General features: G+C 35.4%; 6 protein-coding genes across 8 annotated transcripts; 1 reads left to right on the plus strand and 5 right to left on the minus strand.

Moving 5' to 3' along the window:
• The first annotated feature begins 17,841 nt into the window (after positions 1-17,841).
• On the plus strand, positions 17,842-19,421 carry LOC141712043 (uncharacterized). Its single transcript, XM_074514808.1, has 3 exons — positions 17,842-18,000; positions 18,103-18,191; positions 19,055-19,421. Exons 1-3 carry the CDS (start codon positions 17,962-17,964, stop codon positions 19,203-19,205), a joined length of 279 nt encoding a protein of 92 aa, XP_074370909.1. The 5' UTR covers positions 17,842-17,961; the 3' UTR covers positions 19,206-19,421.
• Positions 19,422-20,206: 785 nt separating this feature from the next.
• LOC141712044 (protein transport protein SEC13 homolog B) lies at positions 20,207-23,523 on the minus strand. The gene is made up of 2 exons (XM_074514809.1): positions 23,403-23,523; positions 20,207-21,382 (listed from the first exon to the last, which is right to left on the minus strand). Exon 2 carries the CDS (start codon positions 21,321-21,323, stop codon positions 20,418-20,420), a length of 906 nt encoding a protein of 301 aa, XP_074370910.1. The 5' UTR covers positions 21,324-21,382; positions 23,403-23,523; the 3' UTR covers positions 20,207-20,417.
• A 4,071-nt stretch (positions 23,524-27,594) lies between these two features.
• Positions 27,595-28,077, minus strand: LOC141714050 (uncharacterized). Its single transcript, XM_074517594.1, has one exon. The coding sequence runs from the start codon at positions 28,075-28,077 to the stop codon at positions 27,595-27,597; it is 483 nt and encodes a 160-aa protein (XP_074373695.1).
• Positions 28,078-36,762: 8,685 nt separating this feature from the next.
• On the minus strand, positions 36,763-39,464 carry LOC141714051 (protein FAR1-RELATED SEQUENCE 5-like). Its single transcript, XM_074517595.1, has 4 exons — positions 39,448-39,464; positions 39,111-39,239; positions 37,965-38,764; positions 36,763-37,841 (listed from the first exon to the last, which is right to left on the minus strand). The coding sequence occupies exons 1-4, from the start codon at positions 39,462-39,464 to the stop codon at positions 36,763-36,765; spliced, it is 2,025 nt and encodes a 674-aa protein (XP_074373696.1).
• A 2,999-nt stretch (positions 39,465-42,463) lies between these two features.
• On the minus strand, positions 42,464-44,226 carry LOC141712046 (uncharacterized). 2 transcript variants are annotated; one of them, XM_074514812.1, is made up of 4 exons: positions 43,932-44,226; positions 43,686-43,792; positions 43,349-43,394; positions 42,464-43,257 (listed from the first exon to the last, which is right to left on the minus strand). In XM_074514812.1, the coding sequence occupies exons 1-4, from the start codon at positions 44,035-44,037 to the stop codon at positions 43,166-43,168; spliced, it is 351 nt and encodes a 116-aa protein (XP_074370913.1). In that variant the 5' UTR covers positions 44,038-44,226; the 3' UTR covers positions 42,464-43,165. The 2 variants fall into 2 exon arrangements, with proteins under 2 accessions (XP_074370913.1, XP_074370912.1); XM_074514811.1 differs by having other exon boundaries at positions 43,686-43,837.
• A 6-nt stretch (positions 44,227-44,232) lies between these two features.
• On the minus strand, positions 44,233-51,629 carry LOC141712045 (uncharacterized). 2 transcript variants are annotated; one of them, XR_012571508.1, is made up of 18 exons: positions 51,372-51,629; positions 51,110-51,207; positions 50,840-50,940; positions 50,644-50,722; positions 50,046-50,106; positions 49,856-49,902; positions 49,666-49,758; positions 49,456-49,546; positions 48,543-48,591; positions 47,964-48,080; positions 47,739-47,886; positions 47,028-47,120; positions 46,830-46,898; positions 46,680-46,722; positions 46,175-46,572; positions 45,797-46,075; positions 44,368-44,867; positions 44,233-44,292 (listed from the first exon to the last, which is right to left on the minus strand). XR_012571508.1 is itself a non-coding variant. In XM_074514810.1 (15 exons), the coding sequence occupies exons 1-15, from the start codon at positions 51,427-51,429 to the stop codon at positions 46,472-46,474; spliced, it is 1,248 nt and encodes a 415-aa protein (XP_074370911.1). In that variant the 5' UTR covers positions 51,430-51,629; the 3' UTR covers positions 46,147-46,471. The 2 variants fall into 2 exon arrangements, 1 of the variants encoding a protein (XP_074370911.1); XM_074514810.1 differs by lacking the exons at positions 44,233-44,292; positions 44,368-44,867; positions 45,797-46,075 and having other exon boundaries at positions 46,147-46,572.
• Between the last annotated feature and the right edge of the window lie 20,460 nt (positions 51,630-72,089).

Below are 72,089 nucleotides of genomic sequence, written 5' to 3' on the forward strand. Positions count from 1 at the left end.
ATTTACAAAAACCAACCACTGCAGAGCAGTGTAACAAAGGAAATTAGTCCGGACACAAAAACAAATAACTTACACCCTAGCCTATTCATACTTCTGTGCATCATAAAGTGTCACGGGTCAACTGGAAACCCAAACATTTACAAAAAGCAAAGACTAGCCGGATAGCATCTCCCCGGAGAACATCCCTACGAAACCTAGACCGGACTCCCTTAGCAGCAACATAGGGGAAGTAATGTAAATCCAAACCCCTCAGCATAATCAGCTCCCTATTCCAGTGCTTCAATGTGAACTATTGAATGACGGGCCTGTAAGAGCCACCATAGCCGCACTTCGCAGCCCGGAATCGAATCTCATGAAATGGCATCTAGCTAGACCGGACTAAGCTGAAGATATGATACCACAACTTAAAAGTGGGTTGAACCTTAAACTGGTTGCAGGAGGCAATGAACCAGGTCATCCATTTAATCCTATTCGGAGTTATTTGCATATGAGACAACTGGTACTCATACTTGCACAGATGCTTTAGGAAAAAATGCCAGTGCGGATTCCATCTGAACCGCAGATGCTCCAGCCACACCGGAACGAACCCATCAGCCGGTCTGTAATATATCCTCTCTCTCCCAGCTCAGGCCACCTCCATTCAATCCGGGGGTCGAGCTGGAAAGCAGCCCGGATTGAAGGATCATGTGCCGCATGGTCCAAGGCGGCATACTCCTCTTTTAACTCATAAGGCTCTTTGGCCACAATACTATCTGTGAACTTTCTGTCAAATTCAGCCTTATCATAGGGCCCCGGACCGGCATTAGGCTGCCTTGCGTACCCGGACCTAATACTTCTATAATAGAAGCTATTCTCTATCTCATCACTCTTGGTGATGAAATAGCCCGGAGTGTCAACCCACAAACCCTCCGGAGTGCAAGGCATCTTCCTAGAAGATATCCTAGCAACGGTTAGTTTAGTGATATCGTTGGAATATTAGGTGGACGCCTTTTTCCCCATCTCGATGCGCTCGGAGTCACTAGTTGAGTCTAAATCAGAGTCTGACGGCCCAGGATAGCAAGAGATGTAAGGCTTTGCACGAGTTTTAGTCCGGACCATAAACCTAAAACAAGTGATAAAGGTTAGTCTAAATCCCTACAGATTATTTATCTTGAAAACTACATGGTCCGGACTACCCTATGTCCAATTTTACTTAAAGTTAAAAACAAACAGTCTAGAGACCCGAAGCTCAAAAGCCAATACACAAACACATACAGAATAACCATCAGCAAAAGTCCGGACTACAAAAACCCTACAAATAACATCTTAGTCCGGACTCAAGCCGCAAAAACACAAGAACCGCATTGACCAAATACAAAGCTACAAGTCCGGACTTAGCAATCAAGCCCAGACTCAACCAAAAAGCCCTAATCCCAGAAACACGATTACACGAAATCAAAACACCAAATCATGCCCAAAAACATATACATACATACTCATAAACACGTTCATAGCTATGAACACAAGAACCATACGAAACAAAACCAAAGCAGCTAACAGGATTTCGAAGCATATGCAAAATAAATACAAGAAAGCAGAAGAAACTTACAGGTTTAAAGAATATGGAGAGTTTGGGGATGACCGAGCAACGAATAGACAACCTCGAGTTCTCCCGTGAACAAACGCTGGAAAAGCTTCAGAGAATAAGAAGAAAGAAAAAGCGAGAAGAGAAAAGGTAAAAAAGAAAAGGAAGGGGGAGGAGTGCCTTTTATAGGCACGATGAATCCCAACAGTCTATAGCCACATGGCCAAATCTTGGCCATCCATCACAATCGTGTGTACACGGCAATTAATGTGCATCATTATTATGACACGTCTTTTAACCAGTAACAGCTGTAAGAATTCAAATCATTGGGGGGGAAATCCAAAAACCGTTTCAACTCCCAAGTCCGGACTGGGGGGCAAGAAAAACTCAAATTCTTCTAAAGACCACCAACTTTAGTCCTGATTGGCGAACTCAACGCAATCCGGACTAGGGGCAAGAAAAGCTCAAATTCTTCTAAAGACAACAAACTTTAGTCCTGATTGGCTGAACTCAACGCAATCCAGACTAGGGGCAAGAAAAGCACAAATTCTTCTAAGAACAACCAACCTTAGTCCTGATTGGCTGAACTCAACGCAATCTGGACTAGGGGCAAGAAAAGCTCAAATCCTTTTAAAGACAACAAACTTTAGTTCTGATTGGTTGAACACAACGTAATCCGGACTGGGGAGCTATAAAAGCACAAATTCTTCTAAGAACAACCAACCTTAGTCCTGATTGGCTGAACTCAACGCAATTCGGACTGGGGGCCAAGAAAATCTCAAATTCTTCTAAAGAGAACCACCTTTAGTCCTTATTGGCCCAACTCAACGCAATTCGGACTGGGGCAAAAAAAAAACTCAAATTCAATTAAAGACCACCAACTTTAGTCCTGATTGGCTGACCCCAAACCAATCCGGACTGGGGCCAAGAAAAGCTCAAATTATTTCCAGAACAACCAACCTTAGTCCTGATTGGCTGAACTCAACGCAATCCGGATTAGGGGGCAAGAAAAACTCAAATTCTTCTAAGAACAACCAACCTTAGTTCTGATTGGCTGAACTCAACGCAATCCGGACTGGGGGCAAGAAAAGCTCAAATACTTCTAAAGACAACAAACTTTAGTCCTCATTGGCTGAACTCAACACAATCCGGACTGGGGGCAAGAAAAGCACAAATTCTTCTAAGAACAACCAACCTTAGTCCTGATTGGATAAACTCAATGCAATCCGAACTAGGGGGCAAGAAAAGCTCAAGTCCTTCTAAAGACAACAAACTTTAGTCCTGATCGGCTGAACTCAATGCAATCCGGACTGGGGGCAATAAAAGCACAAATTCTTCTAAGAACAACCAACCTTAGTCCTGATTGGCTGAATTCAACGCAATCGGGACTGGGGGGCAAGAAAAGCTCAAATTCTTCTAAAGACAACAATCAAAAGCTCATGTTCTTCAAACAAGCCCAAACTTTCTCCCTCATCCATAAAATATGCATAATGGAGTGGGGGGCACATGATAGTACATGTAGCTCCTGCAAGGACTAGTCCTGGACTTCTAACTCCATATAGCTCCTGAAAGAACTAGTCCTGGACTCCTAACTCAGTCCAGTCCCGTACACTGCTAGTCCTGACTAGCCCAATCCCGAAATCCCAACCTTGAAAAATCCCAACACGTGAGGCACTTGCCTAAGCACATGACAGGGACAACTGTCACCCATCAATCATGGGAATAATCAGGGCACGTGTTAGAAGATCCTCAGAACACTCATCGGCCAGTCCCGCACTGACACGTGTAAAGCATCCACTCCAACTAGGTGTCCCCCGCTCCCAGAACCAATGGTTGCGATTTAAAGATACCAACCCCAAAACCCTATCCTTGGGCTATAAATAGCCCAAGAATGTAAGGTTTTGGGGTTAATCACTCTCTCACACTCATATACATACACAACCACCTTGCATTCATATTTATCTTCATCTTCCCCAAAAGCGAGTTCTTACTCTCACACCGGAGGCGCCGCGGGACCCAAACCTCCCTTCCGGTGTTGTTTTGTAGGAACCCTGTTAGATATATTTGATAATGTCATGGCTAATATATTTTATGTTTAGATTTCAGATCTTATTTGAACAGGACAAATCAGTACTTAACTGATCAGTACTTATACTGGATGTCAGGACTTAAGGGATATCAGTACTTATGTTATCAGGAGATAAGCATCAGGAGATAGATATCAGAACTTAAGTGCTGAAGGACGATCAGATAAGGACAGTAGCTGATTAAAGTTAAGAAGATCAAGATAAACATAAGAAGAGATATGCATGAAGAAGGAATTCTATAAAGAATGGAATACTTGGAAGAAAAGATATCTGATTGATATATATTAGGAAGCAGAATTATATTCCATATCAATTAGCGATTATCTTGTAACTGTGTAATATATAAACACAGACATAGGGTTTACACTATAAGTGTTATCATTATCGAGAATATTATTTATTGTAACCCTAGCAGCTCTCGTGATATTTTGTTCATCACTGAGAGATAACAGTTTCAGTTTGTAACAGAGTTTATTATTTCAATAAAGTTTGTTTTCTGTTACTTAAGTTCTTGAAGTTCGATTTGATTGTAATAAACATTGTATTCACCCCCTCTACAGTGATAGTGTGACCTAACAAGTGGTATCAGAGCATTCTGTTAACATACATACAGTTAAAGATCCAAACACAATCATGTCTGACACAGAAACTCCAACTAAGCCTACCAAAACTGAGGAATCATCAAAGACATCAATTCAGAGTCGATATGAGACTATCAGAGTTCCCATATTGAGACCATCTGAATATCCCATATGGAAGGTAAGGATGACCATGTTTCTGGAAGCAACAGATCCAGAATATCTTGATAGAATCAAGGAAGGGCCTCACAAACCTACCAAGCTCGCTGTTGTAGTTGCAGGTGAAGCAGCAAAGACTGTACCAAAGGAAAAGAGTGATTACACTGCTGAAGATATAGCATCTATTGCTAAGGATGCCAAGGTACGACACTTACTGCATAGTGCCATTGATAATGTAATGTCAAACAGGGTAATCAACTGCAAGACTGCCAAGGAGATATGGGATGCACTGGAGACAAGGTGTCAAGGAACTGAAACAGTTAAGAAAAACAGGAAGACAATACTCACTCAAGAGTATGAACATTTTGACTCAAAATCTAATGAGTCATTGAATGATTTATATGATAGATTTGTCAAACTTTTGAATGATTTGTCATTGGTTGATAAAGAGTATGATCTTGAAGATACCAACCTAAAATTCCTGTTAGCTCTTCCTGAATGCTGGGATTTGAAGGCAACAACAATAAGAGACAACTACAATCTTGATAAAACAACTCTTGATGAAATCTATGGAATGCTCAAGACTCATGAACTTGAGATGGAACAAAGAAGTAAGAGGAAAGGAGGAAAGTCAAGGACAGTTGCTCTCAAGGCTGAAGAGGAATCCCCCAAAGCACCTTCCTCAAAGAAAGACAAGGGTAAAGCTCTTTTCATAAAGTCTGATACTGAGTCATCAAGTTCTGAGAGTGATGATGACTCAGATTCTGAAAGCTTGCCTGAAACTGATGCTGATGAGGAGATGATGAAGCTGTGTGCTCTTATGGTGAAAGGAATCACAAAGATTGCATACAGGAAGTTCAGGAAGGGAAAGAAGTTTTCCAGGAAAGGCATAAGTTCTGATAAGAAGAATTTCAGAAGATCTGAAGGAAGAGGAGTAAAGTCTGACAGAGGAGATTACGCCAATGTTAAATGTTATAATTGTGGTGAGAAAGGCCACATATCTCCTGATTGCAAGAAGACCAAGAGTGACAAAGGCAAAGCTCTTGTCACAAAGCAGAAAAGCTGGACAGACACCTCAGACTCTGAAAGTGAGGAGAACTATGCATTGATGGCAAATGCTGATAAATCAAGTTCTGAGAGCAGTTCTGAAGCTGCTGAAACAAAGGTACCTCAGACTACTTATGCTTTTCATACTGATGATATTAATGAGTTGAGAAGATATCTTAAAACCATGTTTGTTAGTTATAGAGATCAAACTTTAACATGTGAAAGATTAACTTCTGAAAATCTTGCTTTTAGGAAAAGAAATGATTTCTTAGAAAAAGAGTTAGTCATGTTCCATCAAACTCAGAAGGATAGAGATGATGCTTTTTATGTTAGGGATGAAGTGCTAAAAATGAATGAATCTCTAAAAACTGAGTTAGAAAAGGAGAGAGAGATTATTAGGACTTGGACTAACTCTGGCAAAACAACTCAAAATTTGCTAAGCAGTGGAAACTGGAAAGAGGGCTTAGGTTATGGAGATAATAAAAATGAAAAAGGAACTGTAGAAATTAAGCCTGTTGATAAGCAAAAGCCGAAGTTAAAACCTGTTAAGTTTGTAACTGAAAAATCTGAAAATGAGAAATCAGAAGTTAAAAAGGAATTAGCTTATGACAAACTAAAACAGGAAAAGACAGCTGAAGTTAACATAGGCTTAATGACAAAGAAGCAGCTTAAGCATAAGCTGAAAGATGTTAAGAATGCAAACAAGGTAAAATCACCTAGGAAAAACAGGAATGGAAAGGAAGGTGTAAATAAAAGCAATAACTATAAATCTGTTCCTGATGCTCCTTGGAAAGCATGTCATAACTGTGGAAGTTCTAACCATCTGGCTTCTTTTTGCAGGAAGAATAAGAATATTAACTCCTTATCTTCAAAATCAGGAGTTAAGAGTCAGTCTGTTAGATACAAACCACAAAATCCTTGTTTTCATTGTGGTAGTTTATGGCATTCCATTTATACTTGTAAGGAATATCATAGTTTGTACTATGATTATTATCAAATAAAACCTTCTTTAAAGAAAGTTTCTGTTGTTCCTTCTAGTGTAAGTTCTGATTCAAAGTCTGGTAGTATAAGTTCTGATAAGAAAACTGTTAACATAAAATCTGATACTAAATCTGCTGCAAATGTTAACAAACCTAAAAAGGCCAAAGGATCCAAGCAAGTCTGGGTCCTTAAAACTAATAATTAGTGGTCTTCTTGATTGCAGGGCAACAGGAAAAATATTTTAGTTCTGGACAGTGGATGTTCAGGACATATGACTGGAAATAAGGCCCTGCTATCAGACTTTGTGGAGAAAGCTGGCCCAAGTGTTTCTTATGGAGATGGCAACATTGGAAAAACTTTGGGATATGGCAATATCAATCTTGGGAATGTCATCATTAAAGATGTAGCTCTGGTCTCAGGACTTAAACACAACTTACTGAGTATAAGTCAAATCTGTGACAGAGGTTATCATGTTGATTTCTTTGCAGAACATTGTGAAATAGTTAGTAAATCTAAAGGAAGAGTTGTTCTGAAGGGATTCAGGCGTGGTAACATTTATGAAGCTAAGCTTTCAACAAGTTCTGATGGTTCTGCAATCTGTTTAGTGAGTAGAGCCTCAATTGAAGAAAGCTGGAATTGGCACAAGAAACTCTCTCATTTAAACTTCAACAAGATAAATGAACTGATCAAGAAAGATCTTGTGAGAGGACTGCCAAAATCAGTGTTTGCTCCTGATGGTCTTTGTGACTCATGTCAGAAGGCCAAACAAAGAAAATCTTCATTCAAGAGCAAGACTGAATCATCAATTCTTGAGCCTTATTATCTACTTCATGTTGATCTATTTGGTCCAGTGAATGTCATGTCTATTGCAAAGAAGAAATATGCGTTGGTCATAGTAGATGAGTTCACCAGATACACATGGGTGTATTACTTGCATACAAAAAGTGAAACTGCATCTATCTTGATTGATCATGTCAAACGTCTGGATAAATTGATCAAAGATTCTGTGAAAATTTTGAGGAGTGATAATGGCACTGAATTCAAGAATCTGATAATGGAAGAGTTCTGCAAAAATCATGGAATAAAGCAGGAATTTTCTGCTCCTGGAACTCCACAGCAAAATGGAGTTGTTGAAAGGAAGAATAGAACTCTCATTGAAGCTGCACGAACAATGCTTGAAGAAGCAAAGCTTCCAACCTATTTCTGGGCTGAAGCTGTGCAGACTGCTTGTTTTACTCAAAATGCAACACTCATTAACAAGCATGGAAAAACACCATATAAGATGGTGAAGAACAAGAAGCCAAATCTGAAATACTTTCATGTATTTGGATGTAAGTGTTTTGTTCTCAAGACTCATCCTGAACAGCTATCCAAGTTTGATCTAAAAGCTGATGAGGGAATCTTTGTTGGATATCCACTTTCCACAAAAGCCTTCAGAGTCTATAATTTGAGAACAAAAGTGGTCATGGAATCTATCAATGTCTCTTTTGATGACAAGAAGATCACTGGACTTGAAGATTGCATTGATCATGATCAGCTGAGATTTGAAAATGAAGATTCATATTCTGATACCTTAAGTCCTGACAGTCTAAGTCCTGATACTGTAAACTCTGATGGATTAAACTCTGATGTTATTGAAACTGTGGTGACTACATCAAAGGAAGATGCACCAATGCAGGGGGAGCATACTCAAGATATTCTCACATCTCAAGAAGCATCAGAACACACATCTGGCTCTTCAAGTTCTGATTCGTCAAGTTCTGATAAGCCAAGTACTGATATTGCTGAAAATCTAAATGCTGAAGAATCCAACTCAGAGAGCATAGTTTCAGGGGGAGCATCAGAAAATGAAAACGAAGACAGCATGAATCATGGGGGAGCATCCAGTTCTAGAGAAAACCTTCCATCTGCAAGGAAGTGGACAAAATCACATACACCTGATTTGATAATTGGAAATCCTGATGCAGGTGTCAGAACTAGAACAGGTACTTCTAATGAATGTCTTTACAATTATTTTCTCTCTCAGTCTGAGCCAAAGAAAGTGGAAGAAGCTCTTCAAGATGCTGATTGGGTGCAAGCAATGCAGGAAGAGTTGAATGAATTTGAAAGAAACAAAGTCTGGACCTTAGTGCCAAGACCTAAGAATAGATCTGTTGTTGGTACAAAATGGGTATTCAGAAATAAAACTGATAGTGATGGCATAATTACAAGGAACAAGGCAAGGCTGGTTGCAAAAGGATATTCTCAACATGAAGGAATTGACTATGATGAAACATTTGCACCAGTTGCTAGGTTAGAAGCCATAAGGATATTCATGGCTTATGCTGCTCACAAAAAGTTTACTGTCTTTCAAATGGATGTGAAAAGTGCTTTTCTCAATGGAGAATTGGAGGAGGAAGTATATGTTGAACAACCTCCAGGCTTTGTAGATTCCAAACATTCAGATTATGTCTACAGGCTTGATAAAGCACTTTATGGACTTAAGCAAGCTCCTAGAGCATGGTATGAGACTTTAGCTCAGTTTCTTCTGGAAAGTGGATTCAACAGAGGAACTATTGACAAAACACTATTCTATCTCAACCATGGCAAGGACTTACTTTTGGTCCAGATTTATGTTGATGATATCATCTTTGGGTCTCCAAATGACAAACTTTGCAAAAAGTTTGCCAAACTAATGCAGTCAAGATATCAGATGAGTATGATGGGAGAACTTAGTTATTTTCTGGGCCTTCAAGTCAAGCAGAGTGAAGAAGGCACTTTTATTTGTCAATCTAAGTACACCAGAAACTTGCTGAAGAAATTTGGAATGCAAGACTGTTCAAGTGCATCCACTCCCATGGCCACTGCAACAAAACTGGATAAGGATACTGGTAATTCATTAGATATTACTGATTACAGAGGTATGATTGGCTCACTTCTCTATCTAACTGCTAGTAGACCAGATATCATGTTTGCTACCTGTCTTTGTGCAAGATTTCAAGCAGATCCAAGAGAACCTCACTTAACAGCTGTAAAGAGAATCTTTAAGTATCTTAAAGGAACAGCTGATCTAGGATTATGGTATCCTAGAGAATCAGATTTTAAATTAATAGGTTACTCAGATGCAGATTTTGCAGGTTGCAAAATTGACAGGAAAAGCACAAGTGGAAGCTGCCAATTTCTTGGAGGCAGATTGGTTTCTTGGTATAGCAAGAAACAAAAGTCAATTTCCACATCAACTGCAGAAGCAGAGTATATTGCTGCAGGAAGCTACTGTGCACAGATTCTTTGGATGAAGAATCAGTTACTGGATTATGGGTTAACATATTTTAAAATCCCTATTTATTGTGATAATCAAAGTGCTATTGCTATGACAGGTAATCCAGTTCAACACTCTATGACAAAGCACATCAGCATCAGGTACCATTTCATCAGGGAACATGTGGATGAAGGTACAGTGGAATTGCATTTTGTTCCCACAGATCAACAAGTAGCAGATATCTTCACAAAACCACTGTGTGAAGCTACCTTTACAAGATTGGTAAATGAACTTGGAATGATTTCAGGTTCTTTCTCTAAATCTGCTTAAACTTGTTCTATGTTATCAGACTTTATGATCAGTATTTACAGAATTAATCTCTTTGTGTATTCTGTGTATAATTAATAAATGTTTTTAAGTACTGACTGTTGTCTGATATATATCTCTTAACTCTAATAAGTGATATATCTGTTTAAGTAATCATTCAATCCTATGAGGATAATTGTGCTAGATACTGACCTACTAGTCTTCAATAAACAAATGATCCCATGAAAGAAGTAATTATTTCTGTGGAAATCTTATGACACAAGCAAATTCTGATACTTGAGCTTAGTTTAGTTTACTTTATTCATCTTATTACTAAGTCCCAAATTAGAATAATGCTACTCATCTGTTTAAGTTCTGATTCTAGTAAAACTGCTGAATGTACTAAGTGCTGATAAACCTCACTTATCAAAAGAAGAAGAAAAAGAATCAAAGAATAATATCAGGTACTCCTTTGAGATCTAGAGTAAAAATGTGAATGGGACGACCCAAGTGCATAGCTGGTATTAAGTAAATATGCATTAGAAAAGCAAAATATTTTCTTGGTGACTTTTCACACTCTATGATTGCTGGAGAAATACTCTGATAATAGCATAAATTCTGATAAGCAGTCGTAACTCACTTACACTGAGAAGCCACTGTAAAATAGAATTTAAAAAGATGCATAAAATTAGCACAAAAACAGTTGAGGTGGACTCATGCATGAACTCATTTATCAGTAGGTTTCAGGATAATGACAGCTCTTTAGCAAAATTTTAATTATGACTTATTTCTAAGATGTACTGAAGTAAATCAGACTTTACTCTTTATTAGTTATTTAGCTTAATGCACACACAAATCACTCCATATGAATGATGAAATTTTTGTGGTGGTCTATGTTCTTTTAGACAAACAGTCACTGTGTCACCTTGCACAAATTCTGAGGACACGTTCTAGTTATATGTTCTGATGATTAAGTTCTGAAGACTATAACTCAGAACTTGTATGAAAACTTACTAAGATAGATATTCCTTGTTCGAGTTAAGACATTATGTTCTGATGACTGTTAAGTTCTGGTATAGGTCTAAGTTCTGATTTTTCAGTCTAACCCTTTACTTGACTTATCTGTGAGTTAAATTTGGTAACAGTCTCAGATTAATTTAGAATATGTTGAAGTGGAAGATTAATAGTCTATGGTTAGGACTAATGGCACTCGTCCTTGAACAGCTCACTCTTGTTACATGTGCACATTCCTTTTCAAATGACTGTTATTCTTTTTTCAAGTCTAGGGAGACGAGGTAGACTTAACTCTATCTGTCAGCATTAAATATCTTTGCGTCTCCTGGCATTCTCTTGCCTATATAAACAGCCACTTCACATTAGCCTTTCCATCAATTTTTCTCACAATCTTAACTTCATATTCTTTTTCAAAAACATCATGGTCCGATTCAACATGTTTTTGAATTACCAAAATTTTCATATGGAGCTAAGCTGCGCCGACTGGCAGCAGGAGTGGCATGTAACTGCCATTCCTGAAGAGATATGGGGCTCTGTCCCACAGGCGGTGCTGAACCGACTTCTGTTCTTCGAGATGGACTATCAGCTTCATCTTGATCGATTGGAGGAGGAAAGGCGGGAAGCTATCCGTCAGCAAGAGCGAATCATTCGACTCGCTATCTTGTTTGTCGAAGATAGGAAGAGGAAGATGACTTAATCTCGTCTTCTTCCTGTTCTTCTTCATCCTCAGCTTTGTCAGGCTTCTTAGCTAGGACTAAGGCTGTTGATGTTAGATTTAGAAGCTTAGGACAAGATTGTAAAAGTTCTGATGTAATTTCAATTTCATCAATGTATTATTTTGATATATTAATGGAATTTGTTTTTGTCTTATGATCTTGTCTCTGAGAAATTTTGATACGCATTGATAAATCCTGATAAATATTCTGATGATCGTATAAATTGTGTCTGACTTTAAGTTCTGATAATGTTTTATCAGTACTTACTTAACTGATTGATTTTACTCATTCTCACACACAGTTTTTTTTTTCAGAATATTGATATTGCAGAGTAAAATATTTGAATTAGTGGGAACAGTTTCAATTTTAAATTAAAACTGATTCACCTTGATTAATGGAATCTAGGTAAGTGGAACGGTTTTTCCTTGAAAAACTGCAATTGGGTGGTAATTATTCCTTATTTACCGTGCCCATTACTTTTTGCCTTCTCTATGTATAACAGGTGTCAAGGTATTTACCACTACTTTTAAATGCATGTCTGCCATGTGTCCTCAACGGTTACTTTTTGTGTATAAGTAAAAGAGAGCAAAGATTGTCAAATCTTTTATTTACCTTTATATTTTATCTCTCTCTTTACTTTTCAACTCTCTCATCTACTGACGATTTTCTTTTAAGAGGCATTTTCTCAAACACATTACAGGTTAACGATTTCTTTCCAAACATAATGGCACCCAAGGACATTCTCTTTGATGGAGCAAAGTTTGTTCCTAATAACTTCTCTGCGATACTAAACACTACAGAGGCACCCTCTGAACTTCATTTCATTCAGGACTTTCTCACTAGTTCTGATATTGGGTTTGCTCTAACTGAGCCTACATCCATTTCTGGAGTTCAAGTACTGGAGTTTTGGAGGAGTGGAGTATATGACAATGGTGGTGCTCAAGGGTCCCCAAGTATAATATTTTCATCAGGGGAAAATGAGTATGTTGTGACTTTGTCTACAGTTAGACAGGCATTACAGCTACCTGAGGACTGTGTTTATTCTACTGTTGATGACTCAGTTCTTCAAAACATGATGGTTAGTCTGGGATATGAAGGAACATTGACCAAGCTTGGACAGTTGAAGAGATCTTTCATAAGGAGGGAATGGAGTTTCTTCTTTGATTGCATTACCAAAGCTTTCGCCAACAAATGTTCAAATTTTGATGCAATTCCCATATTCAGCCAACAAATCGGGTATGCACTTCTAAATCACACTGATTTTGATTATGCACGAGCAGTCTTAGGTTTTATTGGGGATAGGATGACAGAAGATCGCAATACTGTATATTTTGCAAGATTTTGTCAGCTTATTTATAGTTTTTGTTGTAATCAGCCCCAAAATTTTGGTGATCTAATTCCATCTTTCAGAATAGCTAAGAGAGCTTTTACTGATTTATTATCTTCTGATAATAAAAAGGCTGTGTTACGACCCCTCTTAATACCTTTCTCTGTCAAACAAGCCTTAATCACCTATGATCCTGTGAAGTACACTGCACTTTATCCTGATGTTCAAACATCAGAACCTGGTTCATCAGCACCTACCACCTCTACTCAGCCACCTCAAACCTCTCAACCATCTCTCAGAACATATCTCAAGTCATATGTGAAGCCTACATCTTCTAAGCCAAAGAGAACAAAGACTGTTTCTCAAACACCTCAGAAGAAGAGAAGGATTACTTTGAGAGATGCATCAGATTCTGAAGAACAGATTCTTTCTTCAGAACCTGTGGTAAATGAAGCTGAGACAACAACTTCTCAGAAGGATTCTGATATTGGGGGTTCTAAGCTTCTCAAAAGGCTTAGACGAATGACTGTTCCTGAAACTCCAAAAGAATCCAAATCAAACAAGAAATACAAGAAACAGAGGGCACAAAGGCCAGTTTCAGATGATGAGGAGGAAGCAGCTAAGGAAGGGGATCAGGAATCTCTGATCTCACAAGAAAAAGAATGTGCTCCAGTTACTTCTTCTCCATTCACTCCATCTCAGGAAACAGTATCTGACAAGGCTAATTCCCCTTCTGTGTCTCTTGGTAATCAAGGCACAAGTGCTGATAATGCTGATCAACACTTAGTTGTGCATGGAGTAATTCTCTTAGAAGCTCCAACAGCAACAAATCTTTTGCCAACACATGTTCCTGATGCTATTCAAACTCCGGAATTATCTAAGTCACCTTCTCTGCATCTAGACACTGATGATCAGACTTTAGGTGAGCATCAGGATATGGCTGTTGATCAGAACTTAGCATCAGCTCAGCAACTAGAGGATGCTGAAGCCTCCATTGCTACTCACACTGCTATTATATCAGATGATACTGATTCTATAAGTTCTGATGCTGCACATGCTGGAGATACTGGTGATGCTGCTCCAACTGCAGATACTGATGCAGCAGGTCCTTCAGGACACATTCCTCTTTCTAAGTCTGAACTAGTAAAGAAGTTTGTTACAGAGAAACCACCAGTGCCTTGGAGTGAAACTCCTGCAGGACAGGAGTGGACTAAGGAATGGAACTCAGTCTCATGTATTCCATCTGCGTTACATCTTACTGAGCACTTGACTAAAGCTGATGAAATGTTAAATTCTGATGATTTCAAAACCCAGCTTCGTGTCACTGCATTGAGTACTAAACATCTACAAGGTCTTCATTCAACCACTCATGCAGAAATACACAAGATTCAGGAGAACTTTATCAAGCAGGAACAAGTTTGGAAACTTGATAAGAAAAAGTTCTTTCAACCTTCTATTGACAGGATTGTTTATATTGAGAAGACTCAAGATCGTCAACAAGCACAGATTGATCAAATTCTGCAAAATCAAGCTTCTCAGCAATCACAATTGACTGAAATCCAATCTTCAGTGGAATTGCTTATCTCTCTTCTACTTCCTGCTGATGCCAAAAAGGGGGAGAAAGTAATTAAGTCCAAATGCAAGGATGACAAGACACTGCAAGGAAAGGATGATGAAAAAGATGACCAAGGAAACTCTGGAATGGGTGGAGGTCATAGTCAAGGTAAAAGATTCTCATCAAGAAATGCTGAAATTGCAAGTCACAGGATAAGTTCTGATACTGGGAAGAGAATAAGTTCTGATACTGGTAAAAGAATAAATTCTGATGAACTTCTAGATCTTGATGAAGAAATGTCAAGACAGTTATTTCTTCAAGAAAATCCAGGAATGGACTTGGAAAGTTTAAAGGAAGAAGAAGCTAGACTTAAATTAAAGAAAGCCACATCTAAATCTGAAGCTTCTGGTAAAAAGTCACTTCCAAAACTGAAAGGTATTGTGATTAAAGAAAAGGCACAAACTGAAGCAACATTTGCTAAATCACAACCAAAGATAGATCCAAGATCCAAGGGTAAAGAAAAGGTTGGTGAACCTGTTAAAGTTTATGTACCTCCTGAAGATGAAGAAATTACTGATGACAAAGATAATCTTGCTATGACTTCAAGAAAAGTTCTTAAAACAACCTCTGACATGGCTCAAGTTGTTCAGAGTCAAGAAATTAAAAGTTCTGATATTCAAAAGAAGCAAGTAACCTCTGACACAGCTCAAGTTAACTTGATATCAGAAGGAAGATCAAAAACACTCCTACCGGGATTCACTAAAGCAAAACAAACTCAATCTTTGAAGACTACTGCAAGTCGTTTTGAAGCTAGAGTAGTTACTGGAAAGGAAGCAAGAGATAAAACTGGATTGGGAAGTGCTGATGAAAGAAGAGTACACAACACTACCAATGATCCAACTTCCTTGAGTGAACCAGGTATTGGAGCAACTCCTGAAAGATTGAATCAACTGGAATCTGTACAAATGGTTTACCATACCTACTTGAAGGAACACATCTTGTTGTATTTCATGACAGATGGTAGGGTATATCATATAAGACAAAATGCCATTCCATTGAAGTATTTTGAAGAATTGGAGCATGTATTATTCTTACTTCAAGTGGATGACAGATTGACAGGGACTGCTGCAAACTATTTGAAAGAACAGATTCAGAGACAGAAAAGACTTTATTCTGTTAAGTCTGACAGCATATATGTTCCAAAGTACAGAAATCACAATGGTGATATTGTTGATATGAAGCCTAATACTGCACAGATCAGAACATATCTTGGTATTAAGGGGCTTGAGTTTAATCTAGAGTCTGACAAAGCTTATGTTATAAGACTAGATCAGGAGTTGAGAAAAGCAAAGATTAATGATCTCAGAGCTGCAATATTTCAAACTGGTGAAGATACTGCAGAGTTTAAAGATGTCAAACGGAGAATGATTGATGAACTCAGATATGCTGAGAAATGTTTGTTGAAGAATTATCTCAGAACAACTCCTGACATCAGAGAGATCAGAAAATGATGAAGCCAAGTCGAAGATCTACAACTGCTTAAATTCTGATGTGTATACAGACTAAAGTTGTTATCAGAAGTTGAATTGGTAAAAGCTTTAAGGACTGTAAGTTGTAGTTATCTTGTCTAATTCTCATGCATTTGTACTTAATGTTTTTGACATCATCAAATATCTGTTAAACTTGTATATTTTGCTAATTTACAAGTTGGGGGAGATTGTTAGATATATTTGATAATGTCATGGCTAATATGTTTTATGTTTAGATTTCAGATCTTATTTGAACAGGACAAATCAGTACTTAACTGATCAGTACTTATACTGGACGTCAGGACTTAAGGGATATCAGTACTTATGTTATCAGGAGATAAGCATCAGGAGATAGATATCAGAACTTAAGTGCTGAAGGACGATCAGATAAGGACAGTAGCTGATTAAAGTTAAGAAGATCAAGATAAACATAAGAAGAGATATGCATGAAGAAGGAATTCCATTAAAGAATGGAATACTTGGAAGAAAAGATATCTGATTGATATATATTAGGAAGCAGAATTATATTCCATATCAATTAGCGATTATCTTGTAACTGTGTAATATATAAACACAGACATAGGGTTTACACTATAAGTGTTATCATTATCGAGAATATTATTTATTGTAACCCTAGCAGCTCTCGTGATATTTTGTTCATCACTGAGAGATAACAGTTTCAGTTTGTAACAGAGTTTATTGTTTCAATAAAGTTTGTTTTCTGTTACTTAAGTTCTTGAAGTTCGATTTGATTGTAATAAACACTGTATTCACCCCCTCTACAGTGATAGTGTGACCTAACAAACTCCACCACAGCTACACCACCATCGCGGCGAAGAATCCAGACACTGTGTCGTGTCGAAGGAGCGCCCCGCCACCAGGAGTTATCACAATTATCTTTAGTACATCATCACAATGAAAAAATGTTATCAATTTTGTATTGTGATTCAATGCACAAAACCAGCAAGTCAAGTCATTTTTATTTTAAAGATTTTAAAGTGAAAAGGATTGTTTAAGTAAGAAATCAGAGTTATCTTTTTATTTTTCTAGATTAACTAATAAAAGTTGTTTTCTTTCAGAAAAACTAAAAAGGTTGTGCAAATTATAAATTATATTTATATTTTATATTTTTAATGATACATAAATTATACATAATATTAAAATTATGCAAACATATATTTATTTATAGTTAAAATATTAAATTTTACCCTAAATATCTTTAAATAACAATTTTTTTAAGTTCAAACAATTAAGCTCAATAGCTCATGTAATCAAGAATATATGGAATAAAATTTTGAATATAACTTATAAAAATATTAATTACAAAGAATATTGTAAGTAAGTATTATTGTAAAAATCGATAATCAGGTCTAATATTAAACTGGCGATTTAGTATTAATCGAAAATCAGAAATTAATCGTAAGGATTATTCGGGGTAAAAATCGGGTGTATTTTAATATTAAAATATTATTTAATAATATGATTATGATTATATTCTTTATTGCATAAAAAATATATATTTATTATATCATAAAGTTTATAATTATTCCTATTAAAATGAATATAGTATTTTAATTTTAATTATAATAAACTATTGTATACTACTTGAGGAAAAACTTAAAAAATATAAGAATTAATTAAATTTTATAAATTGAATAAATCGAATATCAAATAATCGGGAATTTTTAAAACGTGAGTGACCCAAAAAAGGGAAATACCAGTAATAAACAAATACAGGGGCAGCAGCCAATAGTTTGAAGTCTTGGGGTCTTCATCATCATCGTCGTCTATTAAATCGGCTCATCAGCAGTTGCCCTTGTTATCATCACCCTTTAATTTTCTCAAAACCCTCCGAGTCCGATGGCTTCGCATACAGTGAATCGATGGCTCAGGCCCGAGGTTCATTCACTACCCCCCTCATATAGATCTGTTGGTTGTTGTTAAGATTGGAATATTAATTAATAAATAAATATATATATGTATGTTTTTTTGTAATTACAGGTGTATCCGCTGTTTGCGGCCGTAGGTGTAGCCGTGGGAATATGCGGTATGCAGTTGATTCGTAACATCTCTGGCAACCCCGAAGTCAGGTATTCCTTCCCAATTTCCCTTTCTTATATCTTCATAGCACCCACGATCTATTGTAATTATCGTGAATCGGACTTATTCGATTGAGGTGATTAATCGGATAATCGAGGATTTAACAAAAGTTTTGATCCCGCCCATACATTAGAATATTAGGAGTATTTAATAATACTAGGAATTTCTATGAAGGATTAATGCTACTACAAACATTAGTATTAGGACTGTATTAACTTTTGTACCCCGTTTATAATTTTGGGATCCCTTTTTTTATTTCATTTTGTTACCACTACTTCAAATTCCAATTACGATATCTCAATTTAAGTTATAATTTAATAAGTAGATTACATGCCTTCCTTCAAGAAAGACATTTGAGATTTAACTACTTGGTAAAAAAATGCCTTTTTATGCCGATTATTGTCAGCAAATATTCATCCTTCAACATACTTCTATTATGCCAACTCTAAAATGTTTTCCCGATTGATTTCCTTGTAATATCTTCCAAGAGGAAAACTGTTTTCTGTCTTGAAACTTTGAAGGGAGTAATCTTGATTATGTCTTTACTTTGATCCTGCTTTTTATAATATGTCATGTACTTGTTGGCATCTCATTATTTTCAAGTATGATCATCTAAATAAAAAGTTTAGGCTATCACCTTTCCTTCCTAGTATTTTATTTATACAGGATATTCCAATGTACCAAACTACTTTTGAAGTCTTCCTTATTTGCTAAGAACTCTACAATTATAAACCAGATATTCACATTCTTATATTATTGTACTTTTTAACATGTAGAATGTTTTTTCATGCACGTATGTTGATATTGGCTATACAGTTGCTGATACACTTCGATTTCCTTTAAAAAAAATCAGGGTGACCAAGGAAAACAGAGCTGCAGGAGTGCTGGACAACTTTGCTGAAGGGGAGAAGTACTCTCAACATGCCCTTAGAAAGTTTGTCCGAAACAAGTCTCCAGAGATCATGCCGTCTATCAACGCCTTCTTTGCCAACCCTGAAGATTAACAGACCGAAAATGAGGGTTTCAAATTGTTAACATCGTCCATTGATTGATAAACACTATTGTTTGTGCTATTGAAATTTAAACCATTTATCTGACCCATAAACAAAGTATGGTTGGGTGATTGTGGAAACTTATGCTTGAATAAACTTTATGCAGGAATTCTGGAGTTCTTGTTTAAACTACTCTTTTGCAGATGATATTTGCTAATTGTTTCTTCATGACTGTTGTTTCTTAAGATGTTAGTTAATGTTCTCTTTAAAAAAGTAATGCTCTTTGATAAGACCCTTTGAAGTAGTTTTAGGAGCCGTTTGTTCACAAGAGAGGTTGCTAGTTATTAGTAATTCATAAATTAAAATCGTTGGACGATTTAATTAATATATATCTGTTAGGCCTAAAGTAGGATTAAGGTTTATTTTTTTTAGCCCAGATCCGTTGTATATATTAATTTTATTTTAGCCTATTTCCTCTATTTCAATTTATTTGACTTTTTATGTTTAAATTAACTCAATTTTGACTGAAAACTTTAAATAGTATATACTCAAAAAAATTTAATAATTATATCATTAAAAAGTACATGTAATTTATTTTAATATGCATTTTTTAGTTTTTTAAAATAATAAAATATTGATTTTTAATTTACGGTCAAAGTTGAGTCAATTTGATCACAAAAAATTAAGAAAGATAATTTGAAATGAAGAGAGTAATTATTTTTGATTTGAATAAGGGTAATTAACTAAAAATGAAGGGACGGAGGGAGCATTAAGTACAGATATAGATGGCATTAAGAAATTTAATTTAAAAAACACAATATACCACTCAACAACCTAAATCAGTTTGATTTTTTCTAAATGTTGACAATGCCATTGATTCAAGTTGCCATTGTGCTTCTTTCTTTTTGTTAATGTTGATTCAGCTTGCAGTTTTTGCAAATCGTAAACATCAAGAACTGTTTTCAGAATAAATATATAACAGCAACGGTCATATGTTCCTTTAAAACAAAAAGGAGACGGAACAAAATCTTAAAATTTTGAATATGAACTGTAAGTCTGTAATACAGGAACTGTAAACGTTGTCACTTTTTCACTCTCTAGATAAGAATAAATTAAGGGAACCAATAATCACATAAATCCTTAGTCAATAGAGAACCAGCTGAGCAAAAAAAAACCAGAATATAAACTATAGCCAGAGCCCAGAAGAAAAATAAAACTATCAATTTAATCCACAGTGGTCACCTGTTGCCACTCCCCATCAACAGATTCTTTCCACAAAGTGACATTGTTGTCCCCAGCTGCCACGGCCAATAAGTTTCCTGTCAAAGACCACGAGACCCTCCAAACAGGAATCTTAAAGTCATTCAAAATCTTGCCTTCCCATTGATCACCTTCCTTAGCCACAGTCCAAATGACAACTGTGCAATCCTGTGATGCACTTGCGATTGTAGTCTTTGGAAGCCCCAAGTTTGGAGCCCAAGCTACATCTCTCACCCAATCCTTGTGCATCTGAAGGGCAGGGAAGCAGTCCATCTTCCAGGTCCCATTAGAAAGCTTCCACACCTTCACAGTATTGTCACAGCCACCTGAAGCTAACTTCTGAACGGGATCCAGCATACCAGATCCAACCAGAGCACCAGGTGCCATTGAAGGGGCCCATGAAACTGACGTTACTCCTACAGGGTGTGCTTGATCAATTCTTGAGGTATCCCAACCACCATCGACTCTGCCAGTGAAGACTGATATATTCCCATCTGAAGAACCACAAGCCAAGCAAAGGCCAAGTTCATGAGGGGCCCAAGCAATAGAATTCACAGATGATTTGTGGTCACTGAATACATGATCTTGCACCCACTCATTTTGGTTACCTTCTTTCCATATTATGACTTTACCGTCATATGAACAAGAAGCCAGGATGGATCCGAACTTGGGATGTGCCCAAGCAGCCTGCCAGACTGGACCTTGATGACCAGTCAAAGTAGCAAGGTGCTGTGAAGTACCGCTATTACTTACACCAGTTATTTTGATGGTGCTATCGGATGAAGCTGTTGCAACGCGCTTTCCATAGTAATCCATGGTTACATCATGGATGGTGTCACTGTGGCCTGTTTCAATTTTCTGTGCAGGCATTTTCACTGTATAAAGATTCTTTATATAGCTGTGAAGTGCTAACTTTATTTTCCAAATTCCTACACATGAACGATTAGAGAAATTAATTTCATTCAGCAAACGGTCTGTAATAACAATTTAATAATGAGTAGTTACTTTCAGTGCTTCAATGAAAATTACAACTTAATCAACAGAACCAGAAGCATGCCATTTATGATGTAATTTTGAAACTGTTGGCAGGAAAAGACTACTTCAAATAGCTACATGAGTTTATTGTGAAAATAACATTAATTCACAGTTAATAGTAACAATAGAACAGACTTTAAAAACGTAAATTCACATGACAGGGCTGGGAGTCCTTACTTAGTGACACTCTCTAACACACATCTGAGTATCTGACACTTATTTATACATGCCATAGTTTATACAGATATCTCTGAATACGAACATGCCGAGCTATGAAAATGTAAATGTCACGGTTCATTGTGAAACGACCAACAACTTTATAATTCAATCATTATAAATCTAAGACGCAGATATAGAGAAAACCAGCAAAAGAAAATCATCTATCATTACATGTGAGAAAACTTATAAATGTAGTACAGCTAATTTTGCTTGGTATACATGTACTCTGTTTTTATTTATCTTTACTGAGTGTAGACTTTCAGCAAGTATGCAACTTGATTATAGTCCTGACCTATAACATTCCTTGTCATAAAATTTTTATAAATTGATTCATATAGCTGATTAGCAAAACAGTGACGAGGTCTATCAGGTATCTTTAAAATTTCTTATTTTAACATCATAAAAATTCAATTACAGAGCTGACAAGCAATAAATAACTTGTCTATAGTATTTATATTAAACAGAATCAGAACCAACTTCATATTATCACATTGTCCTAAGATATTAAACACACAATTATTTTCCACTATCATGTGACTGATAAATCCCACTACTTTATATTTTGTACCTCAACTCACAGTATCGTAACTCTTATGTTGTGTTTGGTTGGCGAATAAATTGGGAGGGAATGGAATGACATTTGTACTATTTTAGGGGTAGATGTTTATAATTTATGAAGAAATGCTCCACTGTCTATCCAACTTGTTTTCTTCAGATATCTATCATGAGTCATAACACAATTGCACACCTTCATTAACTTTCAATCTTTCCCTCCTGCCTCCGGTGTTTCCCCTTTATCTTTGTTCACAATTTTCATTCCATTGCAACCTCCCACCAAACAGAGTATTAAGTTCTTGCCCGCTTTGTATTTTAACATCATTTTTCTACTTCCAATGCAACACCATTATATTTTAACGTACATAAAAAACACAGACATGTTACTGACAGCTTCCAAAGTAACAGTTTATCTGTAAATAAACCATTTTCTATGACTTAATTTTATTATTCACAATAAAACATCACAAATTTATTTTCTATTAAAAAATTAACTGCGCCCTACTGTGCTGCCACTTCCAGTTCAAACACAAACTCATATTGAGTAGAAGATCAAGCTTATCTTACTTCATACTATTTTTTCAGAACATAATCCATCCACTAAAGTCTAGAACAAGGAATCAAAGTTGGAATATCCAAATGTAAGGGTACGTATAATTAGTGTTCAATCAAATATAGTAATAGTCGAGGCTTCAAGCCTAGCTGAGGCATGATCAAGTATTTATAATTCCGGTGATTGACCTATACCAAAAATACTTTTTATTAGATAATAAACCTTCACAGAAAAATTAACTTATCACTATATCCGGTTTTCGACTGATTACTAGAGAATATGATAAAACCATCGGAAACATAATAAATAATTACTAGTATGTAACGACAGGTGTGTGCAATATACATATAATTCAAGTTAAAAAAATACGAATCAAAGAGGAGCAATTACCTAACGAATCAGACTATAAATCTATAATCAATTAACAATGACGTATAGTGTAAACTCGCAAAGACAGTAACCTCAGATCTAAATAATTAATCTTGAATCTTAATTATTGTACAATCGGAATAAGTGATAATAATAAATAAATCGACATACAGAGATATACGATTGAAAGAACTACAGAGAGAGAGAGAGAGAGAGACCTGTGAGATCAGGGAAGATAAAGGATACGAGAAGGGAGCAGAATGAATGAGGAAATACAAAAAAGCGTGAGAGCCGTAAATATTCTTAAGGACGTGTTTGGACAAATTACTAAGGGTGATCTTAAATGCCCATTAAATTTTGTTCCATGTTCTAATGAGAAATTACTACAATATCCTTGTACCAGTTATGATTAGTAATTAAATGCACTTTGACTCTTGCATTTTGTTCAAAATATTATAATTATGATATAAAACTACTCATGTTAAAATAATTATTTATTTAAAAAAGAACTCCTGAATTTAAGTCATAACTAACATAATAACTCGTGCGAGATTCGCATCATTTTCTAGAGTTTTTGTAACACCCCAGTCCTACATCGAGGAAATTTGGGACTTCTGTTCAGTTTATAAGGCAAAATACTACTATTATGTGCACCAATAAATCATGATCTTTTGGAGGTCTGTGTTGGGCTTGTCGTAACCCAAGTTGGCTGCACTCTGGACAGTATGCTTTGGCTTATTTTCGGAATCGTAATCGGGATTTGACCTGGTTTTCGAAATGTGCTCGGGATTTGACCCGGGTTGTCACATATGGTATCAGAGCCGACTCTCGAAAGCTTGATGCGTCAAGTTGCCAGAGGTGGGGACACGAAGGCTGGTGGTATTATCCCACAATGGCAAGAGGTTCGGAGGTGTGGACACGAAGCCAGCCGGTATTATCCCACAATGGCTAGAGAGGTACGATCTTGGTCCTATGGGCTATATGTTCGAGCCTGACGAGGACGTCAGGAGTTTAAGTGGGGGAGTTTGTAACACCCCAGTCCCACATCGAGGAGATTTGGGACTTCTGTTCAGTTTATAAGGCAAAGTACTACTACTATGTGCACCAATAAATTATGAACTTTTGGGGGCCTGTGGTGGGCTTGTCGTAACCCAAGTTGGCTGCACTCTGGACAGTATGCTTTGACTTATTTTCGGAATCGTAATCGGGATTTGACCTGGTTTTCGAAATGTGCTCAGGATTTGACCTGGGTTGTCACAGTTTTTTTTATGTATCATGTAATTATAATATTTTTAGAGCAATTCCAACAATATCCTTATATAGGCTCTTGAGTCAAATTTTGAAGATAGAGATAAAATTTTCCTCCAACAAGTTTCATGTCCTTCTCTATAATATTATGAGTTTCGAATGCTTCCTCACTTTTAGGAGTGAATATTCCCTCAACTATTATTATATTATATTTTTCTTACCACTTATTTTATATTTAATGAATAAATATAAACAGGGTAGTAAATGTACGTTTAAAACGAAACGATTAAACTTAATCTGTAGAATGCCGTTAGTATGTTTACAAATAAAAAGGTAAAAATTAACATACATGTTGAATAAATGATTCATTTAAAATAATAATAAATTAAAATATAATTTTTGGATGGTATCACTAAGAACAAATTTAATTTGTTTCGGCAATCAAGTACTACCTTCTCTAGGAGCAGGAAGTTCAAAAAAGAAAAAATACTTAAAAAAAGTAAAGTTATATTGAACTTTTTTTTACTTGGGGAAAAAGTGATACTCCTATGAGATCACCAATTCAGGCTTTTGGCTCACTCTGAGAAATGTAAATAAATTTTTGGGCTCAGTCTTGCGGCATACAAATAAAATATATATTATACACACCTATGCAGGGGAATGATCAAATAGAAATTAAAATTAAAATAAAAACTATAAACTAATCTAAATCATTAGAGCAAATACACGGGTTGAATTAAGAAAGTAATTCAGCAGCTATATTAATGTTTCAGTGTAAAAATGTAATGCATCGCCTGTTTTTTGGCTCCATCAATTATTGATGGAGTATCAATTCATCACCCTCTCCATCAAATATTGATGGACTAGCCGATGCCATCAATTAGTGGGGTTCATATCTACTATTCTGTTTTATTTGCTTTGCACATGGTTTTGTGGTGTTTCAACGGCTATACAACGGCTACAAATTTCTAACAGCTATTTTTCTAATTTTTAACGGTAATATTTTGTGGCCTATAAATTACAAATTTTAGATTCACTTATGACATAAATTTTTACACACTTCTATTTTTTTTTACATATTTTCTGTTTTATATAAATACATATACATATTTAAGAATATGGGTAATAATTGGATCCCTTGCGAAGAGTTACAATTATGTGTTTCGTGGGCTCGACAATCTGTTGATCTGATCACCGGCCGATATTCGAACAAAAATAATTCATGGGGGCGAATTCACGAGGATTATGCAAAAAAATGGTGTGGCACTCTGGAGAATCTTCATGCAGAATCACGTTCAAGGGTTGCTCCTGACTCGCATTGGGCACCATTGAAGAGAGCACTAAAAAAATGGCAATGTGCAAAGAATCAAGCTAGTAGTTGTAGTGCAAGCGGAACCAATTTGGTAGATGAGGTAAATTTATATATATTTTTTAAATATATTTTTATATTATTCATGTGCTAACTTAGTATCCAAAATTTGTTATTTTTGTAGATAACTCAGGCTCAAGGACTATATTTCAAAGAAATGAATAAGACATTTGATAAATGGGAATGTTATGAAGCAGTTGCGGCACATCCTCAATTTGTAGACGTTCCCACTACTTATCCTCCATTTCAACAAAATTTTCCAGCACAAACGGAATCACCAATCAATTTGAATAGTGATGATTGCGTTGATGAAGAAGGTTTCACAACTCCATAGTCTAATCGAGAAACAGAAAGTCCTTCTAGTCCAGTTAGACCGATGGGAGTAAAGGCGTCCAAACATGCAAAAAAGAAAGGAAAATCACATATGACCGAAAAAGAAGAGATGTCTATTGCTATTTTCAACAATATGCAAAGTCACCAAAAACAACTAGTGGAGGCCAACATCAAAAGAGACGAGGAAACCCTTCAAATGTCGAGGGAGATGTTAGAACTTGAGAAACAAAAAGAAGTAAGGCAGAAAAAACTTGATGCACTAGAAGAAAGGAAAGAAGCAAGATTGGTAAAACATGATGCTATTGCAGAATTAATGGAGCAACATGACAATGGATACTAGCCAAATAACCCCTGATACGAAACATGGTTTAAAAGAAAGAAGGCTGAGATCATGGAACAAGTGAATGAGACTACTACTTGCAGTGCTTATGTTCCTCGCTTTGATGATGATTTTTATGATTAGATTTATCTATTATGTTTTTAATTCAGTTATGTATCTGTTTTTTAATTTCAACCATGTTTGTTTCTTTTGAATTCAATAAAATAAATTTATTTAAATCACCAAGTAGTACATTTCAAGAGATAATAAATTGACAACTACTGATTAGCTTCTATTGCCCAATTGTGCTCCACCAAATCATTTTGAAGCATTATATGGATATAAGCTGATTCCAAGTTCTCAATACGCTCCCAAAATGCTTATTGATTTCTTCCATTTCTTTGTACTGGTGTAAAAGAAATTCGAACTCCATTACTATCTACCGTACCACCATAAACCTGTGATACTGATGGATTTATTAGATCTTCTTCCACTGACTCTACAAATTCATCTTCTACGAATTCATGCTCGACTATCATGTTACGCAATATGATGCAAGTTATCATGATGCTTCCAAGTATGGAACGCTTATGCATCCGAGCACCATGATGAAGAATAGCCCATCGAGATTGCAAGTTACCAAAACACCTCTCCACGTCTTTGCGATATGCCTCATGTTTCTTAGCAAATAATTTTTGTGATTGAATGGCAGAATTTGATATAGTTTTACAAATGTTGAATACCTCAGATAAATTCCAACAGCAAGATAGTACGCATTATTGTATCTTTTTCCATTGACGTGAAACACCGCCGTTGGGCTATTTCCTGCAATGACTTTATCAAATACTGGAAACTATCCTAGAACATTAATATCATTTTGAGCTTCAGGCACACCAAAAAAAGCGTGCCAGACCTAAGTGTCATTAGAAGCAACTGCCTCTAGAATGATAGTAGGGCGTCCTTTTCGGCCACCATAAGCCCCGCCCTACCCGCTTGGACAATTCTTCCACTCCCAGTGCATACAATCGATACTTCCAATCATACCAGGAAATTCTCTTTGTTCACCCCTTACTAGAAGCCTTCTTAAATCTGCAGGTGTTGGAGCACGAAGGTACTCTCCACCAAAGAGTCCTTCCACTTGCTAACAAAACTTTTTCATACACTCAAGTGTAGTTGATTCTCCCATTCTACATATTTTGGCACATTGATCAGCTGCTGCATCGTAAGCTAGCATTCGTAATGCAGCAGTCATTTTTTGTTGGGGTAGCAACCTCAATAATTCAATTGCATCTGCTTTTTGATGCCAGTAGGAATCTTGAGTGCAAAGGTATGTCATGATGTTATTGAAAACATGAGGGCGCATTTTATACCTCCGACGGATGTCGCCTTCACTGAAAGTTGGACGATCGACGAAGTAATCTTCCATGAGATTTTTTTCTCTCGATAGCCTTTGTCTATTATGATTGGATGATTTGTCAGGCCGTGAGCCGTGTCCTTGTGGTTCATCTAAAGTGTTGATGAAGTTCATCACCATTGTCGATTCGGTGACAATGGTATTCATGATTTCAGACTCTTCTTGACTGTGTTGTTGCCTCTGACTCAACAATTTTTTCAATGCATTCATTTTGACAAAAAAAATGTAATGATTTTGAGATACTATAATCAGAAGATCAAGATATTATTTATAAACAATTTTTCTACCTACAAAATTGGATCAAGACACGTGTCAGAATACGATTTAACGAAAATCTTATCAGAAATTTAAATTTATCCACAATCTTATAAAAAATTTAAAATTATCCAACGAACTATTATTGGTTATTATTTGTGGAACCATTAAATAATAGAGATGGAATAAAATTTATGATATATAATTTAATTTTTTTATTTGATGAAAAGTAATCGATGAATTGATGGAGTTATGTGGGTGCATAAAAACTAAAGAAAAAAGTAAATTTAGTGTGAATAGTAACTAACTCCATTAATTGAATTGATGAATTGATGTCCATTAGGGTGCATATGCTCTTATATCAATGTAATCTAATGGTCCCCTAAAAAACATAAACTCCAACTAATCTGCACCCTATCACACACAATTTCAGCTTTTCTCCTTCATTTTTAATTTTATTTTTCCCGTCAAATGATAATTTTTTTTAAAAATTCGACTTCACTGTATTTTTCTCCATCTCTCAACGATCGATTTGCATACCACATGTGTTATATTTCGAAATATTTTTTAAAAAAAATAATTTGATTTCTAGTTTATATTCTAATATTTTAAAATTACTTCAAAATATAATACATCTGATATGTAAATCAATCGTTGAGAGATGGAGAAAAATACAGTGAAATCGGATTTTTTAAAAAAACTTACCGTTTGACGGGAAAAATCAAATTAAAAATAGAGGGAAAAATCTGAGATTGAGTGTGGGAGGGTGGAGATTAGTTGGGTGTTGTGCTTTTAGGGAGACCATTGGATTAGATTGATCTAATGGTTTAAATTAATTTCTAATTTCTATTTTAATTTGGGTTTTTATTTGATCATTGCTATATATATAGGGGTTACTCCAATAGAAACCAATTTAGAATATAAACTAAAAACCAAATATTTTTTTTTAAAATTAATTTGAAATATAACACATATGGTATGCAAATCAATCGTTGAGAGATGTAGAAAAATACAGTGAAATCGAATTTTAAAAAAAACTTACGGTTTGACGAAAAAAATCATATTAAAAACGGAGGAGAAAATCTGAAATTGGGTGTGGGAGGGTGCAGAATAGTTGGGAGGGGTGATTTAGGGGACCATTAGATTAGATGGATCTAATGGCTTAGATTGGTTCCTAGTTTCTATTTTAATTTTAATTTGTATTTGATCATTCCTCTCTCTCTCTATATATATATATTTTATAACCCGTCCAAGTACTCGCGTCTTTAGGAAGATAACAATAATGCGTGCATTCTGTATTCGCAAGTTTGAGAGTGAATATAAACTTAGGAATGTGTTTTTGTCATAACGGGGATCAAAAACTTTTGCTGAGTAATTTGTTTCAAGAAAGATGGCCAAATTTTTATTATGTTGCGTGTGGATTATGTATCACAAGTTTGAGAGTGTAAGTTCGTGAGCTTGATTTGGTCATCATGAGGATCGCAAGATCTTTATCGGAGAGTATCGTAATCATAAATATAGTCATGCCAAGGATTTGAGGCTTGTTCACGGTGTTTATTACACCCGGATTACTTCAATAAAAACCAATTTAAAATAAAAACTAGAAATTAAATTATTTTTTTAAAAAAACAAATTCGAAATATAACAGATATGATATGCAAATCAATCGTTGAGAGATGTAAAAAAATACAGTGAGATCGGATTTTTAAAAAACTTACGGTTTAACGGGAAAAATCAAATTAAAAACGGAGGGGAAAAACTGAAATTGAGTGTGAGAGGGTGCAGAATAGTTGGGTGGGGTGATTTAGGAGGACCATTAGATTATGTAGATCTAATGGCTTAGATTAATTCCTAGTTTCTATTTAATTTTAGTTTGTATTTGATCATTCCCCTATTACTCCCTCCGTCTCACTAGGATATTTACGTTACTATTCGGCACACATTTCAAGACTTTTATAAATTATAGTTTTATAATGTTTTTTCAAATTTTTTTTTAAATAAAAGTTTAAACATAAATTTTTTATTCATAAAAAAATTTAAAAAAATATATTATGAAACTATACTTTAAATGAGTATTGAAAAGCGTGCTGAAATATAATATTGCTGTAGACGAGACCCAGGTTTAACCCGTTTCTTCCTGAAATCCCTAATTTCATAATATCAAAAACCTAATTCAACGGCAGCGGGCGATTTCAGGCGATTTCGAGCGATTTCAACATCTACTCCGGTGATTCATCTACTCAGGTATGATTCTCATCATCTACACACACGTATACATACACATAGTTACATACTACCGCAATGACCCATTGCTGCCTCCTATGGTGAGATTGTTATAACAATTGCGTGATTCAGACTGTTTGGAGTTATATTTATGTGTTTTTCTAGTGATATGTTATAATTCAATTTAATCGAAGAAGTTTTGAGATTATGATATGCTTTTACTGGTGGTTTGTGGTGACATTATGTAATTGATTTTGGATGTTGTAGCTTAGAGTAGATGTGAGGTGTTTAGAGCAATGTTTACGGATTGATTGTGCAGTTTAAAAGGCTGGTTATTAAATTGATTTCAGATGATATAGCTTGAAGTAGATACGAGGTGTTTATGTTTATCGTTATGGATTAATTGTGTATTCTACTCTGTTTGAAATAGAGAATTCTGTAATCGTTTTTCTCAGGTTATTTTGAGTAACTCTTTTGTTTATGTCTTTATATAATTCGAATTATTTGGATTGCGTTGTTGTGAATTTGGTTGCTAAAATATTATACGAGCAGAAAAAGCCTTGTATAGATTAATCTCATGCCTTGTATATTCTTTATTTTGGTTTTTAAAAGTTTTAATGGTTAGTAGTAATTTGACTCGTTTGTGCTAATTAATGGTTCGAAATGTACTAGTAATTGTTTGGCATAGTAAGTTGAGATATGTTATTGTGATTAGACAGTAGATGGAATGTTTGTTGATTGATTGATTGGTTGTGGCTAGCTTATAAATGAATGAGTCATGCCGATTTTTTGGTAGGACTTAAAATGGAAAATAACGATTCTATAAATGTTTCGTGTTTAAGTTGGGATTATATAGTATTTTTTATTGTGCACTTTGCAGTTACTATGGAGAATGAGTGCGGGCCTATTGTTAGATCACTCCTGATAATGCAGGATGATCATATTAGTACTGCCATATGGGCGGGAGGTGTGCGGGATAAGCTGGATGTAAGGCAGTACACAGCTAATCATCAGCAGTGGATACTTTCGGATTCCCAGCGTGAGTTGCTGAGCCAATGGGGTTTCTCGGCTTCCACGAACAATCGTTCAGTTCCTCGAAACGATATTCGTTTGATAACGGCCTTAGTGGAAAGGTACTAATTTGTAATCAATTTTCTCATTTATTTGAATCGTCATTGGCAATGTTTGTGATGTTTGTGTATGAATGCAATTGCAGGTGGAGGCCAGAGACTAACAACTTTCACTTTCCATTTGGTGAGTTGACCATCACCCTCGAGGATGTATACATGATTATGGGCCTCCCTGTTAAGGGTCGTCCAGTTATTCATAGGGAGCTTGACGCTCCGAAGGCGTATTGGATGAGGGAATGGCAGGATGCAAGATTGGATGAGGTGGGGCGTAAAGATATGTATAGGGACGGGGTCAAGCTTTACAAATTAAGGGAACGATATGCGGAGCTACCAGAGGGGGGGCTAGAATAGGATCTTGTGGTTTACACACGAGCTTATCTTTTATACATCATTGGGGGCATATTATTTCTTTCACCGAGTCGATATACCGTGCATCCGAGGTATTTACTTGTATTTGTTGTATTTCAGTTTTTAAATTTTAGTTTATAGCATCTTAGTCCTTCACTTGTCCTTTTTTGTTGATTTTGCATATGAAGCCCTGTATTCTCATTTATTTTCAATTTGACACTATAATTCTTGTATTCTCATTTATTATCATGCCCTTATTTTGCCCTGTATTCTTACTTACTCTATATTTCCTTTGTCGCAAGTACTTACAGCTCATCCAGGATTCACCTCGGATTAAATCGTATGCATGGGGAGCTGCTGTATTGAGCTATTTGTTTAGAGGTTTGACCAAGGCTACTCATAAGAGTGCAACATCACTTAATGGATGCACGATGCTACTGATGTTGTGGGCACACGAGAGGTTGTTACCTGGTGCTCCTAAGATTGCACCTGGGGTGGAGCTTGTTTGGCCGAGGGCTTTGGCATGGGCTGAGCCGAACCCTGATCGGAGGGAGAACCCTCACCACCATACAGGTACTGTTCTTTTTTGCATATTTACTATTTGAACTCTCCTTCGAATAAACATTTGCATAATTTTGAACTATCCAATTTCATATGTTCCCTTATTGTTTTGCTTATAGGTCAGTACCGAGGGGATTTTGACCGATTTGAGATGAGTTGGCTGACATGGGAGCCTTATCGGTTATTCTTTGATGCGGTGGACTATTCTGAGGAGCAGTATGATGTCGAGCTGATGGATGCTTCGTATATGAGTCTCGGCCGTATTCCACTTATTGTCGAGTATGTCATGCCGGACAGAGTCTTGAGACAGTTCGGTATGCTGCAATATATTCCAGATGATCCTATTGATATGTCTGCTATGCGGAGGGACATGTTATCTTGGCAGAGGGACCAGCATATGACTACTCTGAGACAGTATCGGGATGAGTGGTATGCTTATCTTGATGGCCAGATAGAGCCCGTTGGAGAGGGGCGGTACGTGAGCATTGACCAGTATATGTACTGGTATAGGACCCATAGTAAGCTGAGGATTGCTCGTTTTGTGGGTGTTGATCCACGCAAGATAGTGCCGCGTGACTGGTACTCTCAACAGGACATGGTTGATGCGGTATGTTTTAGAGTTTAGTTTAATATTTGAATCATGTATTCATTTATTTCATTGTTACATTTTTATAGGGTGTTTAGGTAGATGATTAATAGTTAATGATTTGTGTAGCTTGACTGTGGAATGAGGACATTGCACGCTATTCACAGCCATAATCCCCCAGACTGGTTCTATGAGTGCATTCCTGAGTTTTTGATTCGTTATGATCGAGTCAACACTGAGTGGAGGGGTCCTGCATTCAGTAGACCCATCCAAGTGCTCCTCCTTCACCGCATAAACGTACACGTGAGGTGCGTTTCATTTATGTCATTCCAAAATACAGACTACTATATTGAATGTGAATGTGTGTATGATCGTTATCTTATCGTGTTATTGCAGGAGTTTGCTTCTGATTCTCATGATTCACCTACACAGGCAGCCAATAAACGTCCTCGTCAGGTACTTACTCGAGTAAGTTATTCGAGTAGTCTACTACACCGAATTATATGTAGTTTGATCGAGTTATTGACATCTAATATAGGATGAGACTGTAGTCCCTAACGCTGCGGCTATCCCTGTACATGTCTCTCATCCTGTTCAGATTGAGGTACTTATTCATATTCGAGCATGTTATTTGCGTAGTCTAACTCTTTAGTTTTAAGATGTATATAATGTTTGATACTCAATGCATTTGTAGGTTGCTGCTACTGCTCCCCTTGCTTCACAGTCGACCCCCCTATCCGCCCCCCTGTTGTTCAGTCTGATTTTGTTCAGTCTGAGGTACTACTCTTTAGTTTTAGAACTTTACTTTTTTTTAATATGTTATTCGAGTAGTCTAACTCTTTAGTTTTAGAGGTGTATATAATGTTTGATACTCAATGCATTTGTAGGTTGATGCTACTGCTACCCCTGTTACTCCTTCTACCGAGCGCACTTTTGGGAGTTCTGAGTTGACTCCTGCTACCGAGTTGACTCCACTTGCAGGTGGCATGGTGAAATTCGGTAGTCGTAGTGGTGTTATTCCTGATAGTTTGAGGATGATTCTTGATGTACGTATATTGAATCATTCCATTTTTTATGTTTGATTCTTGCAGTACGTATTTTGAATATGTGTTTAATTTGATGCTCTTGAAATGTATTTGCAGATGGACACTGATGAAGACAAGTTGAAGGATAAACTGAGGCAGGGTGGTCCTGGGCAACGTGCTGATATGACGAGGCCATTGAAAAACAGGAAGATTTTTTGGCTATACAAGCACTGGTGGGGTAATAAGAATGATTTTATTTGGAGAGATCATAGAGGCACTGCTGAGCTTACTTGGGATTATGTGCAGACCTTAAAGCCGGAATGTAATTTAGACAACAATGTCGTGGATGCCTACATAGAGTTGTTGAAGGTTAGGGAGTCCATCTCGGGTCTGGAGCCCACGGCTAAGAAGTTCTTCTTTAACTTCAGCTTTTTCGTGCAACTGCTGTTAAAAGATTATTGCAAGAACTTGAAGGTAAAACAAAAAAGTACTTTTTAGTTCATGCATTACTAAGTTAATGATAATTGATAACTCTTTGATTTTATAGTTCATTTGATCTTTTATAATTATTTTAATATTGCAGGCCCATCCCGAAGCTGAACTTTCAGATGTGTAGTTGGCCGGTCTGCATAGTTTATATAATTCATATGCAGTCCAGCGGATTGGGCCATCATTATTGGATTATGACTTTGCTTTCTACCATTGCTGCAATGATGCTCACTGGTTTTTGTTCATTCTGGACATTAAACAACAAAAGCTCCTTTTAATTGATCCTCTAGCTGAATGGGGGGATAGTCTTAAGAGTATTTACTCTCGATATATATATGCCATGGTATTCTATGTTTTTCGTAATTACTTTACTAGTCAATTTACATACACTTGTCATTGTTGGTTACTAATTATATGAAACCAAACCTTTCTAGGAGTGCATAGTGCCAGCTATGTTGCATTACTTGGATCCTTCCAGATTTGATGGACATAAGTTGAAGGTTCATTTCGTACAGGAACGACCGATGCAGTCCAATACCCATGATTGTGGCGTGTACGTGTGCAAGTACATGGATGCTATATTTAATGGCATATCGTTGAGAGATGCTGTTTGGGAGCCTGTATTGGGTATTTGGACATTCCGGTATCGCATAGTGTGGGAGCATTCAAAAGGGCTCGCTAGACGGATAAGTGACTATGGGATCCAGCAGAGGAACATGGGACTATAGTTTATATTTTGGATTTGTTTCGGTGTTTTCTTTGTTATTGTTTATGATTGTTTTTATTGGATTAATGTTGCGTTTAGATTTGATGTTGATTGGTTGAGTTTAATTTAGATCATGATTATGGTTTCTTTAATTGGTTGTTGGTTGGTTGATTTAGATTTAGTTGAAACAGGTTGGTAAGTTATAAAAATAAACGGAAGCTGTTTTTTTTCTTAAACTATGTAAATCACCCGCAATGTTGATTGGTTGTTGGTTGGTTGATTTAGATTTAGTTGAAACAGGTTGGTAAGTTATAAAAATAAATGGAACCATGCCGTTTTTTTCTTAAACTATGTAAATCACCCGCAATGTTGATTGGTTGTTGGTTGGTTGATTTAGATTTAGTTGAAACAGGTTGGTAAGTTATAAAAATAAACGGAACCATGCCGTTTTTTCTTAAACTATGTAAATCACCTGCAATGTTGATTGGTTGTTGGTTGGTTGATTTAGATTTAGTTGAAACAGGATGGTAAGTTATAAAAATAAACGGAACCATGCCGTTTTTTTCTTAAACTATGTAAATCACCCGCAATGTTGATATTAGCAGCTTTCCAGAAAACTGGTCACAGACTTCAGCATTGAATCATTGCGGGAGATATCATATTTTACACATTTTACAGTTTAGTCACCCCCGCAATGAATCATTGCTGCAGTGGTCACAGACTTCAGCATTGAATCATTGCGGGATATATCATATTTTACACATTTTACAATTTAGTCACCCCGCAATGAATCATTGCTGCAGTGATCATACCCCGTAATGAGGCATTGCACCAGGTCATTTTGACTATTTTAAGGTCTAGTTGACTTTATTTATTAAATCAATTTTTTCAAATTTTACCACAAATACTGCATTTTGTAGTTATTTTAAGAGTTTTGGTGTTGAAAAATATTTAAAAAATAATAATATTACTAAAAACCCAGTTTTGTTAATAAAAAGGGACAGTGAGTTTTGGGTAAAACAGAGATTCCAGCAATGAGTCATTGCTGCAGTAAGTACCTCCAGCAATGTCTCATTGCTAGGTACTCTATCATTAGTTCGTATTGACTATTTTAATGTCTAGTTGACTTTGTTGATTAAATCACTTTTTTCAAATTTTTACATTAATACTGCATATTTTAAATATTTTAAGAGTTTTGGTGTTGGAAAATATTTTAAAAATATTAATATTACTAAACTCACTTTTGTTAACAAAAAGAGGCAGTGAGTTTTGGGTGGAGCAGAGTACCCAGCAATGAGTCATTGCTGCAGTGTGACCTCTTGCAATGTCTCATTGCTGGGTGCTCTGTCACTATTCTCTTACAATATTTTAAGTTGGATAATAAGAGTTTTGGTGTTGAAAATATTTTAAACAATATTAATATTAATAATAAGAGTTGGATAATATTTTTGTTAAAAATAACATTAATATGCAACATTATGTGTAAATTTAAATAACGTTAATATTATGTAACTTAAATAGAAAAGTTAAAAGAACTAATGTACTACTTGTCAATAATTGTTAGGTTAAAACCTAAAAATTTCTTCGATCATGCTCCTCCCTTAGGGAACAGTTTCTTGCATCATGTTCTCCTCCGATCACCTCACAATAATTGCACTTGCGAGGCTTGATCTTGATCTTTGAAGTTGCCGTCTCAATTCCACTTTTATATCTTTTTGTTTTCTTCCTTCCTTTAGTTTTCGACGTTGGAGGATCGAATATTGGATCATGTTGGTAGTCCTCTTGAGTTTTCGCCTTATGGGTTCTTTCTCTACGCTCTTCATCCGCAAAAGCATCTTTCAAGTATCTCTTCTCTCTATCAATCACACCCATTAAGTATTTATACCGTAAAACAGAACAACTACATGAAGCAGCTAAATCTTGAAAAGATTTGCAATATGCACCATACCTTAATGGTTGTGACGCACCATTATTACCAATACCGGGAGGAGCATATGGAAGAGGCCCCACAATTTTGTTGCCGTTCATTGTCCACCTACCCATGATGAGACTTTCCGGTATCTTGATTTTTTGTTTTTTGTCAAGATAACGGATTATGTGTTTGCAAATCATCCCGAAATGTTCAAACTTCTTACACGAGCATTCAATTTTTTCGTACATGAAAACCGTCACTCGATATTTTCTTCTGCAATTCTCCGGCAGGGTAGCCTTCTCAACCAAATACAGTTTCAACATATAAGTTCCATTGTTTTTGACACTGTTCACGATGTAACATGTACTTTTCATAAGCTCCTTTTGAAACCGTTTGAACATTTCTTTCGTGTAGATTTCGGATGCATGCATTTCTAAGGATGAGTGCAAAACTAATCTCCTTTCTAATTGTTCGCTGTCATAATCGGATTTAACCTCCTTCAGATATTGTGTCTCCAAAGCCTTTTGGGAGTTCTCAATGAATTCCTTCAATCCGTTAGATGATTGCACATATTCATCAAAAAAAGAATTTGTAGACTCGCTTCTTGAAGTTGTAGTCATGCCGGCGGAAAAATGTTGTTTCGTGTAAGCACCAATCCATTGAGTTCTAATATCATACATGTCATTTAACCAAGCATGATCCTCAAGATCGTACTTCTCGACTAATTGCTCCCATTTACCTTCAAATTTTGTAGGTGTCAACGACTTGTACACACATGCATTAAAATCTGTCTTGAACTCCGGATAATTTGTGTACAAATAAGACAACTTCTCGGGAAACTTACTACTTATATGTCATGTACAATATGTATGCTTTGTTTGTGGCATAGGCATGATCTCGGCAATGGCATTTGCCAATGCAATGTCTTGATCAGTAATAATTGTTCGAGGCGGTTTATTGTCGACGGCTTCCAACCATGTCCTCAAAACCCACTTATACGATGCCTCAGTCTCATCCCTTACAAGTGCAAATCCAAATAGTATATTTTGATAATGGTGGTTTACGCCCGTAATAGGTATGAAAGACATACAATACCTATTCATCCGGTAAGTTGAATCAAACGTAACCACATCACCAAAATTCTTGTACGCGTTCATGGACCGAGGATCAACCCACACCAAACCCCGTACACGATTCTCATCATCTACATCCACCCGATAAAAGAAATTACCAAAACTATTTTCTTGTAGTTCTCGTAGCAAAAGTAATCCACACTCCGCATCACCTGAATCAAACACTCGGCACCGAATATCACGTATGACATTACGTACGTCTTGATTAGAAAAACCAAGATTTTCAACACCCCCCTTTGTCTCGCTAAGAAACTTCATTACTTTGCCCGTCTCAATTCCCGATTTGTTAAACAACTCAATCAATGATCGCGTCATAGGATCTATGTTGAGTGATCTTTGAAAAAATTGAACTTTTTCTAGCGACACCAATTTATGATTGTGTTCTAAATCCACCGAACTAATTTTCCATTTGTCCATCTTCACTTTGTGAACGACACACATTCGAGCACCACAATTCGTTCGTGGAATTACCTCTCTAACTCGTTTTCCTTTACCAAAATCCAACGGCGTCGCTCCTACCCTTCCACCTCTTCGACAAATAAACAAACGGTATGACGGTTCATTTGTGTTTGTTCGCTTATGAGTATTCCTAATTATTATCCCGAATCCCTCTTTTCGACCATAATTCCTTTAAAATGCTTCCGCATCATCCAATGTATCCAAAATCTTGCCGAAATAAGGCACAACACCGTTACTATTCTTAAATCCATGATTCTTTTTCTCATCATTTTTCTCATCTTTAGTGGTTGTTAAAATTAGTAAATATAGAAACAAGTGGTTGTTAAAATTAATTATATACTTTTTAACTCTGTTATTATCGGAAACAAATTAAATCGTTAAAATATAATTTTCTGTTATTTAAGAAATTAAATAACTGCTTCATTGTTTCATTGCGCTGTTGTAATGAAACAATGCGGCGATATTGTTGCATTGAAACAATGCGACGATATTGTTGCATTGAAACAATGCGGCGATATTGTTGTATTGAAACAATGCGGCAGTATCTGCAACAATGTTTCATTGCACCCTAAGCAATGAAACAATGCGGCAGTATCTGCCGCAATGCCTGAATGTGGAAGGTGGTTACTACAACCACCCGGGGTTGTGGACCAAAACCCATATATATATAAGACATACATATAGATATTTATAAAAACTTGGATATATAAAGAAGGGTGTCCTTCCACAGCCACAGGTGGTTTTAACAACCACCTGCCGCATTGAGGCATTGCGGCAGCCCCTACAGCATTGTTTCATTGCAGCTAGTGCAATGAAACATTGCTGGAGGACACTGTTATGAAACATTGTTGGAGGACACTGTTTGTCTGCCTTATTTTTTCTGATTTATTCTTTTGTTAAAAATAAATTTTTAAATATTTTTTCAAACTTATATTTTGATATTTTTGAATTAATATTATAACTAAAATATTTAAATTTAATATTGAATTTAAAATTTTTGAGTGAAAAAAGTATTTTTTAATTATTTGTTCGAAATGGTATTTTCGAATTTTTATTATAACGGAATATTGTGAGTTTTATGTTTTTTTTAATATTGTGAGTTTTTTGTTTTTTTTTTAATTTTTCTTGTACTTGTCCAATTTAATTTATCAATTTTTAATTTATAGTAAACGAATATAATGCTAAAAATTGAAAATGTGGAAAACTAAAAAAAATGAAATTTTATCGATTTTTCGTTAGTTATAAAAAAATATAAAACAACTCAGCCCCCGAAATGCTAAACATTTTTTCGTAATAAATAAAGAAAAATACCCTATGCCGCCTACAACATTGTTTCATTGCGGTTAGTGCAATGAAACATTGCTGGAGGAAGTTGTTTTAAATGTAACGGTTCTTACCCGCTTTATTTTTTCTAATTTATTTTTTTGTTAAAAATGAATTTTTAAATATTTTTTCGAACTTATATTTTGATATTTTTGAATTAATATTTTAAACTAAAATATTTAAATTTAATATTGAATTTAAAATTTTTGAGTGAAAAAGTATTTTTTTAATTATTTATTCAAAATAGTATTTTCGAATTTTGATTATAACGGAATATTGTGAGTTTTATGTTTTTTTAATATTGTGAGTTTTTTGTTTTTTTTTTATTTTTCTTGTACTTGTCCAATTTAATTTATCAATTTTTAATTTATAGTAAACGAATATAATGCTAAAAATTGAAAACGTGGAAAACTAAAAAAAATGAAATTTTATCGATTTTTCGTTAGTTATAAAAAAATATAAAACAACTCAAACCCCCAAAATGCTAAACATTTTTTCGTAACAAATAAAAAAAATAGCTTCTGCCACCTATAGCATTGTTTTAATTGTGGCTAGTGCAATGAAACGTTGCTGGATAAAAAAAATAGCTTCTGCCACCTATAGCATTGTTTCATTGCGGCTAGTGCAATGAAACATTGCTGGAGGATATTTTTTAAATGTAACGGTTTTTACTCGCTTTATTTTTTCTAATTTATTTTTTTGTTAAAAATGAATTTTTAAATATTTTTTCGAACTTATATTTTGATATTTTTGAATTAATATTTTAAACTAAAATATTTAAATTTAATATTGAATTTAAAATTTTTGAGTGAAAAAGTATTTTTTAAATATTTGTTTGAAATAGAATTTTCGAATTTTTATTATAACGGAATATTGTGAGTTTTATGTTTTTTTTAATATTGTGAGTTTTTTTTTTCTTGTACTTGTCCAATTTAATTTATCAATTTTTAATTTATAGTAAACGAATATAATGCTAAAAATTGAAAATGTGAAAAACTAAAAAAATTGAAATTTTATCGAATTTTCGTAAGTTATAAAAAAAATATAAAACAACTCAGCTCCCGGAATGCTAAACATTTTTTCGTAACAAATAAAAAAATACCCGCTGCCACATACAGTATTGTTTCATTGCATTGTTTCATTGCGACTAGTGCAATGAAACATTGCTGGAGGACACTCTTATGAAACATTGCTGAAGGACACTGTTTGCCTGCTTTATTTTTTCTAATTTATTTTTTTGTTAAAAATGAATTTTTAAATATTTTTTCGAACTTATATTTTAATATTTTTGAATTAATATTTTAAATTAAAATATATTTTTTAATTATTTGTTCGAAATAGTATTTAATATTATGAGTTTTATATTTTTTTTAATATTGTGAGTTTTATGTTTTTTTTTATTTTTCTTGTATTTGCCCAATTTAATTTATCAATTTTTAATTTATAGTAAACGAATATAATGCTAAAAATTGAAAATGTGAAAAACTAAAAAAAATGAATTTTTATCAATTTTTCGTTAGCTATAAAAAAATATAAAACAACTCAGCCTCTGGAATGCTAAACATTTTTTCGTAACAAATAAAAAAATACTCTTTGCCACCTACAACATTGTTTCATTGCGGCTAGTGCAATGAAACATTGTTGTAGGTGGCTCTTTAACCACCCGCCGCAATATATAAATAATACTTTAAACACATATATATTTACATATTTGTGATTAATAATATTATTTATATACTTCGTTGCATAAATAATGAAAGAAGATATAATAAGTACACTATATATATTTGGATATCATGACTATATTTGGATATCATTGTTATCGTAACAATGATATCATTGTTATCATAACAATGATAAAATATATCATATAAACATGTTTATTTTTTGCCGAACTTAAATGTTTTCAACGAAGTAATGTTTTCCTAAAATATTCCATGTAAACTAATACATTTTTACGATGATCTAGTTGCTAACATATGTATTCTTCGGCTAATAATACTAGATCCAATTTAAGTTAGAAAAAAGTCCGGCCCGATCCGGCCCGAAAAAAAGCCCGGTTAGACCCGCCTCGAGGGCTCAAACGGGCTTTGAAATTTCCGGAAGGCCCGACCCGGCCAAAGTCAAAGCCCGAAAACCCGGTCCGGTCAAAGGCCGGGCTTTTTAAGGCCCGGTCAAGGCCCGGTGGGCCTTTTGTGCATCTCTAAAGAGAGTAGACAAAACCAACTGCAGCAAACATACAGCAATGCCGATGTGTCATTGAGAGGAAGACCATAGCACACAATTGCACTATTCATCATTTATTTTAACAATTAATTGCTTGAATCACAAATCATATTTCCAAGAATTTTTTTAACTCAAGTATGAAAAAGGCTAATAAATCATTAAAAACAAACTATAAAAGATGGGAGTGAAGAATAACATGCATGAAGAGACATTACAAATATTAAAATTTTAAACGGTGTATAAGCATATTATACACAATCCTCTTTAATAGTCGACCAAAGGTGAAATTAGAGATTTGGCAGATGGAGAAACAAATCGTTACACCTGTATTATCTATGCACAAACCTCAAAATTAACACATGTTCGCAATTTTTTATACATAATCCTAATTTCAAAAAGTATTCTGATCACCAAAAAGATACTCTGTACAATAAGTTTTAAGAGAACCAAACCACACCACACCATACATAAATTAGTTTATAGAGTATACACATGTATGTTTTTTTCACTTGAGGAAGAATCAAGTTAGCTCTAGCATCCGTAAAATTTACAAAAATCCAGGGCCTGCCATAAAATGGTTAGTAATCTCAAAGAAGAGACCATGCAAGGCACGGGCCTCAATATCAACAGTAGTACATATATCATTATGCAATTCATACACATCTATTTCTGTGTTGGCATTTGTCCATGGACATATGTAGCATGCAGCATGCTACAAGGTACACAAATTTCAGTCTTAACATGCCTGAGCTGCTCAGATCAGGCCCACAAGTGACTCCTTAATATAATTCAACAATTTCTATTGTATAGGAGCCTAAGACCCTTTCATATTGATGTCATACATTTGTAAAGTTCTTTTTAATTTAAGTGTCCATATCATTTATAAAAAAATGGTAACAACTAATCAAATTAATCGCACAATTCATTCCTCTGTGAGAACAAGTCTGGATTGATGACACGACGTTTTGATCTCTAATTCAATCGACAGTTTGCATCTCATCAACTGCTTGTCAACTGCTTGATCACATTAAACTATAGTGATTAGGCTACAAACTCTAATGCTTTAAGTGCAATATTTACATTTCAAAGTCTGAAGGATCCCTACCATTATCAACTAAATCATGATCAGAATCCATTTCATCAAGTTGCGCCTAACAGAAATTTAATTGGTTAAGCACGGAAACCTTGTCAAACGGATACATATATAACATTCGGAAAGGTTTACAAGCTCCAATTCGTATTAAATTCGGTGTATAACCTTGTGTGATATTACTGCATATAAATAGATGAAGCATATTAAAGAAATTTTCTCTAGCTCTCATTTTTTCCCACTTGAAATTTATCTACCATGATACCAGGGTCAATGAGACCATAGAGTAATACTACTTGCATTTGGGGGAATTGACCGAATTGTAAAAGAGCGGGGCCGTTAAAGCATATACCTGTGGAATTGAACCCCCGGCATCAGATGTTACAAGATCCTCATCCGAAGCGCCATTTTCACTATTTTCATCCAAAGCAGCGACTCCGTCCTGATGGGGTAACTCTCCTGCTTCAACCCAAAGTAGTATTACAGGTAAGTATTGTTTCTTCTCTGCGAAACAAGAATAATATTGTTTAGGGTTTGTGTGTGTTGTTTATATACTGCGCGGAGAAGTACCATAAAATATTGCATAAATTATGCGTACCGGAGGGAGATATAACAAGTAAATATTGTTTATTTGTTGAGAAGCAGGAGGTGGAAGATCGGCCCAAGCAGCACGAAAATAATGTATTAGGCGTAATTTTGAACATGCAATCAGTTTGTATGCCTTAAAAACTAGTAAATCATTAAATTACCAAATGCTGGTAGTCTTATTTCATCCACAATGATTTGTAATTATTAAATGACATGATAAATTCGGCCAAATTGTGGGCAGGAGAGTCAAGCGTTGCACTGTCAAGTATATAGACAAAATAACATTTGTGTTAACTATTTGTATTTAATACCTGCATCCCACTCAGCCGTTGATGGGCCCTCTCCTTTGGACTGTCCATAGCATAGATTATCTAACGGAAATGGCACTAAGTATAAGATAAAAATATTTTGCACGCAAAAAAATTTACATCACCTGCAAGATATACCTTGTAATTTTCGGCAGTCGCTTCAAAAATTCCACTCCTCTAGTCAGAAAAAGTTTAGGCCCCTCTCTTTTCCTTCCCATTTGCTCTTTGTTCCATTAAAGAAAGGCACCACGACCAAAGATCAATTAGTTCTGCATCTCACTTTACATTCGTATATATTTAATTTTCCATATTGATAAATTTAAGCACAGTACATGGAAAAGTCAGCTTAAACAAGGGTCACAAAACAAATACAACTTGGAACATAAAATTTTAGAAAATAATTGTTTTATTCAAAAAGTTTTTAACTGCCACTCACTATCGATTTCTTAGGTTTTGCTGGCCAAACAGAATGAATTCCTAGGTGCCGTCCTAAAAGCCAGTTATTTTTCCTGCCAAGTACTAGCCAGGGCTTTTAGGTGAAAGAATAAGATTTCACAACTCCATAATAGCAAATTTCTTTCATTTTTAGGTATCACTCTCTTCTCCGTAAGTATCCAACTGGAGAGGCTGATCACCAACTGGAAAAACAATAGACCAGAGGCATAAGTTACATGGTTTAACTGGACAGTAAATTCAGAGTATAAAACAAATAGACCCTAAACAGACTTTAATGGTTACTGGGAGTGGGTAAGGATTTCTGTAACTGTATTTCAGTATGTTGATTAATCACTAAATATATAACACAGCTGAGAATTTACCAGAAATCTTGTCTCTCTCTCTAGGTTCCCTCTCAAGATTTTATTTATCATATTTTTAAGTTGCCCTATACATTATGTTTCTCTCTCTAAGCCTTTCGATTCTGAATTCCACTATCTAATTTCTCTTAGATTTCAACTAATAAACTGAGCATCGTAACACAAATCCCTGATTCTATATCTACATCTTCTTAAATGTGTCAATTCTTCCCTTTGAGCAATAAAAACAAAATAAGCATCTCCATTTTCTATTTTCTACGATTCTCCGGTATATTATGTTATTATCTGCAAATATAAACCATAGATCCAGGCAGCACTTTCTTTACCCATTAACTTCTTAACATATGAATTTTAAAACAAAATGATTTCTTTTGCCACTTCTTTAAAAAAATGAATATCACCTAAAACTTTGACCATGTATTTTTATAGTATCGTACACTCATATTGATAATTTCTTTTATGGAGCCATATACAAACTACCCTAGCATACCTTTTAATTCAAACAGAATATCTCATTAATCTTTTTCCAAAGCCAGTAACTCAAGATAAAATTTTGGGCTAATTGGCATTCAACCGGGAAAAAAATGGTGCAAATTAAGCATGTAATACATAAAATTGACAAAAAGCGGAATGCTTTTCACAAGTAAATTTAACAATATAACTATGAAGGGACAGCGTTTAATAAAGATACAAATACATACATACATACATTGTATAGGAAATAGAATTGAAGACCGAGTAGCAAATATTACCAGTGTAATTGAATTGAGATTCGAAGAGAGGTTGAGAAATCAGGCCTATCAGGTGCATGTTGAAGCCTGTTTCTGGCTATCCGCTTGGACAACTCCGACGATGATATTGAGAAAGAAATTGGGTAATAGATTGCAGATGAGGTGTAATAAACTGAAGTAGCGGCACTACAGTTACTCGCAGAAAACTACGGTTAAACTGGTCTTTTCAACCCTAATTTTCTGGCACTTTTTGCCCTTCTGTTCTAGTTTAATATGCAGTAATAGACAGATATTGGATTCCTGCCAATAATATGGATTTGTAAACAAATTTCAATCCATTTCCATCCTATTTTATTCCTTCCGGCCAGACATAGTGTAATGAACATAAATATTTGATACCTTTCAAATTACATAGTTTCAGGCAGACCTCAGCATGACAAATCAACATAACAAGATCTCCCTTGTCTTTACATGTTAACTGTGAACTTTAACTTGTCTGATCAGAAAAAGGAAGGGGGAACAAAGGAAAGCCCTCGATATAGAAAGCTAAAGTTTTTTTTCTTTCCTAATCTATCTCTTTTATTTACTGGGGAAAGCCACCAGCTTCAGTATTACAAAATTTGACTCTTGAGATGTAAAGGCAGCCGCAAGAGGTCAACATAATTGCATCACCTACGGCTTGATAAGTTCCATAACTTATAGAATAATCTCCTCCTGAACACTTACATTAAGGGTTTTGTTTGGCAGAACAATACTGTTAGTGATGACAATTTCATCTTCGACAGTCACGGCTTCACCTAAATCAGATAAAAGCAATTAATAAGATTAGTGTGTCCACACGGTTCCTAAAATAACAAAAAGGATCTGAAGAAACAGGTTGAAGACAAGCAGGCAGGAAGAATACCAAGGATGGTAACTCCAAGTTTTGCATTGCAGTCTCCTTCAGCCTGAATTAAATCAAATGTTAGTAAACTATTAATAACACTTGAATGCTATCAGTTATCCATAGAATCAGGAACTTCTATGCTTAGAAAACATTGCATATCAAACTTGCCTGTACACGTGACCATTTTCCAAGAGAAGATTTCCATCCAACAATTGAATGCATAACTACCGCATTATCCTGGAAAAATTGGTACAATACTATTAAAGATCTGGAACAAATGACTTCACACTTTCATGTAAACACCTGCATCTTAAATTTCTGTAATTTACTTATTTAAACTCTATGATTATCGCTGGAAAACCATACCTTGATTTCAACATCATCCAAGATGATACAATTTATTAGTCGTACACCAGAAGCTACGCGTACATTTGCAGATATTGAAACATCCGGACCTATCTGTTGAAGAATAGAAAAAACATTGAATTTAGAAGTTCTAAAAAGGGAATATGATAATAGGACAGAAATAAATATCAATGAATGCAACATCTAACATGAGTTGAGGGCATTTTAAGGTGATTACTAGGACTCATGTCATTTCGAATCTCAAAATGTTTTCTAAAGTCCAGTTATTCACATTATTCAGTACAGAAATGGGTACCAGTTATTGATGGTTGACACATACACCATAATGAATAATGACAAACATAAAATAACATTTATTTTACCATTTCACAAGTACACGTGTCATAATGTGTACCACTCTTCTTAATCCCACTTTTTGTTAATGATTTGCATGTTTTCAATGTATTCGATTTTAGTTACACGGGACAGGGGGCTGATAATTGAACTCTAGATCTCACCCAGCACTATTCGAAGTGTGTGCTTCTGGTGAGTGATGGTTAAAGTTTAAACGAACTAAATGTAGTCTGTCCTAAAATTCGAATAAGAATAACATTTTTTTCTTTAATAGCAGGAGCGAATTATAAGTCTACTGATACATGCGTAATACACAAAAAACAGATTTTTTGCTGAGAGGCAGATGATAGCTACGTATTAAAAAGAGAAGCATCTAACCTTTGCAGTTGGATGTACTTTTGCTGATGGGTGAACATAAACATCACCAATGATCTTAGCACTCCTAGAACCGTCTCCACTGGCCAAAAGATGAGGAGTGGTGATCCGATATTGGGCAAGATATAGAGCAGAACATTTAAGAGAAATCCTGTACAGAATGAGTGAGGCTAAGTAGTAATTTAGGGAACACTGAAGTAAAGGAAAGAGTGGAGAGGAAAACCCTACCCAGGTGTCTTGATCTGTTCCCAGAAATCCATGATCTCGTAAGTATACAACTGTTTCTTTCCGGAAAGGGGTGAGAGGATATCTTGATCTAACCGAACAAAATCTTGAGGAAGGTTTCTGTTGAAGAGATCAGCACAATGATTGATAGGTTCGACAGCATTCAAAAGTTAATGGGACTACTACGTGTTTACTAGTTTAGTCAGGATACATTAAGCACATAACTAAGGAATAAAGAGAAACATGATAGGCATTATGGTCGAGGACCATGCTTAAATGGATAAGTATAACTTGGAAAAAATAAAATTTATCCCAGTGATAACACATTCCACAAGCACATATCACAACTTAAAAGGAATGAGCTACAGATGTAATCAAAATTATATATAACCTGCAAATATGGATCAAAATTTTAGTTATTGCATGAAAAGTGACATAAAGTAACTTCCTCGTGTACTTGAGAAACAAATTAAAAATTCATAATACAGCAGTGGTTTGACATGTGGCTTCTAAATTTTTGAGTCAATGAGAGCAAGACAACTTCATCTAGTGTAGTGGAAGCAGAACAGAGTAATTTAGTACCTTGCAGCAAGATGGAGGGCCTCAAAGCTCGACACACGGCGTAAATTAGCTACAGAAATAAGTTTTGGATTTTACATCAAAAGAGGTAGTTTACTCCAGTCAAGTAAGCACAACATAACAATTCCTTCAGATTATCAATGTGGCAAAAAAAACCACAGCTCAATCAAGAAATTGAATCCAGTAAAACTGTTACAACATAAAAAGTCTACATTGGTCCAGCTTTTATCAATAGCACAAGTGCCTATATGGAATTGAAAGATAGGGACTACAGTCTAAATTAATAACCTTGAGACCGCTAGTTCTATATATATTATCTCCATCATGTTTGGACTGGAAAATATGTTCAGAATATTAATTTATCGTCAGTTATTAATATTTCAATTATTACTTTATCAAGGTTATAAATATAGAATTGATGTCCAATTCTTGTTGCATTTTGCAGCTTGGAACTAGGTTGTACTTAAACACCTACCCAATCTCCAACAGTGTATATGTCTCAAACAGATTGTAGCAAAGACACAGATTTGTCAACTGAGAATCGAAAGGTTTGTTCTGTTAGTTGCCTAACCACCTAATTTCACGCATTATTAACTTGCTTCTGTTTGTATCATGGACCTTGTAAACTATAACAATGCTATATTGAACAGGGCACTTAAAATATAGTGGACAATTATATTTGCATTAGTGTGTGTGTGTGTTAGCACAGGTGTGAATCACTCTTTAGATCTTTATATTCCTACAATCTTTCTTAATTTCGATCATAGAATCATAGCCCCGTGCAGAAAATACAGACAAAAAATAAATGAAAACTGAGTTCAAGATTCCACAACTACAATTTCTATGTTTTAGTTTTTCAGCCTTTTCATTAGTTGTATCGCACCAATGGAAAAAAGATGGCTAACAGAAAACAAACCTTTGTCTTCGCGGTGTTTAGAAACATCTTGGATTGCACCAAATATTTCAGTGCTGAAGACGTAAACCCCACAGTTTATAAGATTGCTTACCTGCATTTTATAGAGCAAAAACCTTAAAAAATGTGCAAGGGAAGAGCAAAAGGGTGGATCAAAAACTATGCAGGAAATAATCAAGTCATTCACTTATAACAAGTTGTGAATGTACATACAAAAGTTTCAGGCTTCTCAGTGTAATGCAACAACTCTTTGGTAATTGGATCAGCAACCAACTCGCCAAATTGGTTTGCTGATTCAGCAGAAACCTGAAGAGCAGAAAGTTTAGCAAATTCAAGAAATCACAAATAGCAACAAAGAATGTAATGATTAAGATAAGAGATGTGACTAGCATAGAAGTTTCACCTTGGTTACTAATAATGTCCCAGTTCCCCCATACCTTCTGTGAGCCTCTGCAGGCAGAAGACAAAGATTAGGTCATCAGGAGCTAGTAATCATTTAATGATTAGACTATGAGTTGTTCAGATGAACAAGAGATTCTACCAGTATAAGATATAGAATATCGAAACTACGACAAATATAACATTTAGCTTACCAAGCAAGTCCAGAAGTGGAAAATTGCAACAGACATCACAGTTCAGCAAAAAGATATGTGACTGGCATTAAACAATTATGGTCAGAACATCATTCATTAATTAACATAAACTAATATTTGTAGCATATCCAGTATATACTGGTTACGAAAAAGAACACCATGAGGAGAACTAGAAAAAAAAATAGAATACAAAGTATGGAGTCCTTGTTTTTTGTGTGAAGTCTTTTAATTGCACAAAATATTATTTTGTGGATCATCTTGCATAAACTTCACTATTTTAATGATAAATTTGCAAAACAAGCACAATTTACGAGTAAAAAATTGCAAACCATATTGTTCTACAAAACATGTTTAGTTTGCAGAACATACATGTTAACATTAACATATATGTTCTCCTTGTAAAATATATGATATTTGCAAGATTTTCATTAAAATAGTGATGTTTATATAACATGATACGCAAAAAAATATGTTCTGCAATATTTTACGTAATTTTTTAATTGCAGATCGTATATTGACTCCAGAATTCCACAACAAAAAACAAGGACTCCACAGAACTTTCTTCTACAAAGTAATATTAAAAGTGCAAGTTTAATACCGGGTTATCTTCCAAAATGTAATCTCTAAAGTAATAAAGAGCACCAGCAGAACCGTATGGTTTGTCTTCTTTCAAGTATCTAGAATAGTACACAGAAACAAGATCAAGAACTAAACTTAAATACGTTGCATTTTCTTGAATTAAAATTAAAAATTCTAGTAAAGCAAACTCTATAACAAAGAAAGGCCTTGATCACCTGACGGGGATTCTAAGCTCATTAGAGATTGAGGAAACATAAAGACTGAACTCCTTTTCCTCGTAGAATCCAACGAGAAAAATTTGAGCCAGGTTCGGAATCTACAATAGAATAGTTTCATCAAACAACAATTCAAGCTTTATGCACAGCCTGTAATTCAAAAACTTCCAAATACATTTACCAGCTTAAATACTAATTAAGAAAGAGAATTATGGTTTTTATATCTAAAATTATAAAGTAAAATTAAAATTAAAAAAGGAAGGGAGTTACCCTTGTGCAAGCAGTAATAGGGTGGTGAATCATAGGCTGACCAGCAAGAGGGAAAAGGGGTTTGGGTGTGTTAAATGACAGCGGTCGAAATCGTGTTCCTGCAACACCATGTTACATGTATGATGTATGTATATCAACAAGTAATTTATATTACGAAATTGGAATCTCAAACAATGAAATTGAAGGGGGAGAGAGAGAGAGGAGGGGGGGAGATAGAGAGAGGTGAGGGAGAGAGAGAGATGGATAGAGGGAGAGAGAAGACCTTTGGTGGGACCACCGACCATGATGACCGCGACAACCTTCTCCGTCGAGTTCTCCATTCTTTCAAAGTCCAAAGATTTAGATGTTTAATTCAGATGTTGTTTGAAGCATGTGTATGTGCAACAAGGGGGTAGAGGTGTGGCGTAAAGTTGAAGAAAAAACAACTCAAGACTTGCCCAGTGATGATGATGATGTAGGCAGGAGAATATGCGCAAACAGTAATGTTTGACTAGGAGTCCAAAATCCAGATTATTGACGAAAGCTTCTGGCTTTTATCATCACGTAGAGAACTTATATCATCACGGAGAGAGATTATTAATAATGATAAATTTTATATGCACGAAAATTTATATCAATAAAATTTTTAGTACTTATTAATCATATTTTTTCAGTGTTTTAAAAGTCGGCCGATTAATTGGAGTTCGGACGGGTCCTATCTCGATTAATCGTTAATTGGGTCAAAGTACAATTTTTTAGAAAATCGGTCAAAAGTCCGGCAGTTCGGGAAAAATCGGTCGAATCGGTCAAAGTTTGAAATTATTAAAAAAAATAAAGTTTTTTGAAAATAATAATTAACATTTACTAACATTTAATAATTAATATTAATAATAATATATTAATATATTGACTCTTTTACATACAAAAACAATCATATATTCTTATAATTCTAAATCCTCTGCACAAATCCCTAATTAAATTACTCTCAAATCTCAACACTCAACACTTAACTCGCTTACTTGATCGATTAACAATTTTAAGGTATTCTAAATTTATTCAACAATGATTATCTTTCGTATTTATATTGTTTTGTCCTACCCTCACTCGATTTATTTTAAATATTCAGATTTGAACTAGTCATTAGTAATTTTCTGAATACCAAGTACTGACTAGTGAGTAATCAGTAGTAACTAATTGGTATAAACCACTTAACTATCAATTATGTACTAGTGATGGTGTTTTTTTTTGTAAATTTTACCATTTAAACATCAATATTGAATTAATGATATGTGGTTTTATTTTTGTAAATCTTATGGAAGGTTAGTGACATTTAAATAGAATTATTTATTATTATTTATTAAATAAATTGTTGTGCAAGACATGAGTGTACAATAACAAGACTAAGTCAAATTGACAACCCTAAGTAAGTTGTATTGTTATCTTAATTTGCATTTTGTATTGTAACATTTAAAGTCTGTAAAAACGTCAAAGAGCAGACTAGAGTCTTTTTCTGTAAATAATATCAAGCCTAAGAATTTTATCAAGAAGAAGATTAAGAAGATCATGTCTCAGAAGAATTATGAAGAAGTTTGGAGTTGAATAAATATGTTTTGAGAAAAAAATTCCAAGTCAAAATCTCTAAAAGTCACAAATTTAGTGTTATAGAGAAGTCATTCGAGAACTCCAGAATGACTTATAGAGAACTCAAGAAAGTTACTAGATAACTCAGAGATATCGACAAACCAAATTGAAGACATGAAGATTGGAGATATCGACAAGTCAAATATCACTAGAGAACTCAGAGTTATCGACAAGTCAAAATTCACTAGAGAACTCTGAGTTATCGACAAGTCAAATTTCAATAGAGAACTGAGAGATATCGACAAGTCAAAATTTACCAGAGAACTCTGAGTTATCGACAAGTCAAATTTCACTAAAGAACTCTGAGTTATCGACAAGTCAATAAGTCACTAGAGAACTCAGAGATCTCGATAAGCCAAAGTGAAGATATGAAGATGAGATATCTCGACAAGCTAAATTCTCTTATAGAGAACTGAGAGACCTCTACAAGTCAAATCAAATATGGAGTATTAGAGATCTCGATAAGTCAATATACTTATCGAGATGTCAAGATCTCTATATGCCTAACTGGAGATCTCGAGGTAAAATCTCAAAGTAAAAAATGCAGACCAGTTCAATATCCAAGATTAACAATCAACAAACAATCCAACCAGTTGGATTGACAAGTATACAAAAAGTAGCTTGAAGAGTGTGCATGATCAAGGGTGAAGATTAACTGACAAAGGAAGATCAAAGTTAACACAATATATAAAGATATGCTAAGCCAGAAATGGAAGATATACTTTTCCTAATATGGAATGATAAGTGACAGTTTACTAAAGTGAATAACATCTTTTATTGTACACTGTGTAAACCAGTAGTTAACTATCATAAAAATTTAACACTGGTCCTTTGTTGGTTGTAATAATTAGATCAGGAAATTCTTGTATTCTCTCAAGGAAGAAGCTAAGCTCTTTATCAAGAAAGAGCCTAGAAAATTTGTAGCAAAACATTCTTAATTTTTATGTAAAATTAAGTGAGTTTTGAAAGATTTGTGTTATTCATTGTTGTATATTTAATCTTAGTCTTAACACATCTTACTACAAGATTTGATTTACTTTGTTCACAACCAAAAACATTTTAAGAAAAACAAAAAAACATAAAAATACATTCACCCCCTCTGTGTGTAATTCATTACCTAACAAGTGGTATCAGAGCAAAATATGAAAGTAAACAGATTCAAGATCTTGGAAGAATGAATACACAGAAAATCAGTAGCATCAAAATTCCTACCTTTGATAAAACTAACTACACTTTGTGGAAGAAGAAAATGTTGCTGTATATCAGGATGGCCAATCCACTTTACATTCAGATTCTAAAAAATGGACCATTCACTCCTATAGTTAGAGTTGGGGAATCTATAGATGGAGACATGGTAATCCCAGCTCATTATGCTCCTAAAGACCCTTCTTAGTACACTGAGCCTGAGAAAGAGAAAGTTTCCCTGGATAGTGGCTTACAGCTGATATTGATTGTTAGTCCCTTAAAAATATAGCAAGAATTACAGAAGGGGGGTTAAATGAAATTCTTGAACCTTTTTCTTAAAATAAAAATGTTCAAACTCGAATATAAATATAAGTGTATTGATTAGCACTATGCGGAATAAAAGCTTAAGTGAATCAAAACACAAGTAATTAAAAATAATAGTCTTTAAAAACTTTCTGGTGGATTTAAACAATTCCACCAGAGATATATATATTATATCGAGAGAAATCTGTGTGCAAGAATACTCACAGCGGCTTAAAAATATGAACTACTGAGAATACAGAAAAATGCTAATAATTCTGCTTACAAATGTTTCTCACATTTTGTATCTCAGATCTTTTTTTCTATTTGCTAATTCTTGGTTTATATAATACCAAGATTACAAAGTCAAAAGACAGGATCATTATAAAAACTATCGGGTCTAATGCTTTGTTACTTTGTTCTCTATTACCCAGTTAATAGGCTTCCTCATTCCATTTGCATACACTTCGACGCATGTGACTATGCTGTCACTGTCAACTGATATTTGAATTCTTTATCCGTTGAGTACATGATCATTCGTCGACTTTATGATCATCAGTTGATGGCTTCATTGATCATCCGTCGACTGCTATATTGAACATCCGTTGATAGCTATTTGATCATCCGTCGATGGCTTTGTTAATCATCCGTCGGTAGCTATTTTGGCACTTGACTTCAATTCATTTATACAGAATTACAAGACATCATCTATGTACAATTAATCAACCTATTCTGCATATCTAGTTAAAGTCAACATGACTTATATGCTACTACATAATTTATACAAAAGTGTATACAGAAATGTGCTACAGACTTATTATTACATAAGCTACTCACTCGATGGATAATAAGTCTGTTGGGTTCCGAAGGCATAAAACGCAGCGGATAAACGTAAATAAAATAAAAATTTCGAAACCCAAAACAGGATCCATGTATAATTATGGGCAGATTATGGAGATAACGAATCATACCTTTCAAGAGCTTAACTTTCACGAACTCAACGGAGATCCTAGCTATCACGCTTTGTGTCTACCTCTCGGAGAAACACCTCTATGGTATCCACACGAGCACCTTCAAGAACGTCTCACGAACTTGACTACGGAATGGATGTACTAGCCTCCTTCTTGACAATCTGAATTGCCTCTGCCTCTCTTTGCTACTAGGTTTTTTTTTTCTTAAAAACGTACAAGCCTCTTTAACCTATCATTATCTATTTATAATGGCTGATTAAAAAGGCCCATAATAGCAAAGCCCAACCCTAGTAGGTATTGGATTAAATAATAAAAAATGAATTTCTATTATTTAATTAATAACTAAGTCATACTTAATTATTATGGGCAAAAACATTCCTTTTAATTCGAATTTATATTATCTCAATTAAGTCTTACTTAATTATAATAAAATTCAAATAATCATCAATTAATTTAAATCTATAATTTAAATTAACTATTCCATTAAGTGCTCTATTTGTGCGACCCTATAGGCTATTATTTAATTGACAATAATTTTATTCTCTAATAAAATTATAAACAATGAGCGGTATCTAGTAATACATCATTGTTACCCAATTAAACAATAATTAAATCGTGATTAGATAAAACCTTTCGTGATTAATATTTTTCGTGTAATATAATCCCTTTAACCATACATATTATAGATTAAACTCGAGGCATGTATTTAGTCATCCTCTTCAACATTTAATCCGGGTTTACTTGATCCATGAGTAGATTATCGAGACAAATCATTATTTGAGCATGACCATGCTTTTATAATCTCACTCAATCAAGAGGCCAATAATATATCTCCTAATTATAGGAGGGTTAAATCCTTTATCTATCATTCATATTTCTCATACGACTCATGATATACCCGATGTCCACTTTTATCATCACCCGATCAAAAGTAACTTTTAATGTAGTCAAAGTATATTAATCCTCGTATAGAAATATAATGATTTCAAGTCAAAGGATCGTTACACCATTATCACTGTGAGTCTTTCTTATGACTTTATTAAACATGAAGAATCTCACTGTGGGTCTGTCCAGTACCATGTACTCTCACATGTACCTATGTATTGACTTTAGTATCCCCATACTTATAACCAATGAGATGTGGTTATCTTGTCAAACAACATACTAGTCTATCTATGTATTATTATTGTCCTATATAATAATACTCGACTAGGGACCTTTAAGAATATGATATATTATATAATCTCAAGTTCAAGTCATGTACTTAAACTATACAATTTGTATCATGATTCTAAGGACATTTATTATGCTAACAAAATATCGCAGTAATTAAGGTCATAATAAATACATTTATTGAATGATCAACTGACATAAAGATTATAAAAGAATAATGTATTGCCTCTAGGGCACCTACACTAACAATCTCCCACTTGCACTAGAGCCAATCACCCATATATCTAATACCCATGGAACTAGTGTGACCATCGTGCTTCTGCTGCGACAAGCCTTTGGTCAGTGGGTCTGCAATGTTATCATTTGTGTGCACTTTACATATGTGTATATCACCCCTTTCATTAATCTCTCGAATAAGGTGAAATCTCCTGAGTATATGTTTAGCCCGGGAGTGTGATCTAGGTTCTTTAGCCTGTGCAATGGCTCCATTATTATCGCAGTATAGATCAATGGGATATGCGATCGATGGAACCACTCCCAAATCAGAAATAAACTTTTGAATCCAAACGGCCTCCTTAGCTGCTTCACAAGCTGCAATGTACTCAGCCTCCATTGTAGAATCAGCTACTGTTTCTTGCTTTGAACTCTTCCAGCTTACAGCACCTCCGTTTAGACAAAACACAAAACCAGACTGTGATACAGTATCATCTCTGTCTGTTTGGAAACTTGCATCGGTGTAACCTTTTACAACGAGTTTCTCTTCTCCTCCATACACCAAGAATGAATCTTTAGTTCTTTTCAGGTACTTAAGAATATTCTTAACTGCCGTCCAATGACCTTCACCCGGATTAGACTGGTATCTGCTCGTCATGCTCAAAGCAAACGAGACATCTGGGCGAGTACATACCATTGCATACATGATAGATCCAATTGTTGAAACATATGGAACTTTATTCATGTGGTCCTTCTCATCCAATAATTTCGGACACTGGTCCTTAGAGATCGTTATCCCTTGAGATACGGGGACATATCCCCTTTTTGCATTTTGCATTCCAAAATGATGAAAAACCTTATCAATGTATGTGCTCTGACTTAGACCGATCATCCTTCTAGATCTTTCTCTATAGATCCTCATTCCTAGAATGTAGGATGCCTTTCCTAAGTCTTTAATGGAGAAATTGCTCCCTAACCAAGTCTTAACAGCCTTTAGAGAAGGTATGTCATTCCCCATTAGTAGTATATCATCAACATATAGTACTATGAATGCCACATAGCTCCCACTAACTTTCTTGTAAACACACGGTTCATCTTCGTTTTGAACAAAACCATACTCTGTGACTATTTCATCAAAACAGATATTCCATCTCCTAGAGGATTGCTTCAATCCATAAATGGATCGACGCAATTTACATACCTTGCCAGCATTCCTTGGATCGACAAAACCCTCAGGTTGTGTCATGTACACATCCTCTTCAAGGCTTCCATTAAGGAAGGCTGTTTTGACATCCATTTGCCAGATTTCATAATCATGGAATGCTGCAATGGCAAGTAAAATCCTTATAGACTTGACCATAGCCACTGGTGAGAAAGTTTCATCATAGTCAATACCATGAATTTGTTTGAAACATTTTGCAACCAGCCTAGCTTTATAGGTCTGAACATTTCCATCCATGCCCTTTTTCTTCTTAAAAACCCATTTGCACCCTATGGGTTTTACCCCTTCAGGTGGATCAACCAAAGTCCATACTTGGTTTTCGTACATGGAATCTATCTCGGATTTCATGGCTTCAAGCCATCTCTTAGAGTCTGGACTGTTCATAGCATCTTGGTATGTGAGAGACTCATCTTCATCTATGAGCATCAAATCACCACACTGAGTCATGAGAAATCCATATCTCTCTGGCTCATGGCGAAATCTACCAGATCTATGAACAACCTGTGTTTGTTGAGCATTATCATTATTCTGCTCTTGTTTCACTTCAGGTTCAATGCTATTTTGCGGTTCTCGATCTTTATCGAGATCTATAGTTCTCCCACTGTTTCTTTTGGAAATAAAATCTCTTTCCATGAAGACAGCATCTCGAGCAATAAACACTTTCTGCTCAGAAGGACTATAAAAATAATACGCCTTTGTTTCATTAGGGTATCCTATAAAAATGCACTCTTCGGATTTAGGTCCAAGCTTGTCAGATTCTTGACGTTTCACAAACGCCTTACATCCCCAAACTTTCATAAAGTTCATGCCTGACCGTTTCTCTTTCCATATCTCATATGGAGTCTTTTGAACCTTCTTAGTAGGAACACAGTTAAGTGTGAAAGCCGCTGTTTCTAGAGCGTAACCCGAGAAACTAATTGGAAGATCTGCATGACTCATCATCGATCGCACCATGTCCAACAAGGTGCGATTTCTCCTCTCTGAAACTCCATTCCATTGAGGTGTTCCTGGCGGAGTGAGTTGTGATACAATACCACACTCTTTCAAATACTCTCTAAATTCGGTGCTTAAGTATTCACCCCCACGATCAGATCGTAAGATCTTAATACTTGCATCTCCGCCAATTTGCTTCTCTACTTCAACCTTGTATTCTTTAAATTTTTCAAAAGAATCGGATTTGTTCTTCATAAGATATACATATCCATATCTACTGAAATTATCAGTAAATTTTATGAAGTAGTAGTAGCCTCCTCTAGCCATTACACGCATTGGGCCACATACATCACTATGTATTAGCTCCAGACGTTTAGTGGCCCTTTGACCCTTACCAGTGAAAGGGGCTTTAGTCATCTTACCAAGCAAACAAGATTCGCATTCTTGGTATGATTCAAAATCAAACTTATCCAAGTATCCATCCTTATGTAATTTGGATATGCGTTTCTCATTTATGTGGCCTAGACGACAATGCCAGAGGTATGTTTGATTTGAGTCATTCATTTTAAGTCGTTTGTTTTCTATATTACAGACAGGGTTATCTATATCAAGAACATATAAACCATTAAATAAACGCGCAACACCATAGGTTAAATCATTCAAAGCAAAAGAGCAACTGTTGTTCTTTATTGTAAACGAAAAACCTTTCTTGTCCAAACAAGAAACAGAAATAATGTTTCTGCGAATCGCAGGCACGTAAAAACAGTCTTCTAGTTCTAAAACAAGCCCAGAGGGCATAGATAAATAATAAGTCCCTACAGCTAAAGCAACAACTTTTGCTCCATTGCCTACTCTTAGGTCCACTTCTCCCTTAGCCAAAGTTCTACTTCTCTGCAGGCCCTGCACATTTATACAAATGTGAGAAGCACATCCAGTATCAAATACCCAAGATGTAGAAATAGACAAATTGACTTCTATAACATAAATACATGATCCAGAAATCTGAGCTGCTTTCTTTTTCTTCAGATCCTCCAAGTAAATTGGACAGTTTCTCTTCCAGTGACCATCTTTCTTACAGTAGTGACATTCACCCTTGGCCACACCACCTTTAGGCTTTAAAGCCTGTTTGGGACCTGACTTTGGCTTGGGTGTAGAATCAGATCCAATCTTCTTCTTACCCTTCCATTTGCCCTTCCCTTTGGCCTTACCTTTATTTCCCACCATCAGTATGGGAGCAGGTTCAGCTGTCTTCATGTTGGTCTCATATGTTCTCAACATATGCAACAATTCAGTAGGTATTTTGTCAAATTCATTCATATTGTAGTTCACAACAAACTGAGTGAATTTGTTGTTCAAAGAATTCATGATTAGGTCAATACCAGTTTCCGGACCAATCGGGAAACCCAAAGTTTCAAGGTACTCAATGTAACCAATCATCTTCAGAACATGTCGGCCAACTGGTTCACTCGCCCCTTGTTTGCAATTAAAAAGTGACTTACTCGTGTTGAACCTTTCTTCATGAGTTTGGCTTGCAAACATGCTTTGCAAGTGCTCATTGATAGTATATGCATCCATATACACATGTTGTCTTTGAAGCTCAGCACTCATAGTTACCAACATAAGACATGCAACATCATTTGTATCATTCTCATCCCTTGTGTGTGCTGCTCGTTCATCAGCAGTAGCACCCTCAGGAAGGGGGCCTGGAGGAGGAATATCAATGACATGAAGCTTGCACTCCTGCCTGAGGACAATCCTCAAATTCCTCTGCCAGTCTAGGAAGTTGTTTCCTCCTGTCAGCTTGTCCTTCTCAAGGACTGAACGTACGGACAGTGTGTTTGTGTTGTTTGCCATTACTCAGTATCTACAATAATAAAAGCGCAAAATAAACATTAGATTGTCTGAGTTAAAATTTTATGTTCATATGATTATGATATATTCATAATATATCTCCCACTATTTTTTATCAAATTAATAGCCCTAACTATTAATTCGGAAAATATATCCCATAAATCTTTCTAGTGGGCCAAGATCCATATTTCGTCATGTTCTAAGTCAACCACTGGTATCCTTAAAACATGATTATTTAGGTAGACAACAGTTGTCAATTATATCATATATAATTCTTGGATAATTTGGTGAACAACAATTGATCTTATCTATCTAATAGATTTTTAACCAAACTCTATGCTTCTAAGTTCATAATAGTTGAATATAACCGTTTATATTCACCTTATTATGATGACTCAGTTAAGTTAGACCCAATGATACAATGTTCGAATATAACCGTTTATATTCGTCGCATTTTACCATGATAGATAGGAGTCCCCTGCCACTGACAACCCTTCCCCTTATCGATCTAGGATTTAATGAGTGTTCATTCATTGGAAAGCATCTGATTAAAACTTAATATTTTTACTTAGGGATTTTTAATTTAGAACGATCATGATCCCATCATAAAGAGATTCCCAATTTTTCCTTGAATAAAATACTTCAAATCAATACTCGTCAATGGTTTGATTTCCAGGTAGTGGAGGAGTCACATCGGTCTCGCTTAAAACCCACAGCCTTACAAGTTCTATGAACCCGTTGTTGACAAAATCGCCCCATGTCAGAAATAAAGAAAATTCGTATTTTATTCCGTGTTTCATAAACACGAGAATCTCATGATCATTTGTTAATTTTAAATCTTGAGTCGTTACAGATTTTATCTTGTTTAAAGGCATGGCATAGGTGATGTATCTAATACATACATGCATCATTAATCTAATTAAAACATGCATTTTCTACTCTACACATACTATTTATACATCATATGAAAAGTGCGTAAAGTAAACGTGCAATAGTTATGGCCCAATCCTATGTGATCTTTTCAGGCTAATGAAAAGATCAAGGTCAGTCTATGGTGTAAAAATAACTATTACATATGTCTTCTTTATTGCTTCCATTGTCTCCTTGGCCTCCATAGGATGCCTCCTCTTTCCCTTATCCTTCTTGGATGTTACATTAAGAATTATACTAATGAACTTACAAAAGAACTCGAGTTACATTCGAGATAAAACAACTACAAATAGAAAATGACATGCAAGTCGTATTTATTACAAACCAAAAGAATAAACCATTACAACTAAGGTCTTAAGGCCATAACTATGCACCATGCTCAAGTAACCATTAAAGAACATGATAGATCATATAAAGATGACATACTATTTATCACTTATCATGATCCAATCAAGAATAATAAATAAGTAAAGCATATGTCATAAGCACAAATTAAAAACAAAACCCTAAGCACGCGGATCGACCTCCGCGGTGAGGTCGCTGGGGGGGTTCGGGGGGGCAGCGAGCCCCCCGATGGCGGAAATTTTTGCAAAATCAAGTATCAGAATACTAGCAAAACATGTATCAGAATACTATTCCAGAAGCATGTATCAGTATACACACGATCCATATCCCAGTTACCAAAAACATGTATCAGTATACATATTTTAAGAGATCGCATACATATGAGTTATGGCAGATCTTAAACATACTAGTATCATCATATAGATCATTAACAGATTCATCATATCATTCATATAACATAACTGTTATTATGGCAGACTCATATAACATAACTGTTATCATGGCAGACTCATCACACATGCATACTTGTAAAAATACAGTAAACACGTAACCAAATCAGCCCCTTATACACGTAGCTCTGATGCCATTATTGGGTTCCGAAGGCATAAAACGCAGCGGATAAACGTAAATAAAACAAAAATTTCGAAACCCAAAACAGGATCCATGTATAACTATGGGCAGATTATGGAGATAACGAATCATACCTTTCAAGAGCTTAACTTTCACGAACTCAACGGAGATCCTAGCTATCACGCTTTGTGTCTACCTCTCGGAGAAACACCTCTATGGTATCCACACGAGCACCTTCAAGAACGTCTCACGAACTTGACTACGGAATGGATGTACTAGCCTCCTTCTTGACGATCTGAATTGCCTCTGCCTCTCTTTGCTACTAGGGTTTTTTTCTTAAAAACGTACAAACCTCTTTAACCTATCATTATCTATTTATAATGGCTGATTAAAAAGGCCCATAATAGCAAAGCCCAACCCTAGTAGGTATTGGATTAAATAATAAAAACGAATTTCTATTATTTAATTAATAACTAAGTCATACTTAATTATTATGGGCAAAAACATTCCTTTTAATTCGAATTTATATTATCTCAATTAAGTCTTACTTAATTATAATAAAATTCAAATAATCATCAATTAATTTAAATCTATAATTTAAATTAACTATTCCATTAAGTGCTCTATTTGTGCGACCCTATAGGCTATTATTTAATTGACAATAATTTTATTCTCTAATAAAATTATAAACAATGAGCGGTATCTAGTAATACATCATTGTTACCCAATTAAACAATAATTAAATCGTGATTAGATAAAACCTTTCGTGATTAATATTTTTCGTGTAATATAATCCCTTTAACTATACATATTATAGATTAAACTCGAGGCATGTATTTAGTCATCCTCTTCAACATTTAATCCGGGTTTACTTGATCCATGAGTAGATTATCGAGACAAATCATTATTTGAGCATGGCCATGCTTTTATAATCTCACTCAATCAAGAGGCCAATAATATATCTCCTAATTATAGGAGGGTTAAATCCTTTATCTATCATTCATATTTCTCATACGACTCATGATATACCCGATGTCCACTTTTATCATCACCCGATCAAAAGTAACTTTTAATGTAGTCAAAGTATATTAATCCTCGTATAGAAATATAATGATTTCAAGTCAAAGGATCGTTACACCATTATCAATGTGAGTCTTTCTTATGACTTTATTAAACATGAAGAATCTCACTGTGGGTCTGTCCAGTACCATGTACTCTCACATGTACCTATGTATTGACTTTAGTATCCCCATACTTATAACCAATGAGATGTGGTTATCTTGTCAAACAACATACTAGTCTATCTATGTATTATTATTGTCCTATATAATAATACTCGACTAGGGACCTTTAAGAATATGATATATTATATAATCTCAAGTTCAAGTCATGTACTTAAACTATACAATTTGTATCATGATTCTAAGGACATTTATTATGCTAACAAAATATCGCAGTAATTAAGGTCATAATAAATACATTTATTGAATGATCAACTGACATAAAGATTATAAAAGAATAATGTATTGCCTCTAGGGCACCTACACTAACAAAGTCATCATCCGTCGGGACTATAATGAGTTATCCGTCGGGACTATAATTCTTATCCGCCGAGTGCTACATTATCTCACTAAGTAAAATCTACTTAGGTGTTTTGTTTATGTCATCATCAAGTACACAACATATGCACAACAATCTCCCCCAATTTATGTCTACTGGAATTGTAGCCATAAATTAAGAGATACTTGATGATAACAAAACACCCTAAACAAACAGCTTTATAGAAAAGTAGATAATACTGAAAATTGCTTCAATTAATCAAAATGTACAAAGTTTAGCTCACAATCATTTTCAAGATGCTCTTCTAGCCTGAGCAGATTTTTCTAGTTTCTTGAAGGTCTGGATCTTCTTCCAAGCTTTTTGTTGTTTTCATCAATCTCGTTTTGGAGCTGCTTGTGGAATTCCAGTTCATCAGATTCTGAGAGATTTAGCTTTCCTTGCATTTCCAAGAGAGTCTCATTGTTGGAAATGCTCAATTGGTCTTCTAATCTGAAGAATCTTCTCACCCCTTTGTCATCTATGAACTCCATCAACCAGTAGGGCCTTAGATGCACTCTTCTCCCTGTGTATGGGATGATTAGAGTCTTTGGGAGTGCATCTTTAGCTCTAACACTCCTTAGTTCTTCAATCTTCTTCAATACTAGTCTTCTTGCAGTGATGTTGAACCCAAAGTTCTTCTTGAAGGATGAATAAACTTTAATCAGTATATCTTGGCTCTCTTGAAGAATCCTGTGAAGTGGCCACTGAATCTCCTTTCCTCCTTTGTACTTGAACACTAACCTTTCAGGTTGGTTCCTGTATGCATCAATACCTCTTACTTCATCTAGTTCATCCAGATAGAGATTTAGATCAGAAAATTCTTTGATGGCACACAAGTACAAGTAGTCTCCCTTATTGACTTTGGGCTGAGCTTTGACTATAGACTTGGATTTTAGAGGTGACAACTTCACTTTCTTGACTGCTCTTGACTTTGTCCTTTTTGGCTTGCTAAGGATTGGTAGATTGAAGTCTGGAATTGGTATGTTCTCCCATTCTATTGGCTCATCCTTGGGCACAATAGGTTCACCATGAATATTCCTGTAGGGATCCACCACCCTTATGTCTTCAAATACCACAGAGGGCTTTGATTGTGACGACTGAGAATTTTATGACGTAATTAAGTCAATAAAGTATATGTTATGTGATGTGATTATAATTATGTGACTAAGCACTGATTAATTGTCTTTTCTGTATATTAGAATATAGGAGCGTAAATAAAAACGTTCCAATTTAGAGAGTCAGCTTAGAAGTTAAGCTGTGGTGTCGGGCCGTCAGGTAGAACGGAACCCGTCCTAATAAGGAATTAAAGAATATAGAATGTGAATTATGTGCGATTGAATGAAATGAATGTTTAAATAAAGTATTTCGTCCTAAGTGACGTGTTGGTTGGTAAAGATAATGAGAAGCGTAATCGAAATGATGAGCGTCGGGCCGTCAGGCTGAACGTGACCCGATATGCGTAGAAAAGGATAAAGATTAAAGAGGGATAAATTCTATGATCAGACCTGAGTCGTTATGTGATTATATATGTGAGATTGTTGTCTGTGTACATGACTATGTGTTCTGTGACGTTTTTATGAATTTAAATGGGATTATGTGATTTAAATAAAGGTTTAATTAACCTTCGCGTATTTTTATAAAATCATCCGAGTAAGATAAAAACATGGGATTTATTTTGATATCTTCTTAGTACTCCTAGAGACTTTTTATAAATGATGAGTGGATTTATTTGGTGGTCTTGCATTTTTAAATTGATTTTATGTGGAAAAATGTTATTATTAAGGCAAGCTTGCGAAATTCATATAAAATCAACCGTCCGCTCAAAAATCTATTATGAGTAATGGTTAAAAAGCTAATTTCGAGATCTACGTGTTAAAATCGTCACTTGCAATAATTTTCGACTTTCCGAGAGAGATATATTTTATATCTAATTTTTGTTGCATTTGAGTAAAAAGAAAAGGGATTTATAAGCATAAAAAGCATTAGTAAAGTACAAGTTTTCCCTTGTTTTGGTAGTATATAAATCCATTTCCCCCCCTTTTTTCTTTTTCCCCCGTGCACCCACTCTTCCCTTCTCTTTTCTTTCTCATCCCTCTCTCTCGAACACTCTCACTCTCTCTCTCGGCTCTCTCCATCTCTCATCTCTCTCTCTTGCATGCAACACTCAAACCTCACTCAAACTCAAATATATTGCTTCCTTTAGTCTTTATTTTCGGCATACTTCTCGATTCCCAATTGCATGTAAGTGTTTGTAAGAGTTTTGATGATTAATCACTATGTTGGTGTTCAAGGAAAATGATTTCTTGATACATAACTATAAGAGTGAATTCAAGAGATTTTTGGGGTCATGAACTCGAGAGGAGACCCGTTATGGGCTCTCTCAAGTTCGACCACCACCGGCTATGATCCAAGGAGAGCCGGTGGAGTTTCTATAATATGATAGTTTGATTTTTAAGCTTTGCATGTTATGGTTTCTTGAAAGATTGAAAACGGGTTTTGTATTTTTCCGAAACTCAAGTATGTGATTGATAAAATGGTTGCATTGATTGTTTTAGTAAGTAAATGGATGTGTGTAAGTGATTGTTGCTTAGAAAATCAAAAATTAAGGTTGCATGTGAGTTTTTAATTCGGCTTTATGCTAATTAAAAAGAGGAATTTGATTTGATGAGTTGATCTTAGTGAACACTAAGCTTATTTAGCATAAAAAGTGATTGCATGTTAGTTTTAGAGAAAAAAAAGTAGTGCATGTAATTGTTGGATCCTTGAAGTTGTAAATCATGTTTTTCCGAATGGAAAATGGATTTGCTTGTTGATTAAGTGGATGCATGTTGATTGAATGAGTTAATTAAAGTTAGAATCACTAGGTGATGCATGGTTTGGTGTTTAAATGAATGGAATGACTTAGTAAAGGATTAAAACAAGTGGGAAATGTGATATATAACCTTGCATGTCAAAATTTATTCTTGCATGTTTGATTTATGGAAAAACCCGAATGGGTCTTAGGAGTAAAAGAGGAATTAAGTTGGTTTTTGTTAATTATCTTAATGGCTAGTGAGAACTTGATTGCATGACAAAGATTGGGGTGGTGGTTATGTTCGAATTTTGATGATTAAAAGAAGGTGTTGATTTTGATCCTTAATGTGATTATGATTCAGATTTTTGATTAAAAAGGATGAAGTTTAAGTGCGTAAATGACTCTTGTGATTTGCATTAGTTGTGTTTGATTATATATGAGGTTGAAATTGAATATACTTGGTTGTGTTTTGTATGTATGGTTCGAATTAAGGAATAAAAGAAAAAGGGAATTAAATCGTTTGTTATTAAGAGCTATAAGTGATAGCTATGGTCGTAAAAGAGTTATATTAGCGTGATTTGAGAAATAGCTAAGGTTAAGCAAGTACGCTTTGATTGGTAAGTATATAAGGATATAAAAGTTACGAGAAAGGGATATGCTATGTGCTATGTGCTATGTGCTTATGTGTATAAGCTATAATCGTATACTCGAGTCAAGGATATAATCGAGTTATCGTATAGAGTGATCGTTCCGGGAACGAGAGTTGAGAACTGATTGAGATTTTGATTCTTATTGTAGATTCGGAGCGTGAGGGCATTCAGGCTAGGAAAGGAAAGGAAATACTAGGTGGCAGTAGTTCAACCTTCAGGAAAGCAAATTCAGGCAAGTAACTCTGATTACTTGTGTAAATGGTTATAAAGAGAATATTATTCATACCATGTAGAGTATTGAACTATTTAATTATGAAACCCTGATATTGATTTGAGATACCCTGCCTTTGTTCATGATAAACTGTTATTGATAATCCTAATGATTCAACCTTTGATAATCTGTCCTTTCTGTTCAAGTTATTTATTAAGCCATGAATCGTATTGAACCATGTAATTATCCTTGTTAACCCTATTTAATGATACCTTATTTCCTGATCACCCTATTGATCCCTAAACAGATGTTGATCCTTCTAACTTAAGTGCCTTGTTATCCTTGATACAGAATCCTTATGAATTGTTCCTTGTTTATCTTTGAAATACTCCCTGAACTTTGTTTATCTTAAAATCTGACCTAAGAATGAGTTTCGACTTGAAAGAGTCCGAATGATTTCATATTCTTGGTAATGATAAAATGGATTTTGAAAACCTAATTGTTTTCCAACTTAAGGTTTTCTAAATAGATTCCTGATGGATTGGATTGGGACGTAAGAGGCTAGTGGGACTAGTCCAGTCATGGTAAGAGGCTAGCGGGGCTAGTCCAACTTAAGGCTGAAATTATGCCGATTGCTACCTTAAAGACCGGAATGGAGGTCGGTACGGGCTGATCACCCGTATATAATGAAATGGAAAGATAAAGTGATCCAATCAAGGGTTCTAAATGATTATTTAAAAGGGAACTGAAACTTTCTGTTCAGTAAATTGATTCTTGAAAAATGAAAATGGTTTATATTGTTTTGAAAAGAGTTGATTATGTCAATGTGAAGCTTAAAGCTCGAGAACCCTGATTCTTGAATTTGTTGATCATATGATTGATTCCATATATTGAATTACTGTTGCTTTCCCTCTTTTGAAAGATCTATTCTGATCCTTTAATGATTTGTGATGAATGTCGGCTTTCGTCCTGCATTGAGTCTTGTTCCTTGAAAGCCCCACATTATCCTTCAAAACCTTTCTTTAACCCAAAAGCTGGAAATCTGCCACCTAGATCAAATAAAGTAGAATGCGCTGAGTTTGGTAAAGCATATTGTGAATTGATATTGTAGAACTGCTATATAGTTACTTGCAGAGTTTTATACTCATATGTTTTGTTTTAATCTAACCATGGCAGTTAAGCAAGAAGATGGCCAGGCTTAGGCGCACTGCTCGTAAGAGCGTACCTGGTGGTCCCTACCGTGTTGAGGGCTTCCGGTTGCCAGAGCAGGTAGTGGTATTTATGAGTGAGCTCGCTCCTAGAAGGAAATTTTTAAAGATACAATGGGTTATCTGTCGGTTCCCAGCCGGAATCGATATTGTTTATTTAATAATATTTTGGGTTTGTAAGTTAAATTTTATGATTGGTAGTTGTAATCTCGTCTCATACTTTATCCTGTTGATCCTGTTAGTAGTTAATCGGGGTTTATGCTTATTTAATTACTAGATTAAAGGTGTGTGAGTCCTCATTTCCTAACCTCGAGATTGAGGGCGTCACATTGATGCTTGAGTTGTAGCTGGTGTGGATTCCTTAGGAAATTGATCTTCCAATTCCTTGTCAACAATATCCAGTTTCCTTTTAGTTCTTTTAGCCAGTTCTTTCTTTCTTGGAGATTTCTTCTGTTCTTCAACTTGTTCCCTTGCTTCAGTAGCTTCAGATGGTTGAGAGGGAATTTGTTGAGATGAATTCACAGCCTGTAGCTTGGCCAGGATAGCAATCTGCTCTTTATTTTGTTTAGACTTCTTTGCATCTAGAGCAGCTTGCTTCTTTTCCTGCTTTAATCTGGCTTTTTCTTCTCTCTTCGCTTGAGAAAATTGAGGATGTCCAGCTATCACACAAATTTCCTTCCCATTTCTTAATATCTTAGCAATCCTCCTTTTAGAAGCTGAATCAGTTGGATCTTTATAGAAAACAATTGATCTTGACAGAAGCTTCTTTTCATCAGGCTTGGGTGTCTCATACACAGTGTCCAAGGGGTTCTTCAAGGATGATTTTGAGTAGTTTGCCCTTGGTTTAAGAATCATTTCAGCCTTTGGAGACTTGATGCAGGAAGATTGTCCTCTTTCCAGATAGTTCATGCTCATCTCATTCACACTAATTTGCTTGACTTGAGAGTGATGGATGGCTGACTTAACTGGCTTCTTGACAAGTTCAAACTTTTTCTGTATCTCCTCATCAATCTTCTCCCAGTTGATCAAACTCAACTTTTCCTTCTTAGCAACTTTCAAGTTAGCCGCTGCTGCTTTAATCAGATCTATACCATCTGCAACTGGTGGCTTTGAGACAGTAATTGAAGGCACAATTACTTTACTGATTTGTATCTGAAGCTTCTCCCCCTCACTTGGTCCTTTCTCCCCCTTTTAGTTATCATCAAGTTGAGGGGTCAAGCCTTGTGCTTTAGCCAGTTGCATTAGAAGACTGGTCTGAGACTGTTGATTTTGAAGAATGGTGACCACAGAGTTTTCAATAACTTGAACTCTGTCCTCCAATTTGGTCAGCTTCTTTTCAGCATCTGATTCTCTTCTCAGTCTCAGTAGCAGATCCTGCATGGTACCATAGGGCATGATTGAATCCAGCTTCTCAGAATTGTAGGTCTTCAAGTCAGCTATATCCTTTTTGAGTTCATCCACACTCAGATTCTGTCTTAATTGCTATAGCTTCATGAGATGTAGAGAATCTAGGTGGGCTTGAAGAATAGCCTTGGTACCAGCATTTGAGGTGTTTTAAATAGTCTTTTGGATAAACATGATTTGTTTGACTAAGGATACATTGAATTGTCCTGGTATAGATTCCTTTGTCAATGCCCATTCAGGTAGATCTGGAATAGAACTTGGGCCTTCATCTCCCCCTAAGTTCATGCTTCCATCAAATGAAATAGAGTCATCATCACTAGAATTCACTCCAAATTCTTCAGATGACTCACCAGCTGTAGGAGGCATCAAATTGACAGCAGCTTTATCCCTTTGAAGAGATTCTGAAGTATGTACTAGATTTAAAGTCTTCTCTGCCTCCTCATTGCCCTGAGCAGCCAATAGTTGATAGGCTGACACAGGATGAGTAAAAGTGTCAGCGTCCAAGAAAATGTTATCAATTACAGCTTTGTAATGTTGCTGAAATTGTCTTTCCTTGTCAGCATCATCCACAATCATTGACTCATGAGCAATGGCTGGATCCACCCTTATACCCTCTGTACCTGCTTTTCTTACATCAGGGTCTCCCCCTGGTTCCCCACCCTCACACCCTCACCTTCACCTACTAAGGTGGGACTCCTCTAACTCCCTTTTGCCAATCCTAAAGAAATGGATTGCAGATTTTCACTCATTTCCTCTCCTTTTTCCTGGGAGCAACCCAGCCTCTCACTCAAAACACTCTGCTCTCTCAATCCTAAGAGTGACTGTACAACCACTAAATCTTCTGCACTTGAAATAATTGAAGTTTGAAGTTGTGCAGAGATACTCGACGGATGAGTGATTTCCATCGAGTGAGTGGTTTTGCTATCCGACGGATAACTGCTGTTAGGCTTATCCGTCGGGATACAGTTACTACTCGACAGATGAGCAATATCTGTCGAGAGAGTAGAAATGAATGAGGTGGGAATAGAAACTATTATTGACTCTGTGCTGGTTGAAGATATTTTAGGCACAGATGACACAACAGTTCCTGAAAGAATTGGCAAGTGAGCCAACAAAACATCTAAATGATGATGCTCACTTGCACTAGATTTTGGCTTCCCCAACAGATTTAAAGAAGGGGAATCAGGAATTGATGTGTTTACCATATCCATATCCAGAGAATTTGTTGGTGAGTATGGTGTTTGAGGTGCTTCTATAACTAAAGATTTTGGTTGTGACTCCACATTTATTGGAGCCACATCAAGCTGAATTTGTGAAGGTGCAGTGACTGTGTCTTTAGCACCAGTTTGCACTGTGTGTGTACCCTGTGCATCCCCAGAGGTTTTTGATTTCTTCTTTCTGGCATAAGTTTGGGGTGAGCTTGTGTCCCTAACCCTCTTGGCCTGTTCTCTTGGTTGAGAGCTTTGTTCAATAGCTACATCCTTTTGGGAGGATGCAGCTAGAAGTGAGCTTTTGTCCTTTTTAAGCACTGCAGTTTGTTGGGAAACTGCAGTGTGGCTAGGCTGGGATTCACTCAACTCTCCAACCTTATTCTTGGGGTTTCTTTTATGTTCACCCCTTCAATCACCTGACTTACCCTCCTTCACACTCCCCTCTTTGGATTTTGTGGATTTTTCAACTGGCATCTTTTGAGAGATTCCAGAGGGGGTTTTCTTTAATTTGGATTTAGAAATAGTAGTAGGTCTGGCAGCTTTGGTAGGCAACTGTTTGGTCATTGTCACAGTTTCCATAGCTACTTCTG

Source organism: Apium graveolens, chromosome 3 (assembly GCF_009905375.1).
Source record: "Apium graveolens cultivar Ventura chromosome 3, ASM990537v1, whole genome shotgun sequence".
Lineage (NCBI taxonomy): Eukaryota > Viridiplantae > Streptophyta > Magnoliopsida > Apiales > Apiaceae > Apium > Apium graveolens.

Excerpts from the sequence above, each read along its gene's own strand:
- LOC141714051 (XM_074517595.1), bottom strand. Across the intron at positions 38,765-39,110 it reads CGCAATGAAACAATGAAGCA|AGGTGGAAGGGTAGGAGCGA; the intron begins GTTATTTAATTT and ends TATTTGTCGAAG. Across the intron at positions 37,842-37,964 it reads ACAAACAAAGCATACATATT|GTAAATGGGAGCAATTAGTC; the intron begins GTACATGACATA and ends CAAAATTTGAAG.
- LOC141714050 (XM_074517594.1), bottom strand. The coding sequence starts at position 28,077 with ATGAATGCATTGAAAAAATTGTTGAGTCAGAGGCAACAACACAGTCAA.
- LOC141712044 (XM_074514809.1), bottom strand. The coding sequence starts at position 21,323 with ATGCCTGCACAGAAAATTGAAACAGGCCACAGTGACACCATCCATGAT.
- LOC141712046 (XM_074514811.1), bottom strand. The coding sequence starts at position 44,037 with ATGTTCAAAATTACGCCTAATACATTATTTTCGTGCTGCTTGGGCCGA. Across the intron at positions 43,838-43,931 it reads ACTTGTTATATCTCCCTCCG|AGAAGAAACAATACTTACCT; the intron begins GTACGCATAATT and ends CTTGTTTCGCAG. Across the intron at positions 43,258-43,348 it reads TCATGATTTAGTTGATAATG|TTGACAAGCAGTTGATGAGA; the intron begins GTAGGGATCCTT and ends GTGATCAAGCAG.
- LOC141712043 (XM_074514808.1), top strand. The coding sequence starts at position 17,962 with ATGGCTTCGCATACAGTGAATCGATGGCTCAGGCCCGAG. Across the intron at positions 18,001-18,102 it reads ATCGATGGCTCAGGCCCGAG|GTGTATCCGCTGTTTGCGGC; the intron begins GTTCATTCACTA and ends TTGTAATTACAG. Across the intron at positions 18,192-19,054 it reads TCTGGCAACCCCGAAGTCAG|GGTGACCAAGGAAAACAGAG; the intron begins GTATTCCTTCCC and ends AAAAAAAATCAG.
- LOC141712045 (XM_074514810.1), bottom strand. The coding sequence starts at position 51,429 with ATGGAGAACTCGACGGAGAAGGTTGTCGCGGTCATCATGGTCGGTGGT. Across the intron at positions 48,592-49,455 it reads TAAACACCGCGAAGACAAAG|CTAATTTACGCCGTGTGTCG; the intron begins GTTTGTTTTCTG and ends TTATTTCTGTAG. Across the intron at positions 46,723-46,829 it reads GAAAATGGTCACGTGTACAG|GCTGAAGGAGACTGCAATGC; the intron begins GCAAGTTTGATA and ends GATTTAATTCAG.